Below are 72,089 nucleotides of genomic sequence, written 5' to 3'. Positions count from 1 at the left end.
TCTCAGTGTATTTTCTCTTATCTGCACAAACATATTTGATCATAATTTGTGCAACAGAAATGGAACACAAACTGAAATTGCTTTATGGAAAAGAAAGTTAAATAGGCTTTATAAATAAAGTGAAGAATGTGATAATTCCTATTTTGCACTACATAGGTTACGGTAAATATCGATAAATATAAGTTTAAAAATTATTTTTGAGTGTCTGGTCAGCAACCAATTTTATAAGCAATATTTTTCGCATGGCCTGAGAACACACACGCAACTGAACTCTTCCATTTACCTTGCACGTGAGCAGCACGGATATTTCATAGAAGAATGATCATTACAAAGCATAGCTTTCCTTTCTCCTATCGCTCCTTCTTCCAGTATTTAAATCGGTACAGGTTTGTAAAACTGCTGCACGTGTTCGCTCACCGTGGGCTACCCATCCGGAACTGGACGCTCGAAGCAGACGACAAACGAGCTCTCCCTAAGGAGTGACGTAGTAACATGGCGGCGGCGTGTTTTCAGCGCAACGCTAGCCTCGCAACTTTGGAAGTCTCGTTTCTGCCTTAAACTGGACGCAGAGAAACGCGAGAACTTACAGGGGTCATTTTTCCAGGGTGTAGTTTTTAAAATTGTTGTAATAAAAATTGAGTGGAAATGTCCATTGTCTATTACCATGTTCGTGCACTTTATTTGACCCAATAACAGCTTCAAGAATTAAAAGGAAACTCAAAACAAGCTGTTGACAACTTTTTCACCAGCATACATAAAAATCCATCGCTTAAAAACACATAGGTTTTTAAAAAAATAATAATGAAAATAGTCATGGACAATTTGCACGGTAATACTCATGAATCCCACTGTACAATTCGAGATTTATAGAAGTTCTGAAAATTTCGACAACTTCCTTTTCAGAAAATTTCCAGACTTGGTCCGGAAATGACGATTTTTTCCCATCCCGAATGCAGGGAATGTTGACATTTTAAAAATTCCCGTCCCGACCCCCAAAAATCTTTCCCTCACATCCATAATGACAGCGAAGATGCTAAAAAGGAGAGAACTGGCAACGTTGGAGATCTTCCAACTCGCAAAACGTGAATTTCCTAGCAGAAACCTGCAACAACCTATACCCATGATACCGGTAGATATTGTAATGTGCAATTGCTCATTAATATGCGTGCTGCCACCTACACACCCCTAATGCCAGCGAAGACGCTACAAAGAGAACTGGCAACGTTGTAGATCTTCCGCCTCACAAAATGCATGGATCTCGCGCATGCGTATTAATACAACCCAATTGTACATGATTACCGGGATAGACAATTTAATATTTTCCTTTGAATATCTCGTCTTTGTCCTTTATCTAGGCAGATGTTCAGTTTCGAACTAGTGTTTGTCAAGCAAAGCCGACATAAATTATGATAATCCTCCCCTATTTCTGTGTGCTTATAAAAATGTCTGTAATCATGTACAATTGGGTTGTATTAATACGCATGCGCGAGATCCATGCATTTCGCGAGGCAGAAGATCTACAACGTTGCCAGTTCTCTTTGCAGCGTCTTACGCTGGCATGAGGGGTGTGTAGGTGGCAGTGCGCATATTAATGAGCAATTGCACATTCCAATATCTACCGGTATCGTGGGTATTTCTTGTTGCAGACTTTTGCGAGGTGGAAGATCTACAACGTTGCCAGTTCTCTTCTTTCTGGCATCTTCGCTGTCATTAGGGGTGTGAGGGTAAGATTGTTTTGGGTCGGAACGGGAATTTTTGAAATCCCGATATTCCCTGCATTCGGGATGTGAAAAATTCGCCATTTCCGGACCAAGTCTGGAAATTTTCCGGAAAGGAAGTGGTAGACATTTCCCGAACTTCTATAAATCTCAAATTGTACACGTCATTTTTACCTTAAGTCATTGTTTTTGCATTTCTGGAATAAAAGCTAACAATGTCCGATAATTTTCACACACATCATTTTAAAACGACCATTCGGCATTTCTCGACTGCTTAGGATAACGAAAAGCCGGGAAATCATTTCCCGAATTCGGGATCGGAACGGGAAATTTTTTCCCCGATATTCGGGTCACAACTTTTCTGGATCCCGTACACAGCATTTACATCATTTGAGGAATGTGTCGGGACTGGAATCGCGAATAAAATATCTGTACAGTTTCACTATTCGAATTACGTTAATTCTTTCCAGATATCTCAGGTACAGCGCCTAGAGTAACGTAGTGTGGAAAACGGCATGCTTCTGCGCTCTCTGGGTGGTTCCACTCGAAAATGATCCGCTAGAGGCGCTGGGGTTGACCCCGGTGCTTGGTGTTCGACTACTTATAGTGGAAGTAAATGGAGTTTCCGTTGCAACGTCTGATTCTTTTACATGAAGCATTTCTATGAATGTGATAATTGCTATGATATTTGGTACAGTGGTCGCGAAGATATTAACGAAATTCTAGACAGTCGACCACGTCCTGTTATCGTCATACTTTCGTTAATAATACGGGAGAAAAAATACGCGTGGGATGTTCTTGGCAACTAAATTTTTGTGTATGAATTAAGTTCATTATTATTTTCATCATCATCATGTCTTTTAAAGATATACACACTGAAGCATTTGTATTTTGGATATTTACTGTCTCTTTTCTTCCGCTTTAAACTAATCGCGGCGATGATGTTAATGATGATTGCATGAAACGACAAGGGGAACCCCACAAAACTTTCTTAGTGCCATCGACATGAGTGTAAGGCAACTTTCAAACCAATGGGACAAGCGACACGGGATGTTCACACTGTCACACTAGTGACACACTCTTCCAGACTGTAAAATAGATTCATTGCACATGAGGGTCCAAACAGCAAACGACACGTTCATATGGCGTATTTGCGTGCTACTTGTTACTTCGGTAGGAAAGCTCCTTAAAGGAAGGGTGCTGAGACCGAAGCGACGCGCTACAGGGGGAGTTCCCAACTAAGTGACAAGCTACATGGTGTCTTCAGTGTCTTCAGTCTATTAGCAAGCGTTGCTTGCGAACAACAGATAGGCGACACGATAAACCGCACATTACAACAACAGATCAATAGCTTGCAACATGTTGCCGTGGTTTGTTGTTCGCGCATACGCGATGCAATGAGTGTCTTGCTTTAGTGAGATTGTCCACCAAAGCGACACGCGGCACGCGGCACTTATCGCTTGAGGATTTCACCAACCGAACGCTGGCCTGTGCTTCCCTTTATGCCGCTACGATGTGAAATGTTGCTCTTGATTGGCTCCTTTCCAAGCAACATGTGACACTTCGGTATGAAAGTTGCCTTTGACCGAATGACCCGTGTCACTTTTGTGTGAAATCCTCGTATCGTTTGTCGCGTGTCGCTTTGGTGTAAAATCTCCTTGAGGAAACGGTTCAGTCAGAGCTTTTGTCCCTACGGTTCGAAAGGCTGCATTGATTTCCGACTGCTCGCTTTCAAGCGACATTTGTGGTTTGTCGCCTCGGTATGAAATATCTCTCAGGATACTATTTATATTCTAATAACATAGAAAAATAAACTCTAATACACAGTCCAAGACCTGACGTCCGGAATCACATTGCGATGTTTCTTCTTGTGTTACGCATGCTATTTATTTAATAATTATATTTTACTTTTCTTTCCAAATTAATGCCATTTCGTGACTGCAAATCACTCCACAAATATAACTGTTTCCATCAATTCACTTACCGCCTTTCTAGAGAAACAAATCTACACAATATATTCCATAAACTAACTAAGCCGCATTACTTTCATAACAAAATTGGCACCTGAGTCGATCGCACTGCCATCTAGTTGTCATCGTCTCGGGGAACCAGTTTCTTGGGTCGTTTTCCACACTACGTTATTCAAGGCGCTGTATCTCAGGGGAGGCAAATGCCCCCCCCCCTGCGGTCACCCATGCATAATGTGGACTTTAATCAATCAACCATGCATGCTAACGGGTAGATATTAGAATGTGCAATTGCTCATAAATGACGCATTAGCTTGGTGAATGGCTAGACGTAAGTGTGAAACGAAAATATGCTGACAGCACCCTGTTTAATCCCTACGCTTTTGATGGCCAATTGTTCTCCCATTTAAATACATAGGGAATAGCGTGCTTTTATTACATTAAATTGCAAGTTTAATTTCATCTAAACTTTAGAAATTATGTCAGATCATGATAGACGATTAATCAGTGCTGTGACACTAAGAATTTTAATGAGACAATTGTCAACAGAACAGACATCGGAACTAAAAAAAAAAAACTTAAATTTTTCACAATTTAAGTGCTTCATTCTTGTGAATCTGGTAAATAATAATACATAATAATTCCACGCGACTGTATTTTTATTTTTATAGTTGTTATATCATAACTAACTCTTTTTTTAACGTGATATCATACTTTTCCCTCATGGCTACTAAATATGGTTTTCTATTTTATACATGCACATTTATCGAGAAAAGTTATTACCAAAAATATTGTATACTCTGTTTCATGTCTTGCAATCTCTACCGCTTTCTTATTTACAGGAACTATAATTTTAAAATTGTTGTAACCGAAGAAATAAAGGACGAAAATTGGAGGGAAAGAAAACATGCTTTAATATTATAATATCGGATAGGGTACAGTGTCATAGTGTATAATAATAAAAAATATCATGCGCTTACGCACTTAATACATTATCTTTTCAATTTTGAGAAGTTTATATCAGATTCCTACTTCCGCTGTTGAATTAGTATTCGCAACCAGAAAAAGAAAACATTAGGCGTAGTGTAAAAAGTCTAAATTTTTTATTTTCGACTCATGGCTGCTAGGCAAGGCCCAATTACATCAAATTTAGTGTTCTTTGTTTATAAACATACTATATTTAGTTCGTCTCAGCTACCTTGCCGTTGCGCTTTAATATATTAATTCTTACGTTCAGGAGAATGTCAACACCGAAACATCACGCGATAAACGGCACTCAACAGGCGACAAAAGACGGGAACCCGTTCAGTCAATGGGACCATTCAGATCGAAGCGACAGGCGACACGTGTCGTATGTGTCGGCAACCGACTCCTCTCAGATATGTAGTGTTGCCCACGAGACGAGACGAGACTTTGGTCTGTCCCGTCTCGTCTCGTGAAAATGCTGTCTCGTCTCGTGAAAGTAATCCAGGATATTATGCCAACAAAAGTTATAACTGGGAGGCATCACAAATATTATTCTCGAAAATTGGTTAAACCTGTAATCACTTTGCTCACTGTAGCTATAGTGAGAATAAATATGATTCCTTAATCATAAGAACATGAGTATATCAAATAAAGTTTGTTGATTATCAATAGCTAGATAATGTATAGAATCTGCCTTGCTTCCATCCACTCTTTATCCATCGTACATGCAGGGAGCTTTCAGACAGAAGGAACAGACGACAAGCCACACGGGGGTTTACACTGAAGTTACAATCGACAGGATCCCCTTCTGTTCCGTCTATGATAAAAGTATTCATCGCACGAGCAAGTACCAACAGATAAGGGCGATTCTACGCTCGATATTAAGAAAACGACCCAATTTGAGCGACACGCAAGCGACAAGAGACACGTGGTGCTTCGGTTCGGAAGATTACGTGTTGCTTGTCGCTTCTCTCCTGTGACTTGTTCAATGTAACAAGCGACACGGAAGTATCACACTGAAGCAACGAACGACAGGGACACTTCAGTTTATAAGCAAGCATTCATCGCGCATGCGCGGATAACAACCCTCGCGACTATACTGTCTATACGGTATCCAGAAAACGGCCTAAGCAGAACAACAAGCAAGCGACAAGCGAGACGTGCAGCTTCGGTTCGAAGAGTTTGCTGTGAGCAAGATTTCTTCACACCAAAGTTACAGGCGACAAGCGACACGAGTCGCTTGGAAGCAAACTTTCAGTAGTCAATGCAACCTTTCGAACAGAAGACACACGAAAAGCTGCACGTGTCTCTTGTAGCCTCGGTCCGTTGTCGCTTGGGTGTGAATTATACGTGTCGCTTGTCGCTTCAGTGTGAAATTTCCACACGATAGCTTTCAGGTTGAAGCGACAGGCGACAAGCGACACAGGGTTTCCACATCAAAGCAACGAGCGACACGCTCCTTTAGGGAGATTTCAGACCGGAGCGACAAGCGACACGCGACACAAGTTGCTTTGGAACGAGCCAATCAACAGCAACGTTTCACAGCGTAGGAGCATAGCAGCCAGCACAAACCTGCGTTCGATTGGTGAAATCCTGAAGCGATACGTGTCACGGGTCGCGTGTCGCTTCCATGTGAAATCTCCCTTAGTCTATAAGCAAGCTTTCACTGTGAGTTCACTACGAACAGACAGAGGCGACACAATGCAAGCAATTAAAAAACTGCCCAGTCCGAACGAAACGCAAGCGACAAAGCAACAGGTGCCGCTTGCCGGTCTAGTCGCTTCCGTTCGGAAGGTTGCATTTATTACTGAGGGTTCATTTCCAAGAGATACTTGTTGCTGTCGCATGTCGCTTATTACTCCAATGACTTCAGGCAAATTTTATGTTCGTTACGTCAAAGCAGAGTATCTAATTGCACTAGATTTTTAGAGCCGCGGTGGTGTAGTTGTTAGGGCATCTGACTGCCGGCGGGAGACCCGGGTTCGAATCCCGGAGTGGGTGAATAAAGGTCGGAATTATTCCGCATTGTCCCCGCATAAAGTAGCTCCGGGGCTCAACAGCCTCATATCAGTGGGTGCATGTGGGCAATCCGGGAGGGCAAAAGCGGCCGGAGTGTGATGCTGATCACTTCGCCTCCAAAATTACCTTTCCCCCACATCCCGTAAATGTGCCTTCATGGCACTGTGTTATATGCACTTGGCACTTTACCTTTACCTAGGTTTTTAGTGCGAAATCTTTGAAGTTTTCAACCAGCACTCGAGGCTGCTGTGGATTTTAAGAAGAGGGTCGCAAATGAAAGAAGGGTCTCTTTGGGCGAGAAATTTTATGACGATTGTCGCCAGTATGGCTGGAACAGGGCCGTAGAAAACAATGGCAGTGACTACCTCCGGATCGTTTTGTGCAAGGATGAACGGAAGAGATGTTAGGGTTGGTATCACTGCGTGAGGCCAGACTCACTGTGTCCATTTCGGGCGAACGCGCCCCTGAAATTATGCTTTCCCTCATGGATCACATAGAATGTTATGGGACCAGCTGTGGCCCTCGGAGAAGTGGCTCAACATGCGACGATATAGTCTCTGACAGGGATGGAAATTTGTTAAAATTATCGTAAGGCCTAGAATTTCAGTTTTCTTGTATTAAGCGTCGTTTAATGAAAAAGGTAAAAGGTAAAGTGCTCCCCTGTGCTTAGCACCACGCCATGAAGGCGTATAAGGGGTGTGGGGGTAATGCCTCACACTTTCTTAATCCGGTCATGAGTGGGGGTGATGTGATCAGCATCACGTCCCTGACCGCCTTTACCCCCCAGGGTACCAATGTCATTCGACGCTGGGTGGGCGCCGGGGCCGCTAACTACGTTAGAAAAGTTCCCGGATTTGAACCGACCGGGGATCGAACCCGGGACCTTGAGCATTCGTTTAATGAAATTGTAAGTAATAAAATAATCCGTAATAGCCAATTATACTAGGGTAGGCCTGGCCTCCGGGCCTCTTATGAGGCTTCGCCACTGGTGTAAACGTTGCCTGGATCGTCCCCACGTCGCGTCTACATTCGATCTTAAAACACCATTATTGGAGGCGACAAGCGTCACAGACCACTTCGGTCTGAATAAAAAAAAATGACCATGCGTGTGCCACAAACAGACCAAGGCGACACGATGGACGGTTATTTAGAAAATGGCCCAGTTCGAATAACACGTGCAGTTTGGCGTGTCACTTCTGTTCGGAAGGTCTGGTTTCCAAGCGACACGTGTCTCTTTTTTCATGTCTGAAGTCTCTTTGTTGGTTATGAATTTACATTCCACATAGTTCGGAACATGTATAAACATTCGCAATAGTTATCTTTAGGAAACTTGCGAATGATTTTTGGTATTCCAATATGTGGTAATTTTTTAATTTATAATTTTATACATACCGTTAATAATAATATCACTAAAAACATCACAACAGAAATGCGTGTATAATAAACGTAAATATGTTTTGTATGCATGTTTATCTGGGAAACGTAATCTTCTTGGACCTCTAAATTCCTTCTTTTTTAAAAAACAACAACAAAAAAAAAAACAGTTCTTGCAACGTCTGTTGTTGCATCCGAAAGCTCCGCAGAGAGGCATAGCTTCTTATTTATTGTTTACTCGCAGTATCATTGAAATGTGCAGATATTAAGCCGCGTCCACATAGGCGTAACAGAATACCGTTCCGCATTTCACCAGTTGAGTGTGTACGAACATGGAAGTCGCTGCAGCGTACATTTACATGCATTACGCATTGAAAAGGAAAGGAGAACATAGATGTTGGTGGGGAACACAATTATACAAACGTATAACTAAATATGGAGCTTCAAGGTTTTTGCCCCCACCCCCCAATCAGGGGTCAGCGCACGCCTATGTTCGGCATCCTTGGCCGACTCCCGCAGCCCCCTAGCTATGGATCTGAACTTGACGAGACTGAGAAAAACAAGTATTGCCAGCGAAGCGAGCAAGAAAATTTTACGAAATGTATTCTTATTTGCATAAAATTTGAAATCGAAGGGGACAATTGCTTCTCTGTGCCTCCCCCTGCAGGTGCCCTTGACGATCAATATTTGCCCCCTTCCTATTTGCCCTTATTAGGGCGCACATAATATCACGGGGCGCCAAGGCATTGTCTCTTTAAAAACATTTTTTTTCATTAGATCATTTGGCGTTCATGGTCGCCGCCCTTTAGCTACGGATCTGAACTTGACGAAACTGAGAAACGACATTGCGAGCGAAGCGAGCAAGAAAAATGTTGCGAAATTTATCTTTACTTGCATAAAATTTGAAATCGAAGGGGGGGGGGGTAATTGCTCACCTGTGCCCTCTGCAGGTGTCTTTGACCATAAATGTTTGCCCCCCTAGAATTGACTTCCGTCCAACGTTGGGGGAGGAGCAATGCCCCCTGTGGTCGCGCCACTGTTCTTGGGTCCACTCCATGTCTCTCTTTGACTGTCACGGAATGAGTGTTACACGTCTCTGTTCTATGCACGTCCAGACTTGCTGCGCAGGAACGGGGGGTACATGGGTACATTGTACCCCCCTAAATTTTCCAAGGGGGATACTGTACCCCCTAAATCCGTAAATCTAATTGTACCCCCTGTACGTCCCTTAGATAATTTGAAAGACGCAAGGCGCTACTGTTAAATTAACCTATTTTCAATTAGCTCAATAAAGGAAGTTTAAATTGTTTATAACTTATAACCATTATCTTCCTTACCACAGAAATTCAAACCATTGTAAACTTATTTTACTACATTGTGCTTGCTATGATTTAGTTCATTGACCTGTGTTCTTGGAAACTTCTTTAAGGAGATGAAAATATTTACATAAATTTATGAACTTATTGTTGTGATTATCTTTTTTTCTCAGCACACTACGTGAGTCTGTGAACATGTCGAAGCTTTATGAACCGAGCACGTTGCATTTTAGTTGGTAAAGCTTTCTCTCCTCTCGATATATAAATGACACATATTTTACTTCAAATATTATTTGTTTTGTGCAAAATTTACATCCGAGAGGACAAGCGCCACTGTTGTTTCAATATTTCTTTCCATTCGGGAAAGTGCAAACACATTTTACGTTTCACAACGTAGGCTATTCAAGTGCAAGGAAAATTCCGTATATTACTTAGAGGAACTAATGGTGCACCTGTAACATGTTGTCGTGTAATCACAAAATAAATATAATAAACATCTCCTTACATGAACAATAGCTCTAAATCCGAGTATAGGAAAGTTGTTATATCTCTTTTTAGTATTTAAAATAAATGCATATTTATTCAAAAATTCTATTTATGCAAGCAAATTTTCTCCTCGCAGAAACATTAAGCAACGTGAAACTGAAAATTGGAAGACAATATATTTTACGATTCCAGCGGCGCGATTCACGAACTGTTAGTAGTCCGATTTGTAGTCTAATATGTAGCCACGTCAGGCTTGTGGTCAAATTTGTAGTCATTTCCTGAATTTGCGATTCTTGAAACTGTCTACAGCGGTCTACAGGCTACAGTCGACTACATATCGGGCTACAGTTGTGGACACTTCTTGTAGGACCCTTTTTAACCCTCCTACAGCGGGCTACAGCGAACTGCATTCGTCATATTCTGTGTTTGTGTATGACATCCAACTTCAAAAAATAAAATAGAGCTTCCAAAATGGCCCATAATCTGTGTTTTCACGTCTTCGAGAAGCAGAAGGAAAAGACAGTGGGCATTTGCGTGTACATAAAACACATTTTAGAGATATCGGAAATCCTTTTTCTGTTTCGAAAATATCTTCATAGTAATTTGGCACTGAATAATGAGGTGCGAAGGATTGATGAAAATTGTGGAACCTCATTTTCCCGACAAAAGGATTGTTTCTCTCAACCTCCTGTAATCCAAGTTAGTAATAATAATAATTACCCATATCTTGCACTGATTTATATGAAAATACACTTCCACGAGCAGATTAAGTTAGTTAGGCATAATTTGTTAGCACCTCCTTGCAGGCATTCCTGCTCGGGCACAATACATTTCAAAACATAATTTATCTTGTAATTAATACTTTGTGCAACTTTTAACTGTGCTAATTAGTTTCTCCAAGTTTCGAACCTACTCCCAGAATCATTTCCAGTTTTGTCAACACTTGCTATTACTCCTATAAAATTTGCGAAAAATCATGAAACATTCAGAACCGTTACCTAGGATTTCCTGCGATTTAAAAACAGCAATTTCATCTTCTACAAACCATAAACAATAACCAACATTCATTTTGAATCTTGTACATCCCATAAACCATGCCAAAATCGTCAATTATACAGAAGTCAAGCCCCAACAGTACGCAGTTTGGTTTTGTATGAACGTGCTTGCAGGTAGACTGATGAGAAGAAAACTCGTGATAGGCTACTTAAGGTTGCTAAATCATGCAAACTCCTGCATCCAAAATGTTCACAGTACACACACCACTTATCATAGCAGCCTATATATTTTTGCCAGTTATGTACAATCGTTGTGATAAAGTTTTTAATTATTGTTATTTATCTATGCCATTCCATTCACCTTCTTAATTGCCAGCCCCTGTGGCGAAGTGGTTAGCACATTTGGTCCCGGGTCCAAATCCTGGCCTGGGCATGGATGTTTCTGAGTGTCCATTCATCAATTTCATCATATCATCCCTCATTCCCATCTTCGCAAATTAGCCAAAAGTGGCTCAAAAGCGAAGTAAAATAAAGCAAATCAAATCAAATCAAATCAACCTTCTCAATTGTTAACATGGGCTTCAATGAAGTCCCATGAGAGCTATTTTTCTTCTTTGTGCAGTGCTCAAGATTTGTGTGAAATATAGTTTTACATAAATTTATTAAACATTTACTTAATTTATAAAGAAAATTTACAGCACAATAATTATGCATTTATTATGAAATAATTTTTATAATGATCATGCATTAATTCAAATTGTTGAAACATATGTCACATAAAATTAGATGTGGGTAAAAATTGTACTCTACAGCAGGTTTTATTTACACATTGTATACTTAGGGCATAGTGTAGATAGAGCACGTATTATCTGCTAGAACAAAACAGTACACGGTACTGACACAAAACATGTAAACATTTAGAGTTTGTGCGACGATTATCTGGTCATTACCATGTGCAAGCTATATATATATTTTTTTATTTTTCTCAGGTTCCAAGTTCATTCTGGCTTCCCTGGGATCCAGACTAAGAAACACTGCCGCCTCAACTTATGTAAGAAAGGTCCCTTAAACTCTTCCATAGATCTCTACAATAAACTACCACAAGATGTGAGGAAAGAACCAAACTTGATGATATTCAAGCACAAGATAAAATCAATGCTTCTGAAGCATGTTTTTTATTCTATAGCTGAATACATGGAAGCGGCTTTTACATAAGACAAATGTACATAATGTAGTATAATCACATATTATTCTTGTAAAATTAAATGTCAAATGAAAGTGGGTAATTAGTATATCTTCTCATGTTATATTTTTTTTGTGATTTTGATATAATAGCAGAGTAAGACCCAATTTTTTACAATTTTTGGCTATATATTTTGTATTTGTAAAATCTATTAATGTACCTGTATTGTAATGTAAGTATTGACATGTCCTATATTACCATGTACTGTAATTTGTACACACCGGTAGTCCTTGGACGCAAATAAACTAAACTAAACTAAACTAAACTAATGCAAGGCACGGTATGGGATTTGTGCTTGGGAAGTGTATTGTACATAAAACTTCTCAGTTCAAATCCTGTATCAGCCAGCACAAAACATCTTTCGATGCATGCAAAATATCAGGGATATCACTATTATAAACAAGAAGAACTATATTTCCTCTATTGGCAACCCCTCAGCATATTCATGTTTAATTATGTAACACTACTTATTTTTTAAAGGTTAAAAATTTGTGGTAGCAATTATTGTAAAACAACATAACTTTCAAAATAGTTAATACATGAGAGGAAATTGCATTAAAACATGATTTTTTTTAAAATTAATTTGTTTCACCAAAGCATTGTAGTGTAAATAGGTAAAGAGGTTAGGGTAACAGTTCGTTATATCGGAGACACATTAAAATCGGATATTTTGTGTTTCGCATGGTTCGTACTTACCAATTGTGTATTGCGGAACATAGTTCAAGGTGCCATTATGCTTTTTACATGAAAACAAACACAATTTTTCACATAGAGAGTAATTTTTGTTATTCCTTTTTTCGCTTCCGTATCAAACAATATAGCAGGCAGAGGTTGACTACCATTGTAGGTATGCAGTGTTTCCAACCTTCTTCACCGAAAAATACCTACTATCATGTTCGTCACGTGTGCAAATTGTACATTATGCACGGGTAGCTGATGGATAGCCCCACGAACCATTTCCAATAAGGTTAGGTTTGGATAGGTTAGGCAAGCATATTTAAAAAAAAGGGGGTTGGAAACACTGACAGGGGGTTGGAAACACTGACAGGGGGTTACCACATCAAACGTATGCAGCATCCGGTTCACGTAGCGAAAGCAATGGCACTTGTGCATCGATGAGATATTTCTCTTGAAAAATACATGATTTCCCGGTCATATAGATTCCACGATGAAAGAAAATACCTCGACGAACGTTGGAAACCTTAGAGAAACTCATTTCCGTAATTAGTTTCTTCTGTAAAAATGAAGAAATGTCTCTCCGATATAACAAACTGTTACCGAGGTTAGCAAACTATGCTATGATGCCAGGAGTTAAGGGTTCAAATCCTTGCCAGGACATGGATGTTATTGTGAGTGTCCTTTCGTCAATTTAAACATGTCATTTCTCATCCCCATCTTCATGATTAGCCAAAAGTGGCAGAAGAGCAATGCAATAAATAAATCAATAAATAGGTTAAAGAAATATGTGAACATTTTTATTTTAAATCTATAATCCCATATGGTTGGTTCTTTCATTATTGTGATTTCGAATCCAAATTGGTTACAAATGTCAACATTTCTTTTTAGTTATCTACAGGAATGCAAGGTATATTCTGGAGAGGATCAAATTGTGATGTGTGTAACTTCTAAGAATGAATGAAATTTCTGTAAATTGGAGGTGTAAGCAAATGTGATGTGAGTGGTTATACATAGATAATACATGAGCAGTTAACAACAGCTATATCAGCTTGGTGTTACATGCTAAAAACACCAAACCTACTCACATATGCATCTGATAGCAAAAATAATCATTTGAAAAGGTTAGGCTGGTTAAGTTTGATTTATTTCTGCTCTCAGATGCAGGTATGAGTAGGTTAGGTACATCAGGGTTTGGTGCTTTTAGCAAGTTGATGTAACTAGCTGCTCATAGATAATGCAAATGTATGTTGTTGTTTTTTTTTGCCAGGTGGTGGCAGTACTAGTCCATCTTCTTGGCAACAGACAATGCATGACTGTCTGCCGAGAATTCCATATAGTATAACATACAACATGAAAATCGTCCTTAAAGAAAAAAGAAGTAACATGTAGGCCTATCTTTTATGTTTCCGCAGTATGTACAAATGTAGCATGTAACATGACATAATTTTATTCATTAATTAGAAGTTGGGCCAAGTTCAAGCACAAAAGTGTGTTCTAGTAATTATTGACATTTGAAATCCTTGAACCTTGAATTTAATTTTCGCTAGTGATTTCAATGGTTCAGATTCTACTTTGCTAGGTTCGATACTCAGTGGAGGTACATAGTGGCCCGATTAGCTTGGAATTTCTCTTTACAACTGTTATCAATTGTACTCTACTGTTTTCTTGGAAATTACTGAAACTGAATGGTTTTCTACCAAACACCTACAGTAGATATAATGTACAGCCAAGAGCAAAAATAATAGTAAGCAAATAGTTCATTGCTGTTTTCATTTTTTCATTTCACATCGTATGTTGCTTTAAAGAATGGAATTCTGTTGAAGTGAAGCACATATTATCCTCCACTTTTTTACATTTTCATTTAAGTTTCACATTCTGTAGAACAGACAAAATGAAAACTGTTATGGACAACTCGCCTACCATTTCTTTAACATATTGTTGTAAATATAAATTGTCATTCCTCATGATAAACGATTTGTTTTCATATCTGCTTGAAAATCTAAACACAGTAGATGTTTCAAAACGCCTGTTGATGTACTCAAAACAGTACAGAAGACACACTAAAAGTGTAAATCATTTCTTTATTATTATATTTAATGTGTATGTAGTGTGCTTAGCATAAGATGATGGCTGCAAATATGTATTAACATTTCATTCCTTCTTATTAACAAATTTTATTTAGCTACGTCTGTTTGAAAATATGAACACATTAGATGTTTTAAACCACCTATCGACCTGCTGAAAACAGTAGACAGAATTTTCAACAGGGCTATTTGTGCATAAAGTTGAGTAAAGAGAAACAGTTTGTACGAAGCTCGCAAAGTTAATCTTATCTTCAGGGGTTTGAACAGGTTAAGAAAACGTAGACGTTCCTGCTACGAACGCCTACCTTAACAAAATGTAAAGCCAAACATCTAAAAATGGGACATATGTAAAAATAAAAAAAAATTAATAAAAAGTTTTCACGAGATATTCAGTGGGTGGATAATTTAATGATTTCTTACTCCCTGCATTATAGATAATAATGGCAAAGCATGAAAAATCTGCTGCCTTTACATTTTGCATCATTCAATTGCAACATAACAAAAATAGTATTTCTAGTTCTGCCGCATATGTTTCAACAGTGACATACAGTAGAAGGTAAGGTAAAACACAGCACCTGTTATTAAATTAAGTTTATTTACACACAGTTGCTTTAATTCAACGAGTACTTTCATTTTATACAAATTACTTCACGGTTACGCGTACATTACGATTACTTCGCAGTTTAAACAAACTAAACTAGTTTTCTATGCATTCTACGTAAACAAACAACTCTCGGAATCTCGAAGGACGACATGCATCGATAATGTCAAGGAAATAGCACAACAATCGATAAAAATATCGATTCTTTCCAAAGATATTGCTTAGTTTCGCCAAGTTTACTACTTTCCTTGTAGCCGTACGCTGTAGACAATTAAAGATGTAGTCGATTCTTAGTAGACGGTTTTGTGAATCGCACTTTACTACAACTTTTACTACTAAAAACTACTACATCGTTGTAGCCTCGATTTTGTAGACATTTTCGTGAATCGCCCTGCAGGTGACATTTGTTTAATGTTTGTATAATAATGTAATGCTGTTTAAATGTAGATGTAGGCTATAAGTTCAAAATTGGAAGACAATAAATTTTAGGATTCCAATAAAAAAAAATCCTTATATAATAATTAGGGGTGTGCGGGACCGAATTTTCTGGGTCAGGACGGGAAATGTTTGAAACTTCCCGAATATCTGAAAATCTTGAAATTTACACATCATTTTCACCTTAGTTGATTGTTTTCTCATTTCTCGTACACAAAGAACGACTATTTAAAATGACCATTCGGTATTTCTCGACTGCTCGGGATCCAGAAAAGTCTGGATCGGGACGGGAATTTTTTTTCGCGATCCCAGTCCCGACTTTTCGGAATCCCACACATCCCTCAAATGATGTAAATGCTGTGTGCGGGATCCGGGACCCGGACCCGGATATCGGGGAAAAAATCTCCCGTCCCGATCCCGAATTCGGGAAATGATTTCCCGACTTTTCGTTAACCTAATCAGTCGAGAAATACAGAATGGTCGTTTTAAAATGAAGTGTGAAAATTATCGGAAATTGTTAGTTTTTATTCCAGAAATGCAAAAACAATGACTTAAGGTAAAAATGACGTGTACAGTGGGATCCATGAGTATTACCTTGCAAATTGTCTATTACCATGTTCGTGCACTTTATTTGACCCAATAACAGCTTCAAGAATTAAAAGGAAACTCAAAACAAGCTGTTGACAACTTTTTCACCAGCATACATAAAAATCCATCGCTTAAAAACACATAGGTTTTTAAAAAAATAATAATGAAAATAGTCATGGACAATTTGCACGGTAATACTCATGAATCCCACTGTACAATTCGAGATTTATAGAAGTTCTGAAAATTTCGACAACTTCCTTTTCAGAAAATTTCCCGACTTGGTCCGGAAATGACGATTTTTTCCCATCCCGAATGCAGGGAATTTTGGCATTTTAAAAATTCCCGTCCCGACCCCAAAAAATCTTTCCCTCACATCCATAATGACAGCGAAGATGCTAAAAAGGAGAGAACTGGCAACGTTGGAGATCTTCCAACTCGCAAAACGTGAATTTCCTAGCAGAAACCTGCAACAACCTATACCCAGGATGCCCGACCCTGTGGCCGAGTGGTTAGCACATCGCGCTGCGACGCCAAGGGTCCCGGGTTCGAATCCCGGTCGGGCTAGGTTGTTTGTGAATGTCCATTCATCAATTTCATCACTCATCCCCATCTTCGCAAATTAGCCAAGAGGCACAAAACGCGAAGTAAAAATAAACTAAATCAAATCAAACTATACCCATGATACCGGTAGATATTGTAATGTGCAATTGCTCATTAATATGCGTGCTGCCACCTACACACCCCTAATGCCAGCGAAGACGCTACAAAGAGAACTGGCAACGTTGTAGATCTTCCGCCTCACAAAATGCATGGATCTCGCGCATGCGTATTAATACAACCCAATTTTACATGATTACCGTCTATCCCTCATTGTGAGTATATTTTATTATTTGTAAGCATCACTTTTCATTTATTAGTTTACATGAGTTTACAATACCGGACCACTCTCCAATTTCTATAAAATTTCGCCTACTTACTAATTTCGATGTCCTGATGACGTATCTGTAGTTCATATTTGGCGGTCACTTGTTAAAACTGTACATTTACGTGTACAACTTGTAAAATAACCTTGCGATTTACCACGGTGATTGTCCATACACAGCAATTCGGAACCATCTTTCTTTCGCAATTAATTACCTAATGGTCTTCCTTTACGCACAACAATCTTGTTGACGACAGACGAGGAATGCCTACGAGGTTAGGTTAGGCCTGTTAGGTTAGGTTCCATTAGCATAAATACAAAGAAAAATTAATATTTTAGCTAAGAGAACTATACCTTATCTTGCCTGTTGATTTCTTCATGTTGGGAAAATGGCGTCTTCCGTGGAGCTATTGTTCTTATGGTAGGGTTACGTTACGTTAAGAAAACATAGTTTATTTCATTTTTTTCTCGATTTCCATACTTGACCGCCAATTATTACATGCAGATTCGTGATTAGGAGTTCACAATCGTTCCCTGCGCCCTGCCTTTGTGGCACGATGCTAAATGCACGGGGAACATTTCCTTGGTACTAGCTAGTTTACTATCCTTCGGACAGATTTCTTCATTTCTACAGAAGAAACTACTTACCGTAATAAGTTCCTGTAGTATTGTCTAACATCTGGAAGGTGTTTTGTGTGATGTGGGAATGTTTCATAGCGGAAATTCAACCATTGACGCATAGCCCGACGAACCATTTCCGGTAAGGTTAGGTTAGGTAGGATCACAATAGGTTACAATAGTTAAAAATTGGTTTCGAAAAAAATATGCGTAGCCACACACACCATTCTCACATAGCCCCACAAACCATTTGCGGAAACGTACATTCTTCAGTTACAGAAACACTTTTTTTTTTTTTTTTTTTAAAAAAAAAAATTGATCAAAAAAATGTGAATACACATTAAAAAATGATCCGCAAAGCAGATAGGTAAGTACAAATATAAAAAATTGACGAAACTCGGAGGTTATAGGTGTCCAAAGGATAGTAAAAATTTACCGGTTTTTGGGACTAACGTCAATGGTTTGTGAGGCTAACATCAATGGTTTGTGACGTATTAGCATAATTTCAAATCCAGGCAGGTATTTTCTGGTGAACGAGGTTGCAACACTGCATAAATCGACAAAACACTTCCACAATGTGCCCTGAACCAGTACGCTATCACCCGCCATAATGTGTTACAGAATCGAAATAACAAGTAACAGTAAGTACTTGTAAATCTAAGAAATAGACATTGAGATGCATTATTTCACTTTAGGAAATGTTCCGCATTCCAAAATAGTACGTTAGCAATGTAAAAAAGTCCGAAATATATGTTTCATAGGTGTTTCCCCCATACTATAATGGTACCCTCATTACTTTAAGGAAGGTTCAAATTTCGTGTGACAATGATTTCCAAAATTCTACGATAATTAGTCTTTGTGCTAGGAGAAATCATGGTAAATATGATATCGCCCGAACGGATTTCTTCAAATTTACAGGAGAAACTATTTACTGAAATCAGTTTCCGTAGGATTGTCGAAATTCCTTTCTTCGCTTCCGGAACACATAGTATGGTGGGCACATCTTGACTCACGTTGTGGTTATGCAGTGTTTTAACCTTCTTCACCGAAAAATACCTACTATCGTGTTCGTCACCGGTGGAAATTATACATTATGCACAGGTAGCTGACGGATAGCCCCACAAACCATTTCCAAAAAGGTTAGGTTTGGTTTGGTTGGGTTAGGCAAGCATAGTTAAAAAAAGGGGGTTGAAACACTGACAGGGGGTTACCAAATGTACGCAGCATCCGGTTGTTGTAGGGCAAGCAAATGAAAGCAATACCAATTTTGCGTCGCTGTGATATTTCTCTTGAAAAATGAATGATTTCCCGGTTAAATATATTCCAGATGAAAGAAAATACCTTGACGAACATTGTAAACCTTTGAAAACCTCATTTCCGTAAGTAGTTTCTTGTGTAAAATTGAAGAAATGTGTCTCCGATGTATGAAACTGTTACCGTATTTTCTTTCGCGGAAACTGAAAACTTTACCAATGCTGCAGAACAAGAAATAATCGCTTTTTAAGTAAGGAACTTGCATTTTCTGTATCATTATGCCGTTGTTTCCATTATGTGTGTGCAGATGGCATGAGCATCAAAAGTCACACGGTCTCGCCATTGTTTCCAAACGTGCCTTTTTTTACGAGATTTTTTTTAAACTATGCTTACCTAACCCAACCTAACCTAACCTTGCTGGGAATGGTTCGTGGGGCTATCGTGAATGGTTTGTGGGGCTATCGTGAATAATTTTTGGGGCTATCCGTCAATGGTTTGTGGGGCTATCGTGAATGTTTTTTTTTTGGGCTATCCGTCAATGGTTTGTGATTACATAATGAACATGAAAGTAGGTATTTTTTTGGTTAAGAAGGTTGAAACACTGCATACCCACTCTAAATCGACAAAACACAAGCAGATGCCCGATGATCCATGACGAGTGCATGCCATATTGTCTGTTACCCAAGCAGAACAAGGAAGACAAATAATGACTTGTAATATGAAAAGTTGACACTATTTTATAGAAAAAGGCATAACCTCACCTTAAAGAATCTTCCGCAATGCTGAATAGGTAAGTATCAATGCTAAAATTAATTAAATAAATGAGTGAGAGGTGCTCGGGTATTATCGGATAATTTCCGAAATTATAAAACAATCGGAACCGTTACCGGTGCAGACAACAAATACACTACTTGACTCCAAATCAATGAACTAGATGACTCGGTGTTGCACCGTGCAACCAACTAGACGCTAAGGTGCAAACAGAGTCAAATCTAGTCAAAAAGTGCAGCCAACTACATGGGGCTATAGAAATATATGGGTAAAAATTTGGTATTCCCCGGACACCTATAACTTCTTCTGTTGACATTCGTACTTACCTATCTGCTTCGCGGAACATTCTTTACGGTGTATTCAAGTTCTTTTAATAAAAGTAATTGCAATTTTTCACATTACGAGTACTTCTTTCTTGTAGTCTTTTCGCTTGCCTGAGACACAATATGGTGCGTACACCTTCCTAGATAATCGCACGTCGTGCTTGTGTTTTGCTGATTTTCATTCGTTATGCAATGTTTCAACCTTCAGAACCCAAGAAATACTCATGAAAAAAGCTCATCTGATCTAATTTTTTTAAAAAGTTTTTCACATTGTTTTACGAAGAAAATTGTAATGATTCGTGGGGCTATCCATGAATGATTTTTGGGGCTATCCGTCCCGGAATCGGTGGGAAATTTGAACAAAAAAACCTACCACTACCGTGGCCCTGCCTCAGCTCTGGCTACCTGACTTTCTCTATAGAGTCCCTGTTAAAAGCATGTTAGAAATTGGCCAGAGTCACCTGCCCCCAAATGGGCCCTAAACTTTTAAATTTGAAAAAATCTGTTTTCTGTTCAAATCTACACGGAACTCTTTTAAACTGTAACTTCTCACGTCCCTGGACTCTCTTTGAACACGCATATACCCACAGCCCATTCCTTCAAATGAGTAGCTTACATTCACTGCCACATTTTGGACATTCCTTTCCTTTCTTCAAGATCCCATGTTCAATTAAAAAATCCACAGGATGTTCCACACCCGGTACAAATTTCACCACAACACGTCATGTTTCTAACTTTTGTTGCTAACACAGACAGTTTGAAACACTGGATACCCAATGAACATGAACAAAACACAGTCACGATGCGTGATGATGTACGAAAGTGTATGCGCCAAAGGCTATTCTCTGTCAGAGAATTAATTTTCAACAAAGAACATGAATTTTCGCTATCACACAAAACACCTTCCAGATGTTAGACAATGCTACAGGAACTTATTACCATAAGTAGTTTCTTCTGTAAAAATGAAGAAATCTGTCCGGGGAATATCAGATTAGTACCCAAAAGGGTCACATTTTTCTTATAGTGAAACCAACATTTTTGACTTGGTGGTTTATTTTCTTATGTATTTTAAGTTATCCATTTCCTATAACCCTATCTATAGCACAAGTAATTGGAGTATCGAAGTCTGACATTTAATATGCAATTTGTAATAAATATCTACTTTTGGGGTAGGCAAATAACATTTTCATAAATACCTATTATTTACCTACACAGTTTGTAAATACCCATGCTCCAACCCTACTTATGAATTCAATTTTCTCCATCTCAGGTTACAGAGGATGACAGTTTGCCAAAGTTTGTGTGCTATTCGTGTGTAGACAAGCTAGAAGATTTCCAGGATTTCCACAGACTTTCTCAAGGAATACCTGTCATCTGCAGAAAAGGGGTGCAAGTGTTAAGGTAAAGTGTTAAGGTAAAGATAATTTTATACTTGAACAAATGGTGGCATGTTTAAAAGTAAGTCATACTTCATTTGTTCATGGCGTGGTAATACATAGATGCATTTTTAAAAATTAAAATTTTTACACCTGCTATTACTGAGAATGGAATCATGTATTCTTTTGTGAAGACCCATAGTGAAAGTGGTATGTGGTTTTCTGGGCTCTTGTGTATAAAATTGTTTTTTATTACTCTATTCTCCTCAATGTTTTGAATAGCAATGCATTTTTTGGATGTAGGAGGTGACCCTTTCCAAAGACATCCAAATGACAACCTCGCTTACACATAGCAGACTCTGGTCTGCATTGTTGCAGAATAACGAGGCTCTAGCACTTGAACCTCTAGCCTGTAAGTAGATAGCAAAATGTGGCTTCGAGCGCACCTAAATTTAAGGGGCAACTTTTCACCCAAAATCATAAAAAAACAAGAGAAAAATAAAAAAAATATTAAAATTTAATAACAAAACATTAAAAACATCATCCCTTAATTTATTTTTGAGCATTTTTTTCATGTTTTTGTCAAATCAATAATTAAAATTTAAGGGGCAGTTTTTTATCTCAAAAACATAAAAAATTTAGAAATTTTAATAACAAAACATCAAAAAATCATCCCTTAATACATTTTTTCTAAAAATATAGCCCCTTAATAATAATTTTATGCATCCATATTTTCCAGCGCAAATCGATTAAGGGGCTACTTTTTACTCCGAAACTAACAAAAATCAATGTTTTAATCACAAATTTTAGCACATTTAACTAAAAATAATACCCCTTAAACTTATAAAAAACATGAGCGCAAATCGTTTAAGGGGTACTTTTTCCTAAAAAAAAAAAACCTAACTACAATGTTTTAAACACAAAATGAAGCATAGTTTTTAGAGAAACACACCCCTTAATTCACCAATTTATTCCTGGCGCATCTGCAGTTAAGGACTAACAAAAATACAGAAGCTTCTTATGAGTCTTACACGAAGTGCGCGTACCATATCCACCAAAATTTAATATATTTTGCTAATAATAATGCAAAAAACAGCATCACTTTAAATTCCTAAAAAAACATTAGCGCCCTTTATGGGGCTAGCACGAAGTGCGCGCAATTAGATGTGACTAAGGAGCACATTTTTAACAATAAAGATATGATTTTTAGGATAAGCTTTTCACACAAGCCTTAAACTATAAAAGAAAAGAAATAAAGTACAAAAACAGAGAGGTTCGCACGCTTGCATCTCTTCAAACATTTGAGTGCATTTTCGATTAGGGGGCACATTTTTAATAAAAAAGATGATTTTTAGGGCTATTGTATTTATTTAACGTTATTTTTCGATCTAGTTTCGGCTACGTTTTAAGATTTTGATTATATAGTTACCTTCAGGTCTATCTTTAAAATTTTATAATACGCTTTTTTGTTATATTATATTATACGTACTATGATTTTTGTTTACATTAAGTACCTATCTACTATTTAACGTCCACGAAAAAAATTACCCCAACATATTCACATCCTCTATTTATCGCCCGAATTAGTATATTGGTGCCATCTGTAAGTATTCGACGGAACTGCACCAATGCCAGCGAACAGAATACTGTGCCTGTCATCTTTAGTAGTATATAATCTCCGATGTAGAGGTTATTTTAGTCGAGTTTTAGTGCAACGTGTTTTAGTAAGTTTTATTATTTTTAAATAATTATTGTAAAATTTATAATTAATTTATTGTAAAAAAGTGAAATCGTTAATAGTAGGGTAAATTTAAGCCGCGTTTACAGTATTTAGCAAATGCTTTACAGCTCTGCTACAAATTCAGAATGAAATTCAATATTATGTTATGAATGTATTTCCTTTTAGTTGGAAACATCGAAGAATCTTTAATTTTGCTTAAAGGAAATGAAAGGCAATGAAGTTTGAAAAAAGAGAATGGTAGAAATACTAGGAAATGCGAAATAAAAAAACCGAATTCATTAAAATATGGTTGAGGTTATTTCTGAAAATATAGCTATTTGCATAAAATCCTAACCCAAACAAACGAGAAAGAGTTAGTTTAGAGCACAGAAAAAGAATATCACTTTGTTTAATTGTGAAAACATGAAATAGTAATTTTACTTTGCAATTGCAGTACCTACGTAATGCCTTATTTTATTAAATTATATAAAAAAATATTGTTACACATTAAAATTACAGAAACAGTAAATTACCAATGATAAAAAAATATTATAAAACCATAGATAACTGTCCATTCGAGAAAACTTTAAATATTAATCATGTTGTACCTGTTTTTGCTATAAAAATAGGATATAATAGGATATAGGAGGTATAAAATTAATTAATTAACAAACTCTGAAGAAAACAACACTTTTACAATCTATTCGCTTCGTTAAACAAATTGATATATGCTAACGAATGATTAGAAGGACAATAGTGACGATTAGAAGAATGATCATAACGATCGTTTTTGTTAACATTTCAGTTTCATTATCGTCTTGTGTAATAAATTAATATTTTTTCAAATATATTTTTTTCAATACAGCGAAATAAATGTGTAATTCCTCATTAAAGACAATCAGTAATAAATTCTATATGTATTATGATCTTTAAACAAAGCGATCATTATTTGGAAATGTTGTAACTGATTGATTTTGTTGTAACTGATCTGATATTACATTTAATGATTTTTAAATTTATATGTAAACAATGTTGGAGTTTTTGATTATTGATTTTTAACAATTGATTTGACTAAAGAAACAAACAATGGTCTTTACACAAAATAAATTTGAATGTTCATCATGTTAAGTCATGTTCATCATGTTACGTCATGTTCTTCATGTTAAGTCATGTTCATCATGTTAAGTCATGTTCATCATGTTACATCATGTTCATCATGTTAAGTCATGTTCATCATGTTACGTCATGTTCATCATGTTAAGTCATGTTCATCATGTTAAGTCATGTTCATCATGTTACATCATGTTACATCATGTTCATCATGTTACGTCATGTTCTTCATGTTCGTTCCTCATGGTTATCATGTTGACTTCACTAAATCCAAAACGATCAAGAGCTGAATGCTCTAACACCAAATAAAAAAGGTGGTACACCAAGAAAAACTATACCGCTATGCCGCTTCAAAATACAATGTAATCTTTTTGGTGGGTGGTACTGCGGTTCACTTGAGTGGTTACTTTTTCATGTACTATGAATAATACGCCTAATCTTATTAACAGGAAACCATGATAATAGGATTAATTAATGATTCATTACTGAACCGGGGGATTCCTTATCTTTCTCAGAAGCCAAATCTACTTGGACTAATCTGGCGCTTATCGCTTATTCCAAAAAATCTTAATAATTACTATTTCATTAATATTTTTTTTTTAAATCCATTTAATATTTAGAATAAAAATGGATGTGACCTAAATATCTTAAGTCATAGTTCAAGTATTATGAAGCTGTAGGCAAGCATATCTATAAAAATGCTCTGCTCTTAGCATCTTTAATGTGCTAGTCAGCTAGTACATGACCATGTGCGCAATTACATTGCTAGCGCCCCTACGGGGCAAGAGCCTTCGGTTCGCACGTGTCCGTGCGCGCAATTACATTGCTAGCACGTGTCCGTGCGCTAATGTATCTGTACTTCCAGGAATTAGATATCTTTTATCATCTTTCCAACTGAGTGACTTCTTATTTAATTCTTCTGTATAAATTTCATGTTTATGACTCCTAATAACATGCTGTTTATGTAAATATTCTTTTTGATTGAGTAAACAGTTTTTATAATCCTCAAATTGAATTTCTTTCTTTAATACAGCCTTTTTAATACCTTTCAGTCGTTTGTCTACCTTATCGTCAGTTCTATATGCATACATTTTGCTCCTTAACCCAATAAATTCCAACATTGTTCCGTTGAGCTCATTTTTCATTTTTCCGATTACTTTTTTATTTTTATCTGAATACAGGTAGTGATCTTTAGGATAATCTGAAGTATCGAATAAATCAGAATTATTTTTCATAAACTGATTGTAATCATGGTTTTTAATTTCAAAAATAAAGGAATCAGTATCTGTATATAATAATTTTATATCATCTTCAAATTCATTTTTTAAAACATTATAGTAAAAATCATACATTAGAGCTTTAGATAAATCCAACACTGCTTGGCCTATATAAATCAGTTTATCAAATTTAACAGATGTTTTATAATTATGCACAGCCACCAAATATTTACTAAAAATGGTTCTAGATTTAAAATTGGACTTATTTATTGCTTTCTGGACTTTATCATCATCACAGTGTAATTGAATATTTTGTTGTTTTCTAACTGATTGCAGTGGGACTTTCAAAACAGAAGTAAAAAAGAATTTGCTGAAACATATAAAATTAGTGTAAAAACAATTGATAATTATATTAAAAAGCATAATATATCTTATGAAAAACGCATATTTGGTATTATTATTCCAAGAGATAAATTGGGAAGATATTTATTAAATGGTATTTTAAACGAACATCCGAAGAAAACACAAATTAATAAAGATTGTAATACAACAAAGGAAGAATTAAAATTATTTGGTAGTGTTGTTACTCAAAACCTGAATGGAGTTTCAAAATCCACCAACAAACAAAGGCTAACTTATCCAGAGAAAGTAAAACGGCTTGAAGCAGCTTTGAAATAAAAAAATCTTCAATAATTTACAATACTCTACCATGAAAAAATTAATAATAAATAAAAAAAGCACGACCAAGCCAATTACACCTGACGAATTTATTAAACTTTTAACATCTTTACATCTTATAATTTTTTATCTAACTCTATTAATTCCCTGTTCGAAGAACAGATATAAAGTTAATTCTAAAACTGTAGTAAAATATTTAAAAGCTAATAATATATCCTATAATCAAAAAGGAGTTGTTAATTTACCACCCCGAGATAATTATGGACGATTTACTTTAAATTTACAAACACCCCTTGGGGTAGAAACAAGGTGTGCAGTCAAAAAAGCTGAAACTATTAAAAAAGAAGTGTACCAATCACCGCATCACATTTTATTTGTTTGACTCTCTTTTTCTTTTGAGGAGCTATTATACTTTCATCAAAAGGAAATTATCGTTGATTTTCTTATTTTCTTTTTCTCTTTTGATTCTTTTATATTGCTTAATAATTTCTTTTATTAAATCAGATTTTTTATATCTTGTAAAGTATTGTATTTTTAGTTCTTTAGCAATATTATATAACTCTGGTAGTTTAAGTTTATTTAAACGTTGTTCCATTTTAAGACAACCAATTTATTATAAACACCTATTCTCCTTTTGTGTAAATTTGATTGCAGGTGTCTTTTATAGTGTGTTTTAGTATAATATTTACCACATTCACATAGCAAACGCTCACAATTTGTGTAGATTTTACATTGTTTACATCTTCGATCAGTATGTTTGCAGTTGTAAAATTCATCTGGATGTTTAAATAGTAAACAAACAGAACATCGAATGTCATCCATTTATTTAGGAAAAGATATTTTCAATAAACCCATTTTGGCTAAAGTTTTAATTTTATTCTCGTGTTCTTTAAATTGAGCATTCATATTTCTAATTATTATTCTTTCTAACTCATTTTTTGCAGAATCTTCGGATCTGTATAAACCTTGCACTCTTCTTTGAAATTCAGCGATCTGTATTGAATCAACTTGATTCATTTATTTATACCCAATATTTTTTCAATTTAGAAAATTGGGCTAAGCCACAAAGTGTTCGAAGGACTTAGTAAAGTGCGCGCGCATTATAATTATAAATAAAATAATTATAATAAAAACAAGAATAACAATAAATACTCTAAGGTTTATTTAAGTTTGAAGTTTTAGGCAAATCATCTTTGCTGATCAAAGACGAACTCTTAACATTTTTTATTGCTTTGTTTCTGTAAATAATGATTTCCTTCATTGGATGCTTTTACATAAGCTCTGCTTACTTTATTTTTATAATCTTCAGGAATAGAAATTCTTTTAAATTTTTTATCTATTTCTTCTTCATCTACATCAATTTCATTCATTAATTGAACACATTCGTCTGGTTTAAGTGTTTTACTTTCTCTTAAAGTTAATGACAGTGATATGCCTGGAATACTAACTTTTGCTTCTTTTTGTTTCTCGTTGTACTTCTTTGCTAGAGCATTATGTTCATCACGTTCTTTTTGGTATGCCTCTTCTAATTTATTAATTATATCCTTATACTTTTTATTCTTTTGAATTGAAGCACTTAACATTATCCCTTTACAATCTGATTCACACATTTTGGAAAATAAAATAACAGTGTTGTTTTTGTTCGTCTGTAACATCTAAACTATCTATTTTATCAATTAATTCGTTCATCAAATCAATATATTGTTTCGCCGTTTTAGTAGTCAACTTATTATTACTAAACGCTAAAATATCATTAAAATTGATTTTAGATAAATCTTGAACACTTTTAACTGTGTCATGAAATGTTTTTAGAGTTATTTGGTTTGCCATTTAGTAAGATATTTTTTTTTATTTTTCCTTTTACCGATTAGCAGTTACTATTCCTATAGCTGTTCCTATTACCTTGCCAATTACTATTCCTATTACCGTTCCAATTTCCTTACCTTTTGCTTTTCTGTTTACCTAATTCCTTTCCAATTACCTTTCTGTTTACGCATTGCCTTACCAATTACCTTTTTTTTAAAATAAATAAATGGATTCTACACAAATAGTCAAGTATTTAAAGCAGTGGGACTTTCAAAACAGAAGTAAAAAAGAATTTGCTGAAACATATAAAATTAGTGTAAAAACAATTGATAATTATATTAAAAAAGCATAATATATCTTATGAAAAACGCATATTTGGTATTATTATTCCAAGAGATAAATTGGGAAGATATTCATTAAATGGTATTTTAAACGAACATCCGAAGAAAACACAAATTAATAAAGATTGTAATACAACAAAGGAAGAATTAAAATTATTTGGTAGTGTTGTTACTCAAAACCTGAATGGAGTTTCAAAATCCACCAACAAACAAAGGCTAACTTATCCAGAGAAAGTAAAACGGCTTGAAGCAGCTTTGAAATAAAAAAATCTTCAATAATTTACAATACTCTACCATGAAAAAATTAATAATAAATAAAAAAAGCACGACCAAGCCAATTACACCTGACGAATTTATTAAACTTTTAACATCTTTACATCTTATAATTTTTATCTAACTCTATTAATTCCCTGTTCGAAGAACAGATATAAAGTTAATTCTAAAACTGTAGTAAAATATTTAAAAGCTAATAATATATCCTATAATCAAAAAGGAGTTGTTAATTTACCACCCCGAGATAATTATGGACGATTTACTTTAAATTTACAAACACCCCTTGGGGTGGAAACAAGGTGTGCAGTCAAAAAAGCTGAAACTATTAAAAAAGAAGTTAAATTTCAAGAGCCACTGAAAAACTGTCGATCATTAAAAGGTTTGAATAGTCTTTAATTAGTTTAAATATTCAATTGCATAGTTACGACTTCTCATTGTAATTTCGTTATTATTCTTTGGTGCATTAATTTTTCTATCTTATGAGGAAGATCTGTAGATATTATTTGATATTTGTGAATCAGTAAGAGTTTGTTTCTTTGCAGATTTGTGAATTATGGGGTACTATGATACAGTAAGGAGGTACATTGCAAATTGCAATGGTAATCCTGATGAACTGGTCAACTTAGATGATGCACTGATGACATCTCCCAAAACACCTCTGGAAGAAACAAGGATTGTTAAAATGGGTGAGGTGTTCAATGAAACAGTCTTCAAGGACTGCATCATCTCAAATATCTATCAGCAGCATCAGATTACTCAAGCAGACCTCAAGTTTAGTACATGGTTGAAAATATTGGAATTTCTAGACCAGGACTTCCAAAATGGCTCAGTCACACTTCAAATTTACCTTCAGGTTTTCCTTCATTTCAGTAAAATATCCATAAAGGAAGACATTCTTGACAAGAGCAAGTATTATAATGAATTGTTGAAAATATTCGTAACTCCTACTGTGAAACCCTTAAGCATCCACACTACAATAACAGAAATGTCAGGAGATGATGCTTCATCACTTAAACAGAGACTGTGTTCAAAGCCAGTCATACAGGCAATACTGCAGAATATTACTTCCTTGAAGACCTCAGACACAATGCCGACTGTCAATATTGAGGTGATCGTTCGTATAATCACTTCTGGAACCATATATCAAGTACTATTTTTTGAACCCTTCCAACCTCTGAGAGGTGCGTGTCTTAAAGATGGTATACTCATCTGCTTGAACAATATTGCTGGGATTACCAATACCCCCAATTATTTTGCTGATCTGTTGACCTTAGCGATACATGAATTTTCCCATCATATTGCCCGCATACTTTTCAATGATTTTAATTTTTCAAGTCCTTGGACTTTGAGGACCACCAATGAGGCACGATTTGACTTCAGGCGTTCACAGCCGTTGGAAACTGGAAGGAACACTGAGCTGATATTATTTGACGGCATACAGCCCGATTGGTTCATCTCTTTGGAGGAGGCAGCCTCTACATTTCTGGAACGTATCGATTCGAACGTCTGCTCACTACCAATAATTATGATGAAGGATCACGATAGATTAGGATTGGTTGAGCGAAAACCATCCTCATTTTTTGGGATAGACATTAAGTCAGAATATAATCTTATGTGTTAATTTCATTTGTATTTCTTATGGATACCAGCAAGAAGAATTTACATCACAAATAATAGAACATTTAGGCCTACCATTTTGTCTTTTCTGTATCTTCTATTTCATGCAACCCAGCTTCTTTGTTATTTCTCCCCATTAATTGTTTCTTTTTGTTAAAAATAATGTTAATTATAATTATATCTGTTAGGTAAAACAAGTACTATAAGAAAAATTGTTAAAATACATGTACATTTATTTACTTTGATTATAAATGGAGTAAAATAAAAAAGTAGATTATAATCCTGCTTTTATTTCATGTGTAGTATAGGATACCTACTGCTTTGATTTTATCCATTGAGAAGAAGTGTCGCAATCTTTATTGAAATATCGTTGACTAGGAAGAGAAAACAGCTCAAAATTTTCAGCCCGCAACTTAATTAAATAGTAAAATTATGTAGTTCAATTCGAAAGTAAAGAAAGATACGTGAAACAGTATTTTGTTGAGAACTTGGCGATTTCGGATTTTATTTCGCGTTCCACAATGGAGATGCTGTGATTTAGATACAGCTTGACAGTATTCACAACAACTGATTTTAATAACGAATTTCTCAATGTTTTTAAACAATCGTTTTTACGTTCGATTTAGGTAAAGTCGTTTTTACGTTATTTCATTTTGACAGTTGGCAACTATGCTTGATGAAGATGGCTGCCTCCTTGTTTACGCTGACAGAAAGGTTGCTTTTTTAGGTTAAAAGTAAATATTTAAATAATGCGAAGAACAGCATTTTATTTCACAAGGTAAGGAAGGTATAAATTATACAGTTTTATTCACGGGATAGTTACATTTTCCTTGTTTAAAAAAAGATTTGCTCACAGAGGTGAGTCAGTCATTCAGCACTCTTGTTTACATTTATCTTTATCAGCTGGGAGTGGTAGTAATGCATCCTGCTGATAACAACTTTCCTTGTGATTCATAGCGACCACAAAAAGTGGAAAAACATTTTTGAGAAATTATTTTGTACACACCTAATCACCATGCACTACACACAGTATTGACACGGTTTATAAAGTGTGTTGGTATGTTATCGCTTTAAGTATCGCTACGCTTTTTAACTTAGAAAATTTTCATGGATCAGCAACAATCTACCAGCCGAATTAATGAAGAGGCAAACAAGGAGGTTTTAAAATTCCTTTCCTCAACCACCTTTAACTATGATGTATCTGCTAGAGACACTGAAATTGGAAAGCTAAAAACGGAAAACCGAAAGTTGGGGATAAAAAAATCGAAATTTTTAAAAAAAAATCAAAAACAAAACTGTTGAGTTGAGAGATGTGTTAATAAACTTAAAAGAAAACAAGGCTAAGATATTATCACTGCAGGACATTACTACCGATTCTTCCCAAGAAGTCATTTTATTTAAACAAGAAAATAATACTCTGTATTCCTTGGTATTTTTTGTTGTTTTAGCTTAAAAAGTTAGCCCTTAATCGCAGTGAAGTTGGCCTCTGTTCAAGACCTTCGGTCGTCTGCTTGCTGACCCATTGATGCTGTTTTTTGCATTATTATTAACAAAATATATTAAATTTTGGTGGGTATGGTATGCGCACTTCGTGCTAAGCCTCATAAGAAGCTTCTGTATTTTTGTTAGTCCTTAACTGGAGATGCGCCAGGAATAAATTGGTGAATTAAGGGGTGTGTTTTTCTAAAAACTGTGCTTCATTTTGTGTTTAAAACATTGTAGTTAGGTTTTTTTTTTTTTAGGAAAAAGTACCCCTTAAACGATTTGCGCTCATGTTTTTTATAAGTTTAAGGGGTATTATTTTTAGTTAAATGTGCTAAAATTTGTGATTAAAACATTGATTTTTGTTAGTTTTGGAGTAAAAAGTTGCCCCTTAATCGATTTGCGCTGGAAAATATGGATGCATAAAATTATTATTAAGGGGCTATATTTTTAGAAAAATGTATTAAGGGATGATTTTTTGATGTTTTGTTATTAAAATTTCTAAATTTTTTATGTTTTTGAGATAAAAAACTGCCCCTTAAATTTTAATTATTGATTTGACAAAAACATGAAAAAAATGCTCAAAAATAAATTAAGGGATGATGTTTTTAATGTTTTGTTATTAAATTTTAATAATTTTATTTATTTTTATCTTGTTTTTTATGATTTTGGGTGAAAAGTTGCCCCTTAAATTTAGGTGCGCTCGAAGCCACATTTTGCTATCTACTCCTGTATAATCCTCTGTAGGAATTGTGCAGTGTCGTCCATGTGTATTTGCGATGTTCTTCATCCACTTCATCGTATCACCATTCATCCTCATCTTTGCAATTAACCAAAATTGGCAGAAACCTGAAGTAAAATAAATCAAATCTTTCATTCATTCATTTTTGTACGCAACATGGACATCATTGTAAACTATTTGAAATTACATTCATAATGAAATATACCTAGTCATATCATAAATTCTTTTACAAAGTTAGTAATGAACTACAGGCACAGTAAGCAAGCTAAAGTATTAATATTTGGATGTTACAAAGGTACAAGTCTTGTCAACACAGAGCACCAATCACTGTTCAAAATGGCCACCTCTGGCCTTCACACAGGCCCGAAGTTTCCGAGGACAGTCATCGATCACAGCATGTATGGTCTCGAGGGTAAAGTCCACCACTGTCTTACAAGAGAACGCTTCAGACTTGCAAGGTTTGGATGCCTCTTCCTACAGACCATGCCCACCAAAACGGACCACAACCTGTAGTCCAATGGGCTGAGGTCGGGGCTGCTGGAGGGCCAATCAGCCGGAGCAATGAAATCAGGCACATTCCTCTGAAGCCACTCCTGTGTGGTCTTTGCCTTGTTGGTCGGTGCGGAGTCCTGCTGGAAGCTCCACGGCTGATTGTTGAACATGGTGTGGGTCAATGATCTCACAAGTGGCTCCAACACTGTGGCTTCGTACATTTTTGCAGATGTTTTCACACCATGTTCACAAAAGTGGAGGTCATTTGTTGTGCCATCGTACAAAACCCACTCCCAAACCATCACTGAGGCAGGATGATGGCCTCTGAGGATCCGTGGTGTGTTTTCACGAGCTTCCTGGGATGTCGAGGCATAAGCACGGTCGTTTTGACAATTGTAAGAACTTCAATCATGAAGATTTTTTTGTCCGTGAAAAGGATCCTCCTGTGGCCACCATTTGTGTAACGCTGAAGGAGTACACAATGAACCACAGAAGTTATTAACCAATGAATGTGTCAACCAGCCCATGCTCTTTCTTATCCTATTAACACATCTATTATTTGAATAGCTGGCCCCCGTGGCAGAGTGGTTAGCACATCGGCCTAGGCCTAGGCATCGGCATCAATGTCATCATATCATCATTCATCCCCATCTTCGCAATCAGCCACAGGAAAGTGAAGTAAAATAAATCAGATCAATCACTTATTAAATGGATGTTTTTGAACCTGCAAATGTATTTTCGACTAGCCATTTTTATTGAGATTTCTGCACAGTGCCAGAGAAAGTTGTCTATTGTGAAATATGTGAGGATCATTTTAAAGAAAGTTATTACATGCTCATAACTGACTACTTATATTATTGTGGAGGATGAAATTACTGCATAGTCTTTGGCCAAATGTAGCACATATTGCCAAAAGTTCTGGCAATAATATCATGCTGTCAGCACAAACATTTTTTGTAGGGATGGGACAGATTAATTGGTACACTATTGGTATTGGCCAATATAGGCATATCGGTTTATCGATAAAATTACTGATAATTTTACTGCATCCAATGTATCTATAAATATCTAATAATGTATTGCAATATTCTGCCATTTTGTTATAGTTTTTATGGGATATAAACATACAATCTCCATACTTTTGTTGAAAGTAAATCTCTAAATATGCAGCTTCTTTTGGATTGCAGTCGTGTGGTAACACACACTTATTAACCTTTTGCTGCCCAAGCGTCTCGATCGAGATACCCAAAAGTAACCCTCACGGGACCAAGCATCTCGATCGAGACGCTGTGTCAAGGTCGTAGTTTTTACGTTATAACTTTTCTATTTTTGACTAGAATTTCGATTTTATTTTTTTATATTGTTCCTAACACATGTATTTAACAGAAATGTTTTTTTTGTCTTCATGAAAATGGAGGGGGAAAGGCGGGAAAAGGGACTTCTCTTTTGCGTCTCTTTTCAAGGTCAATTTTTTGCCGACACAGGAAGACCAGCTTTGTTGTTCTAAAGCAATGCTTTTCACTCCCTCCAGCTAAGTGCATTCGAAGGAAGCTTGTTTATCAGTATCCAATGTCAAAATGAAAGTTTTCCGAGAGGGCGAAGCAATGGGTGGGGGGAGGGGGGAGACTGGTTGTAGAATCTGCATTGTGAGAATGGAATTTCGAAGCGCGCTGAAGGAAACCTTTGTTTTTTTTAGCACAAGTGTCCACAAGTGGAAACAGGGGTTACCCAGCATTGTCTAAAAATAGAATTTCAAGCAGCTGCAAGAATTGGCGCTCATTTGTCACTACGTTCTAGCTTTTCGTCCGTGAATGTTGTGTGTAGGTGTCGTTTTGTGCCCAAGTGCGAGGACATTTTTTGGGTGAAGTGACAATTTTTTAAAATAATTTTTGGGGGCTTTCTCCCTTCCCCCTCCATATATACACACCAAATTTGCATAAATTTTGCATTTTGTGCATTTTGGCATTTTTTTCGGGGCGGGGCGGGGGAAACACCATTTTTTTTAAGAAAAGTATTTTTGAGGGGATTTCCCCCCTTTCCCCCTCCATATGTACGCCGAATGTGCATAAATTATATATCGTCTGAATCTGTGATTCATTCTGCGTACAACGGTATATCTTTCATATCTCTAGGGCATTTAGTTTCTGATCTATAGTCATTTCAAGGTACCGCTGCATTTTGAAGCTTGAATCAGTGGCGTCCCGACCATTCCTTTTGGGGCACAACTCAAGTTACATTGGTCATACGACAATGATGCAAATATTTTTCTGTTTGTTACATGCCAGCGATAATTTCTATGTTCATTTTGAACTTTTCATATCCTTTTTTTCGGGGGCAGGGGGCGAAACCCCATTTTTTTAAAAAAAAAAGTATTTTCAGGGGATTTCCCCCCTTTCCCCTTCCATATATACGCCGACTGTGTATAAGTTATATATTGTCTAAATCTGTGATTCATTCTGCGTACAACGGTATATCTTTCATCTCTCTAAGGCATTTAGTTTCTGAGCTATAGTCATTTCAAGGTACCGCTGCATTTTGAAGCTTGAATCAGTGGCGTCCCGACAATTCCTTTTGGGGTTACAACTCAAGTTACATTGGTCATACAACAATGATGCAAATATTTTTCTGTTCCTTACATGCCAGCGATAATTTCTATGTGCATTTTGAACTTTTCATATTCTTTTTTTCGGGGGCAGGGGGGCGAAACACCATTTTTTAAATAAAAAGTATTTTCAGGGGATTTCCCCCCCTTTCCCCCTCCATATATACGCCGACTGTGTATAAATTATATATCGTCTAAATCTGTGATTCATTCTGCGTACAACGGTATATCTTTCATATCTCCAGGGCATTTAGTTTCTGAGCTATAGTCATTTCAAGGTACCGCTGCATTTTGAACCTTGAATCAGTGGCGTGCCGACAATTGCTTTTGGGGGTATAACTCAAGTTACATTGGTCACATGATAATAATGCAAATATTTTTGTGTTCCTTACATGTTAGCGATCATTTCCATGTGCATGTCGACACTGTCATGTACTTTTTGCTTGAGGGGAGAGACAGGGGAACAACATTTTTTTCCCGAAATTTTGGAATTTTGAGATTTAGCCCCCTCCCCCCGCCACATATACGCCGAATTTGCAAAAATTTCATATAGTCTGAATCTCTGGTTCATTCCGCGTACAACGGTATATCACTCATCTCTCTAGGGCAATTAGCTTCCGATCTACACTCATTTAATTGAAACTCTGCATTTTGCTCAAAATCGGCTTGGGCAACCGAGGCTTACTTCTGAAAAAGGCCTTGGGCAGCAAAAGGTTAAGGAGATGAATGAAGTATTTAGATTCTTCAAGGATCATTTAGAATTTTATATGGGATCAGTCGAACATTGGTTATCGGTATTGGTAAATTTCATATCGACTCATCCCTAATTTTTCTATATATGACTGAAGTACCAGCCTATGATGTGCACTTTGTCATTGATGTCACTGTAGTGGATCTTCTAGCACTTCCGAACCTCATTACTCAACAAGTGGGCCCACTAAATTTGCACCATGACTCCTTGGGCTATGGTGCAGCACAATCGGATGTCTACCAAGAAGTTTTGTCATTTCTGACATATCCAGAAAGTTACTGTAATACCCACTGTTCACAGTGACAAAGGAGAATGACCTTGTAGTTGTAGGCAACAAGATGCACCACCTAAATGTTGCTGGGTGCCTGTCAGAACTTTCACAGTGTTGGCAAATTAGTGTGGCGAACCAATGTTGGATATCGAAGTGCTTCATCCCCACAAGCCTGCACAAGTCCTTTGTGACACTTTGCAGCATTTCTTCCACATACAATTTGAATTTTGATGTACAGATTTAGTTCTTTTCATTTGAACATTATTTAAGAGTGCACTACTCAGTAAGGCTACAGTCAGCATATTGCTGTCACCACATGTCACTCTGAGGAAATTTGACATGTCATGTGTAGAGGCAGGTATAAAGTCATTTTCGGATTCCGTGATTCATTGTTGCTACCAGTGGTAAGTTGTGAGCATTTTGGTAATCACTTTTTTTAAGTGCTCTCTTGTTTCTTGTTACGTTAAGGCTTGATTCACATCTATGCTCAAGCAACACTCAGGTCACTCTCCCGTAACGCTCTGCTCACAGCCATGGGTGGTCCCTCTGATAAAACATCAATATTCACAAAATTATTCGAACGGACTGTGTAAAACATTGTAATACTCCAAAAACTGAACCTGCTTTGCAACACAAGGAAAATGCCTCATTAAGCAATCATTGTGCCGTTCTTAAGTTGATAAGTTCAGCATGGGACTACATTTTCAATAATGCTGATGGAATAATTCAACAATGTTCGTTAAATGACAATGGCTCCTTACCTCAAGATTATAATTATTCTTTCGTTGCTTGTGTAACCACACATGTATGTTTTCCAGTGACTTATTGCAAGGGTTGGTAGGGCCCCCTTGATGGTGCTGTTGTAGAGTCCTCGCATTGTAATCAAGGGGTGGAGGCCCATAGTGGTTCGGATTCCACTTTAAACTGTGGGTCCAGTCCTTATTAGCTTTACTGTGCATAAAGTGGATTTAAAACAACAAATCAAAATTAAAAAATAAAATTATTGCAATGGTTGGCTATTGTACTTGACCCAATAAAATAAACTTATTGCGTGAGGCAGATTCACGTGAACCAAAAATAGCCCCCAAAAATTAATTTACCTCAAAATGACAAAACGGTATTTACTTGTGTAAATTTTTGATTCATCGAAAAGTTTGATAAGGAGTTAAATAGTATAAAGGTAAAAGTTATTTGTTGCAAATAACACTACTTGCCCGGAGATCTAATAATCTACATAGGCATCACGCCAGCATTATACTTATTTTAGCATGTGTTGGGCTCTGATTCGGGACTGGTTGTAACTGTTTGCATATATGCAGTTTACTGCCACACAAGCGGTCATTCGTCAATCTGGTCACAAACTACACAAGCTGGAAACATTGTTAGGATGCAATGGCGACACCAACCCTGCCTGTTTATGACCTGCGAGGGGTGGAAATGCCACTCCCTCAAAATTTCTAGAAACATCGAAGTGCTCGGTTCCTACACTGACATCCACTATAGGCAACATCTGCTGCCTAATAGGTATAACTTGACAAGTTTAAAAACAAGATGCTGCAATCCATTGTTTGCGCACCTCACATCACATTTCCCCACTCCATTGTCTGCGGCGACGTTCATTCGCAGTGTTGCAAACTGGAGGGAGCTGAAACCTCTGAGAATTTTCAACGAAATTTGAATGTGAAAGGCATGAATTAGTATCCCGTCACCTACGCTACCTATTGATTGCGCTAAATTCTAAATACATTTTGATATTTTCCCTTTAAACCTTAAATGAATGAAGTTATATTAGGGATATTTCTTACCAGCATAAGAAATGTATGAAATAAAACGATAGAAAAATGAAAAATATATAAACGATAGAACTGAGCTCACCTTCTAAATGTTTTCCAGTTCTCCTTATTCAGTTTCACTCTCCCACTCATCCGAGTCTGTGTCTACCAATGAATCTGTGTCCGTGTCTGAATCGGCTTCACCAAGTCTAATTATCAGTTCATCTACACGCTCGTCCATAAGTCCATCTCTTTCAAAGTAAGAATCTTGCAGCCAAGAGTAAAGAGCATGAACATTTCAATGCTTTAGAAAAGAACACAGGCAAGCGTGTTATCAGATTGCGTTCTCGTAGTGATTGTTGTACGATAAACAAACGAACCACCACCCCACTAGTTAAAAAAAAAAAAAAAAAACTGGCCACTGCTCGTTGTCGCATTCAGAAAATGAAGTCATTCGCCCTGTAGTTTCTCTTCGTTATAAACCTTAGTTTAGTTTAGTTTAGTTTGTTTGCGTCCAAGGACTACCGGTGTGTACAAATTACAGTACATGGTAATATAGGACATGTAAATACTTACATTACAATACAATATTACATTAATAGATTTTACAAATACAAAATATATAGCCAAAAATTGTAAAAAAAATTGAGTCTTACTCTGGTATTATCAAAATCACAAAAAAATATAACATGAGAAGATATAGAACATTGCAGCCTAATTCTAGGTGATACTAATTATCCACTTTCATTTGACATTTAATTTTACAAGAATAATATGTGATTATACTACATTATGTACATTTGTCTTATGTAAAAGTCGCTTCCATGTATTCAGCTATAGAATAAAAAACATGCTTCAGAAGCATTGATTTTATCTTGTGCGTAATACTACAGTTTACGATCGGCGCACCGCACGCATTTTCAAAGGCCGGATTAAATAAAACGAACCACTGATATTATAGAAGCCTGCATGCACCGTCACGCTAAACAGTGAAAATTGTTTGTTATGTTTGTTTTAGCTTAATTTTGCTGAGTTGGTACCACTGGTACTCTCAACACCAGACCAGTGAGTAGAAGAGTGGTGGGGAGGATGACGTAATAGAAAGTGCTCCGCAGCGATCTGTGCATATCGGGACTTAACTTGTCAGGCTATAGCCATAGTCAAGGTGAAGTGATCAGCATGAGACTCCAGCCAGTACTCGTTCCCCCAGATTCACCAGAGCCTCTTTGATTAGAGGTTTGGTGATAATTGGAGCTGGGATGTTGCCTGAAAACTCCACCTGAGATCACTCACTCCGGGAATCAACTACACGTTCTGTAAAAACAACCCATGCAGCCTTGTAACTCAGTCCCATAATTGCTGTAGAGAATGGGTTCCCAGAGTACATTGTGCTGCATGATGGTGTACTCTAGCAGACAAAATATCAACTTCTACATCAGTGTGTGTGTTCATTGTAACATCTGGTGTAGAAAACAATATTACTGAGGAGTCATGGTACTGACTAATAGCCTTCATACCAAGCAAATGCAAAGAAATAAACAGTGCAGATGCAATCTTATGTCATGGAGGATAAATGTTATCCTTCATTCGCCGTTGAGGTGTGCCTGGGAACACTGAAGCAGCCTTTCTTTGTTGGTGGCTACTATACTCCATGAGGCCTTAAACAGATCGCTTCGGGGGCTTGCAGCAGACGACAATATCGGGGTGTGTCTGCGAGAACCAATCAGATCCGCGAATGAGCGAGCCTGGTTGCCACAGCTAGCTGGCTGCACCCTTCTGGAAGGGTGAGTGACCTCTGCCTGTTGCTACCTCGGCCTGTTTGTTCGGCTGAGGAGCAGACGACATGAGAGTATCGGCAACAGTGTGCGAGCGATGTCTGCTGTTAGCCTGCGAAGCGGCCTTTCTAAGACCTCCTGCAGTATAAGCTGCACAATTAGGATAGTGATTTCTGTAGGAAGAGGGAAGGGTTGTTTTATATATGAAAAGGCAATATCATAAAATTTATGTACCTTACGGTTGTATTTCAGAAGCATTCTGCATCCTTGTCTCGTGGTAGTGAAGAAACTGTGCCTGCTCCAGTATCTGATATGGGTTTCCCTCTTCCAGAAGTGACAACAATAAAGTCTGAAATGGAAAGTGCTGATTCATTAGTTTGTGAACAATCATCTCTGGAGAATGTTTGGCTTCCAGACGAATCATGTGTCAAGACTGAAACCAAATCATTCGAAGATCCTCCTAATGTTGACATCAATTTATCCAGTCAGTACATTGATGAAACTTTAGTTGATAAAGTTGAAAGTGAGAGTGATGAAAAATTGATGCATTTTGAAGGCACAAGTGAGGAAGCTCCTAGTGAAAGTGAAGGATTTTATCCATATGACTGTAAACAATTTGTGGAGAAAGTGCCAGCTGAGGATAGTGACAATGATGCATTAGTATTAAGTGATGACGAGGACAGGAAGAAGAATGCAGTGATCACCGAAGAAGTGGAAGGCCAAGGGACAGATCCTGGAGAAAGGTAGGTGCAGGAAATTTTAGTACAAGGATTGAAAGCGAACATGACAGTACTAAAATTCAAAATTGGACCTTATTACGTATGAGTTACAATGCAATTAATTTATTGAATATTGCCACCAATGCTGCAGTGGTAGTGGGTTATTCCATACAAGATCATCCAGGTATCCACCCCACCATCTCAGATTTGGATGAAATTTGGTGCGTGATATCTGTGGATAAATATAATAAGCAATTTTTTTTCATTTTAGGAATATCAACTCTAGTTTGAAATTTATAGTTCTTTAAAATTTTTCTGCCATTTGATGGAATTTTTTGTGAATTTACATGCTCTACTTCACATTGCTTAAAAGTTTCAGACCCAATTATTAACATGAAAGTTTGAAATTTATCATAATACGTAATCAAAATTTTATATGGCGTTTAATATGCACATATTTGCTTTTGTAACTTTTCTATTAATTTTTACAAACTTGGACTTATTCCCATCAGTGTTGGCTATTTTGCCTGTTTTTTGTATAAACAAAATACAACTGTGTGGTTTGCTGTTTATGCAGATATTCAAGTTTGTAAAATATAGACCATTGTGAACCACACAATGAAATGCATGGTTTTTACTAAGCACAAGTAGAAGCACCTGTTCAACCATATTCTGGAAGTATGTATGTGGGTCATTCCACGTCAAATCAACGGAAATAAATGCACCTTTCAGATTCATGTCAAGAGTGAGGCAGTCAGAAATGATGACAAGAGATGTATGCATCAATGTTTTTATTGTTGGATCTTGGAAATAGATTGTGAAGGGGTGAACTGTTGCCTGGGCATTGTTCCAGTGGAAACCTTGGGCTGCATCCTGGAGAATGAATGAATAGTTGTCAGCGAAGTCGCAGATTACAAGATAACCACCTTCTTTCAGAGATTGCTTCAGATGGGTGAGGTAACTGGACTGTTGACTAGCAAGAAATGAGTGTTGAAGAAGTTTCGGAAGTTTTTCAAAAGTATACTGATGAATTCTTCAGTAGGTTTGACTAATGTCTACTAATACACAAAAAATAATTTGTAAACTAAATGTGAGGAATACTGCAATCTCTGAGGTCAGTAACACACTGACAAGATGGCATACAACTTTCCGTGCGATGAAATGCACAAAAAGAATATGGAAACTAAATTTGAAACAATCCTCCGTTGCAGTTTTACCTGGTGCCGGAATCAGCAAATAGACTTCTCCATTTCTCCACACATCTTTCATATGACGTACTGAAAATATGCTTCCAACATGTGATTCGCTCTGTGTGCGTAAAGCTTAATGCCCACTGAGACGTGGAGAGACACGGAAGCAGAACCCAACTGATGCATTTCCGACGTCTCAGTGGGCGATAACCTTCAAGATAACCTGCAGACTTCTGGGACGGAAATTTTGTGCTTCTGTTCCCCACGTTTCCCTGTAGTGGGCATTACACCATTCGATTTCAGTGGAAGCAGACAACAGAAGTCCTGTTGCCACATTACTCAGTGTTTCTCCGCATCTCAGTCACTGGGTGGTGTGCTTAAAAGGCATTGTTGACAAACTGTGATTGTACGTCTCACACCGAGGACTGTAGCAGCGGCACTGCTCTAAGCATAACATGAACTCGTTCTTCAAGGTCGTACCAATCACTACTGGCAGACTTGACAACTAATTCAGATGAATGCCTTAGAAGCTTTTTTTTTTAAAAGTATGAGTGTGGGGACTTTTCAAACGCACTGTATGAATGCTAGAGCGCCAAATTATACCATGTGTTCTTCAGTACTGACTAGGCTATAAGCCTATGGTCGAAAAAACCCACTACCATAAATTGTTCCTTGCACCAGTCTTTCCAATGATTCATGAGTTTGTTTTTTACTCAAGGTAATAAATCTGTGTACCATAATCTGTTGAAACTTATGTGTTGTAAATCTCTGGCTATATTAGCATATATGTCCACTCGTTCATTTCCCAAATTAATATATAATTATATGCTTTAACATAACTAAATTGTATATCAATGTTCCTTTTACGAGCCAATTGAACTTGTTGAATTATTAGAATATTGAATATAAACTCATGGCATAATTTAGGATAAGATGTAGATAAAGCTTGTAATACATTCAAAGCATCTGTAAGATAAGATTTTTTTAATAACCATCGGATATTCTACTTTGTACAGCTCAGTATAATGCTTAACTTTCCACAGTGAAAATTGATGAATCTATAGGTAATCTAAACTGCTTGTACTTTCTTTTCTCTGGGATGTAATAGGCGCATCCTACCCCTTGGTTATCCTTTGAACCATCAGTGTATATAATTACGTGTGTTGGCCATTTTCCTCTGTACAATGCATGTAGTCCTAGATCTCTGAAGTGTATTGTACATTGTGTTTTTAATGGTCAGACGAAGCAAAGTAATACAAATTTTGCATTGTAAATATTTTAGAGAAAAAGTAAAAATGAGTCAGAATATTTGCATCTTTGTGCGAAATTAGTCAAATGATGCCATGATACAGATAGAAATATGCAAGAGATTCGCTAAGTTTAGCACATCAAAATGGGAGCCCAGTTCTACCACCCGTGCCCAACCTTTCCACTATGTTTCCTGTTGACTACAATGGTGTCAGGCAGCCCAAGTCATCACAGCAGGTCTGCGAATCCAAAGTCCTTCGACCGCTGGTTTCTACCGCTCTTGAAGGTCTGGTCATAAAATACCTTTTTCAGTCCCCATGTTTACAACCACAGTAGGCTTTCTGTGACCGGATTTTGGAGGCAATACGAAATTCGGGGAGAGAGGTTTAACAATTTTTCCATTTTTCAGGTTATCTGAAATTTTGTATTTTGTATAGGATTTGCTCTCCCAATTTTTCGTAACTTCTCATCTGACGAAAATATATGGTAAACAGACTCAAAAATTTTTCGTTTTCTTCAGATAATCTACACATGCTAATTACTGTCAGATATTATCATCACTCAGATACTAGAATATGAATCATACAACATAACGCATGACCTTTGTGTTTATCCTGGAGAAATATCCCCCCCTCCCCCCTCCTCCTGACATTTGGCAAGTCTTGCGATGACTACGTAAAAATGTCACGCTTTGCCACTGTTAATGATATATCAAGTTGATAAATCAAAGGATGTAGGAGAGTGAAAGGCTTGGACCGAAGTTCTGGGTCTAAGTAATGGCAGTATACAAAGAAATATGAGGTTGTTTGTGGATTTATAACATCGGCTTCAGTCCATTGTTTTTGTATTTCAAACAGTTTATTAAATGGATGAGGATGATTTTCCCAAGATTTAAGGAGGAATTTTATTGTTAATTGAATCCACCTGTGTCTCAAGCATGTTTCTTTGTTCTCCATATAAACACTTACATTGGGGCTTGATTGCATGAGACCTAAAGAAATTCGCAATGCTTTTCTTTGTAATATGTCTATTTTGTCGAGTAGACTGGATCTTGCTTCCCGGTAACTAAAAGCTGCATAATCCAGAAATGAACGAAAAGCATTTTTATAAAAGAGAAGTAAAATTTTTGGGTGCCTACACCATTTAGTTGTTGTCATACTACAGAGTATATTTAAAAATAACTAAATATTTGTAAATTGCATAATGAGTGTATTCCATGTAAAGCATTTATCAAAATACACACCTTAATATTTGTGAGTATCTGTCACCGGGATGTCGGAAATTTGTAGAATATTATTGGGATATGTGCCGGAATTTTGGATTTGCTTTCACTAAGGGTCGATCCTGCATTGTAGAACCATTCTTGTAGGTTGATGATTAATTTCTGCATTTTTATTACGTCTTGGGTTGCATCATCTGTAGTACTATAAAAACAAAAATCATGTGCATATTGTACTATCTGGAATGGATAAAGAGCTAAGGTATGCATTTCATTAGTGTAAATATTAAATAATAAAGGACTCTATGGTGCACCTTGAGGAATTCCATTTGAAGTAAAGCGAAGGTCACTAAGTTTTTCTGAGAACCATCCATGCATCTTTCTGTTGGAATATACGTAGGTTCCATAAAATTAACAATAGTTGGGGTGAATATGAAGGTTTTCTAATTTATTGAAGAGCATATATAAATTCATTGAACCATATGCTTTTTCTAAATGTATAAAAAGACTAACAGTATGATCGATTAAATTTACTATTTTGAATTGGAGCACTAAGGATGGCTATTGCATCTTGACTGCCATAATTAATTCTAAAACCAAGTTGAGTAGGATAAAAAAACGATAACGTTCTAGTGTCCAGGTAATTCTGAAATAGATTGTTTGCTCGAATATTTTTTCTAAGACTGAAATTAGCACTATGGGTCTGTATTATGTTGCGCAATGAGGTTGTTTGTGCACTTTCAGAACTGGGAGAACTACGTAATTTTTACGTTCCCTTGGTACTACAGCAGTACAGAATATGTTGCAAGTATATCTAAACCTGCTTCCAGTAAATATCTTATAGCTTCATAAGGTATTCCATCCAAGCCTGGTGCTGTGAGTTTAGCATCATTCATTATATTTTTTAGTTCCTCTGTAGTAACCGGAGGGAATTCTTGTGTAAAATTTGAATTATTGTCCTCCATTTTATCATATGGAAGATGTACCGACGGCGGAATCAATTGCATTAAAAATTGGTATTGCCAGCTATTATCTATTGGCTGTTGACGAGGTGAATGTGGTTTATGTGAGGAATTAAATTTATGCCACACGTTTCGGTATAATTCTTGCATGTGTACTGAATTGCAATATTTAATCCACGCTTGACGTTTGGCTTGCAGAAATATTTTCTTTGCTTGTGCTATTGACTTTTTCCATAATATACAATTTTCAAGGGTGGGGTATGATACAAAATGAAACACACTCTTTTTTCGGTTGGTTTTTGCCATCTCGCACTCTGTGGTCCACCAATGTATTTTTCGAAATATTGTTTGCGAAAAATTGATTCTGTGAACTAAGAATGTCTAACACTTCTGTGATGATTTGGAGTAATGTATTGTATGTAATCGGTTGAGAGGATTTTATTCGATTTTTTTAGTATATGAGAATCTATTAGTACTTTATGAGAGGAATTTATTCGTTTTTTTAGTGTATGAGAATCTATCAGTACTGTATATGATCCATGATAGATTATTAATTTTAAAGAGAATTACTGGAAATATGATGTGTGGGATTGGTTGTGATGATAAAAATTGGGCATTATCATAAATGGGAAAATGATCACTGCCATGAAGTTCCTCCGCTGTGGTCCACTGTAATTTGGGGAATATTGACACTGATATTATTGTAAGGTCCATTGATGTGGAGTTTTTTCCATTGCATGGAATATGTGTGGGCCATCCATCATTTATGACAATAAATAGTTGTTTTCTATCTAGTCAGCAATGCTGGACCCAAGTCTATCTGATGTGTGTGTCCCCCAAATGACATGATGATTATTAAAGTCACCAGCAATAACGTATGGACTAGGGGTATCAATGCTTCTAACTCTGAAGGTTTTTATATTCTGAGAGTTGTAATTTGATGGAATATAAATATTGATTATTGTTATTTTTTGTCCTTCTATGGAGATTTGGATAGTCCGTGCTTCTATTTTGTAATCGCGGAAGAGTTTATGATGTTTGGATAATTGTACTTCCTGATATGGTATTGATTCATGGACATATATGCTAATACCTCGTTCAGGGTGAGCCTAAACAATAGTGAACAATTCTGTATGTTTCATATTGTCTGCCTTTAGTTTCCTGTAAGCATAGTATTAAAGGATGATATATCTACAATCTTGGTGACAATGAAGTTCGACCAGAAAGGAATACGTGATTAAATGCACAGAGGCATAGGCGGTGGAATGGGTGACCCGCAGAAGTGACGCATGTGTGTAAGAGGAGGCGTGTGAGCAGGCAAGAATCGTAATCCCAGCATGTTGCACCCAAGGTCACGTAAAGAACGAAAACGGGGAACTATACGCGTGACATTGAACTTCGACCTGGCACCAGACCCATACGGAAAATTCCAGATAGTGGTGCATTCAACGGAAGCATGACGTCACGGACACGATAAGGGAGTCTGCCGTATATAAGTGCGTGCTGTGCACCGAGGAACCGCAGTGCATCATCACCATGGCCAGGGGCAAACCTATTGACAACACCGTGAGGAGAAGAGAGGTGGAGTTGCAACGGGATGGACTCAGTGAACGGGAAATAAGGCACCAACTGAACTTACCCAAGTCAACCATCCACTGCATCATCAAACACCACCAAAATACGGGTACTACAGAGCCAGGTAAGGTCCCCGGTCGAAAACGCCTGCTGAGCGTACGTGACCTACGAATATTTAGGTGCTATATCCAGACCAAAAATCATGTTTCTGTGGCCGAATTACGACTGTGGACTCGAGAACGCTTTCACATTGAAGTGTCAACCAGAACCATTCGCCGTTACCTGCAGCGATGCGGTTACCGAGTGTACAAGGTGAAACGTAAACCCTTCCTTTCCATGTTGAACAAAGTCAATCGACTATGGTGGGCACGAATGTACCGGGGATGGACATTTCGGCAGTGGAACAGGGTTTTGTGGCCGGATGAATCCATTTTCAATGTTGTGTACGGGAAAATACGGAAAACAGTCATTTGTCGGAAGGAGGAACAGAATGAAGCAAAATGTTATGCACGTCGGGTACAGAAACCTGCGTCAGTGATGGTATGGGGATGCATGACGGCATCTGGGGTTGGCCCACTACACGTCTGCGAGGGCATTGTGAATGCACACGCCTATACACGCATACTGGAGCGGCATCTTCCCACAGTGCGAAGGCACCTGTTCCACAGCCGGCGTCTCATCTTTCAACACGACAATGCCAGGCCTCATACAGCGCGGCTGACAAGAGAATGGTTGACTCGCCATCACGTGCGAACTCTGCCATGGCCACCATCGAGTCCCGACCTCTCGCCCATTGAGAATGTGTGGCGTGTTCTTAAGCGACGTGTGCAACAGAGGGGACCCACGACAGTGGCTGCTCTTATCGCCTGCCTGCAGGAGGAATGGCACCGCATCGATGTGGAATACCTTGAACGACTCGTCCGCAGCATGCCCCGATGCATTGCCACAGTTATTCGCCGACGGGGCGGCGTCACACCATGGTAAACAGGATCCCCTCTAACAGTGGTTGAACTTCAATGTCACGTGTAGATGGACGAAAATGTTTTATTTTGTGTGGACACCATACATTGCTGCGTTGCAGCGGAAATTTATGTTTTCCTTTGTTCCATGTAGCCTGCTGAATAAAATATATTCAGCATATGCATGTGTTCTCCTTCTTTCACAACGCACTCCTATATTTGTGACTGGTCGAACTTCATTGTCACTAAGGTTATAACTAACTCTCTAGCCTTCTCAAACCCTAAGGTTTATGTTTGCAGCAACACAGGCCTTCCATCTGTCCCTATCCTGAGCAAGTTCTATATACTCTTTTCCATCCATAATTCCAATTTTTTTCCTGTCGATAGTTAATTAAATTACAAGGGACTCTACACCGATATCATTATTAACAAACCCGTCTAAAAATTTCCATTTAAGCGATTTAGATATGTATAAGCACACGCCACCTCTAGATTTGTTTAATCTACATCGAAGTAATGTGTAATTTTCAATGTCTACTATATTATTACTAATATTCGGTTTTAACACTAACAAATATAATCGTTCAGAATATTTATAATTTCCAAAATATATGTTTTCTGTTGCAACTATAGTATATCGATGTAGTAGAGTGCCACTTTATTTCTTTTGTACCTAGATCTATACCTCTAATTTTTTCCATTGCCCAGCTGGTACATATTTTTACCTTTTGGAATTTTCTTTGACTCAGATAATGTTCAGAGATAAATGCTTTTATTGCTACAAGAACTTTAAAATATATCATTAGTATTAATGAATACTAATTTTATGATGACTATATTGGAAAAGGGGGAGTGGTCATAATTAGATTCATTCTTTCCTTCTAATGTATTTTCAGAATCAATTCTGTAGCCTAAACATGAGTTTTGCCAAGGCAAAGTGACGTGTTCTTGTATGTAGACAAATGCAGTGAGTTTCCATTTTCAAAACAGAAAGGTGCTGTTGTAGTGGAGGAAGGGGAATGAGTTGTGTTTCAGTCATTGCAGTAGAGTGTTCAAGAGAGCAGTGTGTTTTCACAGTCACAGCTTGACGGCCTGTCAACCAAGGAGTGTGAGTACATTGGCACTCTTGTTCTTTTGTGATGCCTTGAACTAAGAGGGTACACTTGTTCCAGCACTCGAGACCTGGCATTATGTGATTACATACTCATGTTTTGATGGTGATCCTTACCTGTCTGTTCAAAACATATGATTGATTTGTTGTTTTCTGAATCTTTTATTTCTTGATTTAAGCAGTAACAACTGATTAACATAAAGTTGTTGTCTGATAAAAGGTTCCCAATTTATATTTGACATCATCTCTTTCTCTGCTTTTACTGAGCAATTTACCATTGACCACCGTTCAGCATATTAAGAAGAAGTTTTACAGAATACTGAGGCAATGAACCCCACCAAGCAACTCATATTTCTTCCTAGTCCAAAGATGAGTTTTCCCTCACCAGAAGATGGCAAGATGCCCTGCATCACATTATTCCATTATTAGATTGAGAGTCGTCATTTGATATACTTTGATATCAGTGTTACCATCTGTGACTTCTTTTTGCTAGTTTTTGAGATGTCGACAAATAAATGATTCTTAACCAGAGGCAAACCCTGTTAGTAATGTTAAACATATGTTTGAAGTTACTAAATATGTTGGTAAAAAATTACCGAATTTAATAAATGTTACCATTTTTTGTTTAAAACATAACCAAACACATTAAGGCCGTACTAAAGGTGATTTTGCAGTAATTTTTCGATAACAGATTGCAGTACTGTTTGTCATGGCAACTGAGTGCCATGTTGCCAGATCTATGTGCATAATCAAGATAAGTAGAGACAGGTTGGTCAATCAGGTTATTTACTGATGGAAGATAACATCAGATTAATTAGTGTAATTTATACAAAATTCGTAGGGGTGCAGCAATGTTATTGATTTTTATGAGATCAGTTAGAAACTCTTTACCAGAACGAGTGTATCAGCAATGAAAAGTAGTAAAAGTCCAAAATATTCCAAAATATTAACAAAAAAATAAAAACATCTGTGTAGTTAGTTCATGCACCGAACAGAGCAAGTAAGTATAATGCAATTTTGTTTGAAGCAACTGCTGCCTTGCCTACAAGATAATAGGTGTGTTTCACCTATGTCACAAACTGTTGAATTATGACTTCGAGCAGCCATGATTGAGACCAGTTCTTGTAAGCATACAGAATTGGAGCAGGCAGGCGGAAGATACTAACACAGATATTTGTGATTTAAAACAAACGTGCAGTTCATAGAGATGTAACAAACGTTACGTGGTGGATATTTCCTTGCAAACGACAAATAAAATTGACCGCAAACATGGCTGCTGTGTGCATCCTGACATCACATAAAACCCACCTATTGAAGATACTTACAGATAACCCATTTTATATAACACTACTTGATGACATTTCTCGCTTTTGTCAGAAATCTTTACCATATTTTCTTCATAACTTTGCAGGAGGAAGTTTCGTCTTCAGTATATCAATATTTCTCATAGTTACTCTCTAGTCATTCTCCAGTCCTTTGCTTATAAGTGACTAAAGATTGAGTTCTTTGGACTTACTATTTCTGGAGTTATGTTTCATTTTTAAAATATTTTACAGAAATACAACAATTTTGGGAAAAAAAATAAAACGCAAGAGTCCTGGGTCCACAATTGAAGTCAGTAAAACGTGTTTGTTCTAGGAATTTTTTGCTTGCATGTGATGGTGATTGTTAGTATTACCTCAAAATTTTCTTGGGTAGACATTTCAGGTTTAGATGATTTCCAAAATAGATAACATTTTCCAAGAGAAAGACAAAAGAGAGTTGAGTATTTTAGAAACCACGTAACGTATTCGTTTTAGTTTCATAATATATGTTTTGAGAGTTTTTAAATTAGAAAATGGAGTCACAGACACAATATATTTTCTAGAGATGTTACTTTTTAAAGAAATTGATTGATTTGCTTTATCTTACTTCGCTTCTTGTGCAACTTTTGGCTAATTTGCATAGATGTGGATGAGTGATGATATGATGAAATTGATGAATGGACACTCACAAACATCCATGCCCAGGCCAGGATCCGAACCCCCGACGGCTGGTGTTGTGGCACGATGTGCTAACCACACTGCGATGGAGGCCGGCTTTTTAAAGAAATAAAAACATTATGAATAAATGCTTAAAATTCACTCTTAATGCTAATTTTCTTCAGCTGCAAATTGGCAATATTTTCAAGCAAATGACAGACTGAAAGAAGGATGATTATTAAAATTGTAAAAATAATAATAATAATAATATATTTTTATATAATTAATATTTAAATAATTATATAGATTATTAAATATTTTATAAATTAATATATTTTTTTTTTTAAATTTTTGTTTTAAATCCACTTTATGCACAGAAAGGCTAATTGGTAACTATATCTACAACCTATTTCCATCACCAAAAATCAACAACTGCACGTGTCCCTACCTTATTTATATTAGTACACCTACGACATGAGTACAAACACATGCAATCTTCGACAATTATCTTGGGAATACACAACTTCTTGGTTAATCAGCATTCCTACAAAAATATAATTTTCCAAACAAAAATAAAAGTCTGATCTTCATTTTTAAGTAACAGAGATTTAGTTTAAACGTTATTGCACATATATTTTTAAGTATAAACATATATTAACTAAATTTTAATTTTATGTGACTTAAGGTGGTCATCGGTGAAAAGTGTTATCATTGTTATGAAACATATTTAACTAGTTTTATCAAATACAATGCAATAGTCCTTAGTTCAAAAAGTCAAAAGTACGTACAACAAATTCTGCTTACAGAGACTACTAAAATTAGATACTTAGGGTATCATCAAAATTTACGTTAATATTTTGTTTCAATGTATTTTGGTACTTTTTCTCCTCGTAACCTGTAAATCATTATCTGGTTCTCTGAGAGGTATGCTTCTTGCTGTGCGACACTCATCATGTAGTTCAGGACAAACTTAATGTCCTACGTTTTGGGGAAAAAAATATCCCTTAAAATTGCAACTAACAAATATCTCAATGAGTTTGTTTGAGTTCGTGTTTTAAGTCCACTTTATACCTACAGTTTAAAGTGGGATCCGAACCACTGTGCCATGTGCCTCCACCGGGTATCGATCAAACCCGGGGCCCAAAATATCTCTGATTATTTGCCATTCATTAATACACAAGACAAACAAATCACACCACATGCACTGTTCCTTTTTAGTAGCTCTAGAATATAATTCACAATTTCTGTATACATCATACTGCCTACATCATAATTTCTTGAGCAGATTATGGACTCTTGATGTCTAGTAAATCATCTCCATTGCACCAAGTTGTCTAGAGAAACGAAACACAATGAAGGCCTATGCACTCCAAATAGCATATATTACTCTGTTATGTAAATTACACACAATCCTCATTTATGATTTGTACAAGGTTTGTCCGGAAAGTAAAGATACAAACACATTTGCACGGTAGGGGAAAAATGTGTACCAAAGTTGGTAACACTGGCAATAACCGTGATCCATACGACGAGGATTGGGAGTGAGTCGTTAGTGCTGCGCTGAGTCTTGTGCGAGGAACACTCGTTGGAAATGGCAGCGGCGATACCAAATCCCGCCAAGTGCAAAGTGCATGCTGTGATCAGGTTTTTGCAGGCACAAGGAAACCGTTCATCGGAGATCCACCGAGAAATTGTGACTGTGTACGGAAACGTAATGAATCATCAAAATGTGGAGAAATCGTGCCGTGCCTTCGTAGAAGGTCGACGTGATGTTCATGATGAAGAGAGAAGTGGGAGGCCGTCCGTGATCACGGACGACCTTCGCAATCGTATTGTGTATATGAAGCAGAGGTGCATGCGAATAGGCAGGTGACAATTCGAGAATTGTATGTGATGTTTCCTGACAGTTCGAAAACCACTATTCATGAAGTTGTGAGTGGGTTAGGGTACAGAAAGTTGTGTGCACGCTGGGTCCCAAAACATTTGACTGACGAACACAAAACAATACGACTGGGATATGCACTGGACTTTCTTACTCGCTAACGCAGAAGAGGGAGATGCATTCCTGGACTCCATTGTGACAGGTGATGAAACATGGGTGTTCCACCATTAGCTTGAATCCAAGCAGCAGTCACTGCAGTGGTGCCATACTCATTCTCCAAAAGAAAAAAAATCAAAACTTCAATTTCAACCCGCAAGCTGATGGCAACCGTTTTCTGGGATCGCCACGGCATCCTCCTGGTGGAATTCATGCCGCCTGGAAGAACGATTAATGCTGAAACCTACTGCCAGACTTTAAAAACATCTTCGATGTGCAATTCATGACAAACTGAGAGGCATGTTGTCAAGTGGAATCCGCTTTCTTCATGACAATGCCTGCCCCCATGCAGCGAATGTCACCAAGGATCTGCTTGCACAGTTTCAATGGGAGGTCCTTCACCATCTGCTATACAGCCCTGACCTTGCACCCAGCGTACCACCTGTTCCTGTACCTCAAGAAAAATCTTGGTTGAAAACACTTTGCCGATTATGATGAAGTCGGGAAGAAGTCACAACTTGGTTCCAGATGCAGGCGGCGGATTTCTACGATTCAGGGATACAAAAACTTGTTCCGCGTCTGAACAAATGTTTGGACAATGGTGGCACTTATGTGGAGAAATAGCCTCTGTATCAGTGCATCAAGTGTCTTTTATATCTTATTTTTGGTTTGTATCTTTACTTTCCGGACAAGCCTCGTATTTCACAGCATCTTATCTGCAAACTGTGATGGTGGACAGCTGCCATTGTCAATCAATTTTGTTGTCCTCTTTTACAAAAGTTACTCTCAAATGCTTCTCTGAAAAAGAAGAATAAAAATAAAGTTAATATCGTGTATGAGTCAACTTATAATGCATTTTAAAAATATTTACATTTTCTTGTTACAACCTTAGATAAGTTAAATATTAATAATGAAATACAAAACTTACATATCTTCTGTAAATGGACGTGAAAATAATAGATCTAAATAGTACTACAGCGGTTGACGATATCGTCTTGTAATTAAAGGGTTACTGGTTTGCTACACGGTAGGCGATCACTTCAATGCATCAGTTCCAACTTTATAATGTTTGTTAAACATTAATTTGTACCTAACAGGAACGTGCATAACAAATAATAGCAGCACTTATTGTTACATTCATAGATTGATTGATTTGGTGTTATACCTGCCGCAAAATTAGTTTGGTATTGACACTTGAGAACCACGTGTTGAAATCGGGTCTACGTCACTGCGGGAGGGTGGGTTGCTGGCATGCGAGCCAATCAAAATCTTCCCAGTGCTTCACCCAGGCCCTGGTTACCTAGCAACAGAAAACGTTTTTCTCGGTGTTGCCGCTTATCGGGCGATTCTTCCTGCGATCAGATTTCATGTTGTTGGAAGAGGACGTGTTGTTTGTTTGTTGCGTTGCGTTACTGTGATATTTTAACCAGTCCGTTTGTTTAGTGTTTATTGAATTTAGAGTATTCTTTGTTGTATATAGCGTGTTGTTTTAGTGTGTTATTTTTTGTACATAATTTTCTGTGTTCTGCTTGAGTGTGTCGTGTGCTTGTGTGAAGAATGTCAAGCATGGGAGGCAATACTCAAGATGACAATGTACCAAAGAGGCCATGCATTAAAAGAAAAAGGAATTCTTCTCAAAGATCAAACGTGGGAGATGGTTTGTTCTGAGCGCAAATAATTTGAGCAAGAGTAAAACAATGGGGGGTCGAATCATTTCTGTAAACAAAGTTCTGGACAGGACTGCTGCTGCTTTCGGCGTGTCTAAGAACACTATTGTTACCATAGGGAAAGAAAAATATAATGTGGTAGAAATAAATAAATAAATAAATAAATAAATGCGAGGCTTCACAATTGGAAATCCCAGGAACGAATAGGAATATCAGTAAACACGTGACAAATTTAGATACTTTTCAGCAAGATGCTATTCTCGCCATATTTACTCTTATTATAGGAGGAAAGATCATCCCACTGTTGGGAAACTGCGCGTTTCGTTGAAAGATTCGGCATTTTTACAAGGTGGGGAAACATCTTTAAGGACAGTCATAAAATATCTGGGATTCTCATGCAGAAAAAAAATAATGGACCCAAAATAAAGTATGGAGGCATATGGAGATGTGGAGGTAGAGCTCCACACATTCTCGACCTCGACCTAGGCCATATTATGGCGGTGATATGGTTCACAAACCGCCTTTACCACAGGTTTGCCCCAGGTAGTCACTTGGGCTGAGTCGACCCCGGAGCCTGGGGATATTTGAAAAAGTTCCACGAACCACCACGGGTCTCATGCGTGAAAGTCAGACGCCCCACCAACTGGACTTTGTGCACTTCAGTTGCGGTATAATTGAAAGACGGGCAGACTTTAACGGAGACTTCGGAAAGAAGTTATTATTGAAAGTGTATATACAGAATGGATTGAAAAGGTAACCTGTAAGCAATGCTCGTTTCATTAATTCATTCATGTTGTAAGGGAGATGGAAATGAATAGAAAAAACAATAATACATTCATCATTGTTGTCATCATTGTTATTCCATTTTCCTCGAAAAACAGTAACACATTTCATCATTGTTGTTCCTTTTCATAACACGTTTTCCTCGACACAGCGTCAGACGGCTGCAGTGCGTACTGTACCGCATGATATGGCAACACCGTGACGCGTGTTCCTTCAGCTCTCAATACCAAACTAATTTTGCGGCAGGTATAAAAGTCTATTTTATGCACAGTAAGGCTAATCGGGACTGGACCTACAGTTTTAAGTGGGATCTGAACCAGGTATCGAACCCAGGACCTCTTGATTACAAGTGACGACGCTGCCACTGTGCCATTCATTGAAAAATACAAAATAATCGTTGGATATGTTTTCATATAATGTGGCAAGTACAATGCTTTATGGAGTCAGGTTCGTCCAGGTTCGAACCCTGGTTGCATTGTATTTATCCTCATCATTCATAATCCTCATAATGGCATCACACACCAAATAGAAATTTTAATGTACATTGACAAAATCTTCAAAAATGATTTACTTTATGCTACTTATAGTTTTATATAAAAAATTGTCAATAAATTGCAGCGAATAAAAAAGTTGATCATATCGTTAGAAATCACAGAGTGAAATTTTGGCAACAGTGTATGCTAAAATTAGCACCACGATGATACGGCACTTCAAAAACCATGAACATAACCACTACTTTCTTAAGATATAAAAGGTGTTCGCCTTTTCACATAGTATTTCAGGTACTTTCGGCTACATACTGGATTTGTTGTTTCACAACAAAATCTTCCTTACTAGTCATAGGAGACAAAAATGCACCAGTCTTGACAAGAACTACCACTTCAACACCATCTGCATGCAGCAGTTTGAACCTGATGGAGACATTATATTTTCTCTTATTTACTTAAATGCCTTTAATTGTAACAAAATTATAGATATTCCAGATTCTAGTGAATAAAACAATCTTTCATATCAGAAAATTTCTTCCTTACCGAATCTATATTAGTGCTACAGTTGTGTCTGGGAATTTGGGCCTATTCTTTAACATAACATAAAACAAATCATTTTTTGTGTAATGGCAACACACACCAAATAGAAATTTTAATTTGAAACAGTAGTTAAAAAACACCATGAAGGTATAATTTCAGGTATTTGCCAGAAAATGCACTAAAACAAAAATGTGAATTTCGGGTAAAATAACACCGAATAGTAAAAAAATAAAAAATTACACGAATTTGAAAAAAAAACACAAAAATCAAGGTCCCTACCTATTAGGCATAAAAAAAACAAGAATATCAGTTGTAATTTATTGCATTAGTAACAGGGAGTCCTAACCTAATTTTCGGCATAATCACCACCTTTGTTCTGGCATTTGTAGTCACATGGCACTAAATTTTGTATGCTCATGGCATGTGTGTCTGACAGCAAAGACTGGAACAGTCTCTACCACAGTGTAGCTGTCAAATCCTTGTCTGCCAGAAACCTCTTCAATTGAACAAGGAGATGAAAGTCGATGCATGGAAGGCCAGGGCTGTACACGGAGTGGTCAAAGATCTCTCACCTGAAGTGATGCAAAGAGCCCACGTGTACTCAGCTCACCATTGTCTGACCATACCATCACTCACGACGTTCGGTCTGCACACCTCACACGATTGCTGGTGGCTCTGTGCCAAATTCTGAGCATGAAACAATCTGATTACTACACGTAGGCTACATCGCAGTTGGTGGGAGACTATATGAGAGCTGCAATCTTTAACCTAGAACTGTCCTAAAACTGCTGAATTGAGACTGTACCAGAATACAGCTATATGCCACTTCTTCCTGCCCGCCCTCCAGCCACTAGTGCTGCATACAGTCAGCATTGGAGCCTTTTTTCAGGATGCCCCTCATATATGAACTTTCAGGTGCTGTTATTAACAGAGTGGTCCTGTTTTAATATTTGGTTAGGTAAATCAGGTACCTATACAATGCAATTCTATAAATTGGTTGCATTAAATATCTAATACCTACCTAAGGAGGGCGAGGGTGCAAACATTGATGGCCAAGGGCACCTCAGACGGCACAGAGATGCAATTATTGCACTCGATTTCAATTTTATGCAAATAAAAATACATTTCATAAAATTTTCTCATTCGCATGCCTGCTTTTCTTAGTCTTCTCAAGTTCAGAGCCATAGCTAGGGAGCGGCGGGAGTCAATCTAAATGATAAAAGTTGTAAAAGAGAGAATGCAATGGCCCCTTAAGAAATTATTTGTGCTCTATTAAATCAATATTGTTTTCAGTTTGCAAGAAAATGGATTAAAATTGTTCTTGTTCGCTTCACTCGCAATATGATTGTTTTCTGTAATGCATTGTAAATTACCAAAGAGAGAAATAAGACTTCTCTTAATTGATTTTGTCTTAAATGCATGAACAATTGTTAGTAGGAAAAGGAGCGTGCACATTTGAGAGACAATTGATATAATTTTTGCTGTTGGTTTGTTATGAGGTGGATGAATTGATTATGTAATGAATATAAATAATAGTCCTATATGCTGTGTGTGTGTGTATATATATATATATATATATATGTATTAAAGTAATGTTGAATACATACACAATTTAGTGTTGGCATGTATTTTCTTATTTTACATCACTCCATTTTGAATATGTGTAAAACATATGTTGTACATGAAAGTTTTACATCTTATATATACAAAAAAAAAGAAAAAGGTGAAGTGCTCCCCTGTGCTTTGCACCACACCATGAAGGCATATAAGGGGTGTAGAGTTAGGGCCCCACACTTTATTGATCATGGCCGAAGATGGGGTGATGTGATAAGCACCATGCCCCTGGCTGCCTTTACCCCACAGAGTTTCCTGCAGGTACCCACTTTATATGATGCTCGGTGGGTGCCGGAACCTCTTGAACAGGTGGAAAAAATGTCGGTTCTCCCCTGCCGGGGATTGAACCCTTGTCTCTCCCATGGTAGTCAGATACCCTAACAACTGAGCTACCACGGCTCTTATCTTGTATATCGTATATATACAAAAATAATAATATTAGGACTGCATTCATCGTGCATTTTCTGTCATTCAAAAATACACTTTGTGTACTTGTTTTCTATTATTAATGAATGTGAAATCCAGCACAAATGCTTTAACACCGACTAATACCCCTCTCTTTGTGTAATTTATGAAGATGATAATGTCTCTGACACTAATACAACTACTACTAATAATAATAATAACAGTTAGTCGTCATGATAATGACATTATTATTGGTACATTTTTCCTAATACTTGCCCCCCCCCCAGACAAAAGTTCATGGCTGCACCTCTGGCGCATGTGTGTGGGTGTTAAGAGGCGGTAATATACAATATTGAAATAGAGAAAACATCTGCTTGTGGCCTTGAATTTTTTTGAAATTTTGCCTTGAAAACCAGGAATTATACTTGAATTTTATCAAGCTGCATGTACTGTCTCCTATGTACTCATTGTCATAGTTCTTATGTGACACAAGATTCATAGAGCTGATTACATAATACAGCATGTTAAAATGGTGTTTTGAAAACCACTGATGTAGCTCCTGGAAACTATATTTCTCTCACCACATAGAACTCAAGTTGTGCTCCTTTGTCTACTGATGCACTGAGATAAATTAATATTATATAATTTAATTTGAATTTAGAATCGATAATCTTAAATTTTGTCTTTTGACCTTTTCCTGAAGTGTGCCTATAAATAGCAACAAAATCAGCATTGCTATAGAACTTTGTAGATAATTTATGTTGCGAGAGATACAAATCAAATTTTAAGTCTGTATACTTGGGAAATTTTCTAGTTACATTATAAATGTTCATGGACAGAAATTTTTCAGTGGATTTTTTTTACGTTTTTCAATGTGTTTTAAAATTTAATAAGCTGATGTAGATACTTGTACCTTGTTTTTAAATAGTGTCCATGTTCATAGTTTGCTCTAATGTAGTACAGTAAAATTAGACTTTTTAACAAAATATTAAGTCCAATGGTGGAGTATCTATCACCTTTCCAACATTGTAAGCTCAGCATCAGTGATTTAACCACACATTCCCTAAATTTTTTTTACTGAGGCCTAATTTATGGTCATTTTGGCTCTAAATTTACCATTTTACCCCTACCCCCAAATTCAAACTTTTACCCCATCAGATGGAACATTTTGGATAATCCTCTGTACTGGCTGCTGTACTGATTTCTGCATTTTTGGACAGGCGTGGTCAGCGATTTATCCCCATACTTCCGACCCCTTCCCTCCTCCATTTTTTTTGTACAAATGTTCAATTTTTTTAAACTACATTTACCCTTACGCCACTTTTGAAAATGTTTAGTACATTAGTATTATTATAACCGATATTACTGTTATATCTAACACTAATTAGCATTTCCGATTTACTTGCTCATTTTTATGCGTTTCATCTTTTTTCCCTTTTTGTAATTTTTAGGCTTCAATATCCCCTGTTTCTGGAATAGATCCTCCAGCAAACAACACTGGCTCAAACCAAAGAGAATTGACTGATTTGACATCCTAGTCTTTTTGGCTCAAACCCTTTGTGGTTTTAGTGGGGGGTACATGACCCGTTCGTGTGATTTTCAAATGGGAAGGGTATGTTTGGAATTCAGATTCGGAAAGGCAGGGAAAAAATATGATTGTCATATGAAACATTTGTCTGAACCACCTACCGTTTTCAGTGTAGAAAATGGTTTTGCAAAAAAAGGAAGGTGAGCTAAATCGAGTATAGCAAGCTTAACAATTAACCCTTCAACCCGGGAGTTAAATACCCATCAGCCGCTGCGAGAGGCGGTAATTTTAAATCACTAAAACAGCAATTTTTGCATAATATCACAAAATTGAACATATCTTAAAAACCATTTGCTCAATTACAATGAAATTTTCAGGACTTTTAAACGAAACTTCACACTACACAAATATATATAAATGGTGACATTTATACTATAATAACAAAAATAATAATAAAAATAAGAACTTACATGTTGCGCTTACAAAGTACTCCTTCTGTCTTGTGTTCTTGTTAGTTTAGAAGTTCAACCAGTGGCGGCTGCTTAATACGTGCTACCGTGCTATAGCACGTTATTCAATTTACTAAAATGAAAAGAAAGAAAGGGACACATTTCATAGATTCAAGAAGTTTAATAAAACACTGCAGTGAAATGAAACTTCTCACGTTAAGAGGCTCAAAAATTTGCAGCGCACTATAATATTTTCCGCACGCTGTTAAGCTACAACGAATACCGTGCTATTGGCTTCATAGCACGTTTTCACCACCTCGCCGCACGCCGAATCTGGCCGAATGCCCCTCGGTTCTACGGGGGAGGTATGGTCGGAGCCAATCAGCTCGCGAAATCAGTCTGCTAGCGTGCTACACAGATCCACAGCACGGTAAGTGTTGTCATCTCAGTATAAGAAGAAAGTTTGCGGATAGCTTTAAAGAATCAGACACGATTTTTTTTCACGCGGTTCATGGACATGCGCGTGGCATATGGAGAAAAGGACAGTTGTGCTCTGTTGTTCCAAGCAGTGGCGTTCGAGAGGTTGGGTTAGGAAATTGATGGGGGCTACATCCCATCTCCAAATTTTGAGTTTTGGATGAAAGCAGCATCACACCTTGACCCGTGTTACTTTCCAATTGCCTTTGTTGAACCGGTCAGTGGGAACTGCGTACGTGCAGTCAAATGGAACTGGATGCACCGGCAATTGGCGTACTTTGTAATTTGTCGACTGGGCCAGCATGCTGTGTTGTGTACTTCAGCCTACCCAACGTGCTTATGCTTATTCCTACTCGTACACAATGGACCTGAAGTTCTACTCACTTCATGTTGTACACTCACAGAGGCATGTACTAATACGAAACCGCAAACCTCTCACATGTACGTTCAGTACACTGACGTTACATGTGACGGGTGGCATGGTCTGACAATGGTAGCGAACCAGTAACCATTTAGAAACCTTGTCACGAATAATCAGCTGTTCTGCTGGCATTCTTTGTACAGGATCTGGTGTCCTCTGTCCAGTGTTTGTGTTTTGCTATTTACATACGTAATTCCTCACTTTGGAACACCAACTTCAGGGGTCGGAATTGTTTTGGTCGCCATTTTGAAACCGGTCAGTGGATTACAAAATCATGTTCGCATCCTTTTCACGTTTTCTGTGACCTTTAAAACGAGGTATTACTCGAAACCCCTTGCCATTTGAAATTTTCGAGTTCTTCCCTAACTTTAGACACCCTTTTTTGGGTCACGTGGTTTCATCCTTTTTTAGTTCCGCAGTCATCATGTGGCATATCGTTGGAAAGCTTGTGTCCTGCATTTTCCGAAACTGTTATGGTGCTGCACTTATCTTAATTGTTAAGCTCGGCATACTCAATTTGGCTCACCTTCCTTTTTTTGCAAAACCATTTTCTACACGGAAAACGGTAGGTGGTACAGACAAATGTTTCATATGACAATCATATTTTCCCCCACCTTTCCGAATCTGCATTCCAAACATACCTTCCCATTTGAAAATCGCACGAATGGGGCATGTGCCCCCCACTAAAACCACAAAGGGTGGCTTTCGGCTTTTGTTAGTTTTTCACAAGCATTTCCAAGCAGTGCTTGCTGCATTGTAGTGACCACACACACACACTCCCCCTTTGCTTCAATTTCTGGATGAGTGCCACCACTGTGCTATGAGCAATTGGCCGGTCATCTCTCAGGATGTGTGAGGTTGAGGTCTGCAACTATCCTTGCACTCTGTCCACCACAATGTAAGCTAATGTTAATGTTCTCTACTTTGATCGATGACATCTTGTTTCACTACATAACAAGGAACTAACATTGATGAATAGCGTGAACGTAACAATGGCAGTGTTTACTCTTAACATTGAATAACTTGAAAATGATTGTAAAATGAATTTCACTATTCTATTTGGCAGAAAATTTCACTTGATTTTAACCTGGTACTACTTGTGGTCAGATCTGCCATGCTGTTACTCGCAGGTGAGTATGGCACTCAACCGAAGTAGTTCCGTATTTGTAATGATTTTGGTTGCTAAATTTGAGTCAGATCAGGAAGTTTATGCAATATATATACAGGGTGGTGCAAAATTCTGTTTACAACGCGAAGGAGGTGAATCGCCAAGTGAAATGAAGACGAAAATTTAAATGGAATTTTGTCGAATGACGCACCGTGTCGGAGCTAGAGGATGCCGAAATCGTGTGAAAATTGACTTCACACCTCCATATGCCGACAAATAGTACTCATAAAGAAGGTGTGGCACGATATCCCCGAAGAAAACACACCTGGGCTAGCGAATGATGCACAAATCACGTGTCGAAAATGAATGTGGCAGGGATTCCCCACAGGAAGTGATGGATTCCCGGGAATATGTTGCGCAGGTATCGAATGGGGGTACAAAGGGAAATGATGGAGATCACAGCACATGAAGAACATTTTGCCAGTAAGTGTCCGAAAAGCAGGCTGCAGAAGGGGATTCCCCAGAGAAGAGGGGACACAGACAACATGTGCAAGAGGTGTATGATGACACACACGTACACAAGTAGTATTCTTTATTGGCTGTGGAAATGACATACGATACATATCACAGATGTTGTTGAAAATGTCCGCCAGCCACATCTACACACAGACGGCATCGGTGTAGCAGGGACGCTCTGATATGCTCAAATACGTTGGGCATGTCAGTGATCATCCCAGCAGCGACGGTAACTCGAGCAACGCGGTCTTTCACACTTTCCACTGGGGTTTCGTAGACCAGCTTCTTCATTTCGCCCCACAAGACGAAATCTAGCATTGTGAGGTCGGGTGACCGAGGTGGCCACAGAACAGGTCCACGCCTACCAATCCATCTATCACCGTATGTATTGTTGAGTACAGCTCTGGCTTGGCGGTCAAATGTGCAGGGTCACTGTCATGTTGATACCATACAGCTTGCCTAATTGCAAGGGGTACATTTTCCAACAGTTCAGGTAGAACTTCCCGTAGGAACACACAATAGTTCCCACCGGACAAAGTATTGGGCAACACGTACGGACCTATCAGGTTGTCCCTGACAATGCCACACCACACATTCACTGCAAACCGTTGCTGAAAATGACGCTCAATGATTGCATGCGAGTTTTGCACATCACACACTGTAACGTTCAAGTTTGCAAGGTGCTTTTTATTTTCAAAGTCGTGACTGGGCTTGATCTTATATGCTACCTCAAAGGCCGTGGTATGGTTTTAAGCACCTTGGTACGAACTTACAAAATCAATTGGGGGGTGGGTGGGGGGGGGGGTGGAGGTTATTGCCACGTTGTTCGCGGCACCTCAAAGTTGACTACGAACTTCACAATTCCTAATTTCAATTTAAAATAAAAAAGGGCGGGGAACAAGAATGTTGCCGTTTACGAATTTATTCTGGAAATTAAGAAAGACGTACTGCAAGAACTTCCAAAATGCATTATACGCTACACTAACCTTATTGCAATCTAGAATTATTCACCTCCACCAAAAACTACAATTACATGCAACTACAAATGCATATTTTACTCTTCTTTTGGTATTTTCGACCACGCAGTGATAAAGGGAAAATTAAGTTTACACGAAGTCAAAAACAGATGCCCAATTTTCAACAATTCAATGACGCATTTTATTCAACAATTAAATCTTCACAACAAAACGAATGTAGTCTTTTTTACAATTACCACAACAAGATTTCGTTAAGTAAATCATTAACAAGGTTCTCCTTAACATTAAGATAATATTGGCTAACCCCAATCAAGCAACAAGTTATGCCCCTTTCGACGTTGACTAGAAACAATTTGTTTGAACCATTTTTTTGTACCACATTTATCACTATGCTGATATTTGTACTTCAAAAATGTTAAGCAACTATTCAACAAAAAAAAGAAATGTTCAAAATTTGGAAATAAGCAAAATTTGTGAAATCTACAATTTTGTTGTCTTACTTTAGCATCTATGCTTCAATCATTTTCTGAGACGATGATTAAATCCAATGATTTCGACATTTTAAAACACAGTCATCATTATCATAGGCGTATGAACTGCAAAAAAGCCATACCAAGAAATTGCGACAATTTCACATCAATTCTGTACAAGGTACCCTCCTAGATGCTCATTCAAAAACCCAAGTAATTTAACTACTTTGCCATATTCGCCAGTAATTGACGGAATCCCAAAAAAAGGGGTGAAGGGAGGAACTGCGTTGTTTAACGACGCAGTCGCGATTAGTTAAGATAACTATTTGCGACGTGTTAAAAAAACAGGGAGTCCTAACCTAATTTTCGGCATAATCACCACCTTTGTTCTGGCATTTGTAGTCACATGGCACTAAATTTTGTATGCTCATGGCATGTGTGTCTGACAGCAAAGACTGGAACAGTCTCTACCACAGTGTAGCTGTCAAATCCTTGTCTGCCAGAAACCTCTTCAATTGAACAAGGAGATGAAAGTCGATGCATGGAAGGCCAGGGCTGTACACGGAGTGGTCAAAGATCTCTCACCTGAAGTGATGCAAAGGGCCCACGTGTACTCAGCTCACCATTGTCTGACCATACCATCACTCACGACGTTCGGTCTGCACACCTCACACGATTGCTGGTGGCTCTGTGCCAAATTCTGAGCATGAAACAATCTGATTACTACACGTAGGCTACATCGCAGTCGGTGGGAGACTATATGAGAGCTGCAATCTTTAACCTAGAACTGTCCTAAAACTGCTGAATTGAGACTGTACCAGAATACAGCTATATGCCACTTCTTCCTGCCCGCCCTCCAGCCACTAGTGCTGCATACAGTCACCATTGGAGCCTTTTTTCAGGATGCCCCTCATATATGAACTTTCAGATGCTGTTATTAACAGAGTGGTCCTGTTTTAATATTTGGTTAGGTAAATCAGGTACCTATACAATGCAATTCTATAAATTGGTTGCATTAAATATCTAATACCTACCTAAGGAGGGCGAGGGTGCAAACATTGATGGCCAAGGGCACCTCAGACGGCACAGAGATGCAATTATTGCACTCGATTTCAATTTTATGCAAATAAAAATACATTTCATAAAATTTTCTCATTCGCATGCCTGCTTCTCTTAGTCTTCTCAAGTTCAGAGCCATAGCTAGGGAGCGGCGGGAGTCAATCTAAATGATAAAAGTTGTAAAAGAGAGAATGCAATGGCCCCTTAAGAAATTATTTGTGCTCTATTAAATCAATATTGTTTTCAGTTTGCAAGAAAATGGATTAAAATTGTTCTTGTTCGCTTCACTCGCAATATGATTGTTTTCTGTAATGCATTGTAAATTACCAAAGAGAGAAATAAGACTTCTCTTAATTGATTTTGTCTTAAATGCATGAACAATTGTTAGTAGGAAAAGGAGCGTGCACATTTGAGAGACAATTGATATAATTTTTGCTGTTGGTTTGTTATGAGGTGGATGAATTGATTATGTAATGAATATAAATAATAGTCCTATATGCTGTGTGTGTGTGTATATATATATATATATATATATGTATTAAAGTAATGTTGAATACATACACAATTTAGTGTTGGCATGTATTTTCTTATTTTACATCACTCCATTTTGAATATGTGTAAAACATATGTTGTACATGAAAGTTTTACATCTTATATATACAAAAAAAAAGAAAAAGGTGAAGTGCTCCCCTGTGCTTTGCACCACACCATGAAGGCATATAAGGGGTGTAGAGTTAGGGCCCCACACTTTATTGATCATGGCCGAAGATGGGGTGATGTGATAAGCACCATGCCCCTGGCTGCCTTTACCCCACAGAGTTTCCTGCAGGTACCCACTTTATATGATGCTCGGTGGGTGCCGGAACCTCTTGAACAGGTGGAAAAAATGTCGGTTCTCCCCTGCCGGGGATTGAACCCTTGTCTCTCCCATGGTAGTCAGATACCCTAACAACTGAGCTACCACGGCTCTTATCTTGTATATCGTATATATACAAAAATAATAATATTAGGACTGCATTCATCTTGCATTTTCTGTCATTCAAAAATACACTTTGTGTACTTGTTTTCTATTATTAATGAATGTGAAATCCAGCACAAATGCTTTAACACCGACTAATACCCCTCTCTTTGTGTAATTTATGAGGATGATAATGTCTCTGACACTACCACAACTACTACTAATAATAATAATAACAGTTAGTCGTCATGATAATGACATTATTATTGGTACATTTTTCCTAATACTTGCCCCCCCCCAGACAAAAGTTCATGGTTGCACCTTTGGCGCATGTGTGTGGGTGTTAAGAGGCGGTAATACACAATATTAAAATAGAGAAAACATCTGCTTGTGGCCTTGAATTTTTTTGAAATTTTGCCTTGAAAACCAGGAATTATACTTGAATTTTATCAAGCTGCATGTACTGTCTCCTATGTACTCATTGTCATAGTTCTTATGTGACACAAGATTCATAGAGCTGATTACATAATACAGCATGTTAAAATGGTGTTTTGAAAACAACTGATGTAGCTCCTGGAAACTATATTTCTCTCACCACATAGAACTCAAGTTGTGCTCCTTTGTCTACTGATGCACTGAGATAAATTAATATTATATAATTTAATTTGAATTTAGAATCGATAATCTTAAATTTTGTCTTTTGACCTTTTCCTGAAGTGTGCCTTGTAGATAATTTATGTTGCGAGAGATACAAATCAAATTTTAAGTCTGTATACTTGGGAAATTTTCTTGTTAGATTATAAATGTTCATGGACAGAAATTTTTCAGTGGTTTTTTTTTACGTTTTTCAATGTGTTTTAAAATTTAATAAGCTGATGTAGATACTTGTACCTTGTTTTTAAATAGTGTCCATGTTCATAGTTTGCTCTAATGTAGTACAGTAAAATTAGATTTTTAACAAAATATTAAGTCCAATGGTGGAGTATCTATCACCTTTCCAACATTGTAAGCTCAGCATCAGTGATTTAACCACACATTCCCTAAATTTTTTTTACTGAGGCCTAATTTATGGTCATTTTGGCTCTAAATTTACCATTTTACCCCTACCCCCAAATTCAAACTTTTACCCCATCAGATGGAACATTTTGGATAATCCTCTGTACTGGCTGCTGTACTGATTTCTGCATTTTTGGACAGGCGTGGTCAGCGATTTATCCCCATACTTCCGACCCCTTCCCTCCTCCATTTTTTGGTACAAATGTTCAATTTTTTTGAACTACATTTACCCTTACGCCACTTTTGAAAATGTTTAGTACATTAGTATTATTATAACCGATATTACTGTTATATCTAACACTAATTAGTATTTCCGATTTACTTGCTCATTTTTATGCGTTTCATCTTTTTCCCCTTTTTGTAATTTTTAGGCTTCAATATTCCCTGTTTCTGGAATAGATCCTCCAGCAAACAACACTGGCTCAAACCAAAGAGAATTGACTGATTTGAAATCCTAGTCTTTTTGGCTCAAACCCTTTGTGGTTTTAGTGGGGGGTACATGACCCGTTCGTGTGATTTTCAAATGGGAAGGGTATGTTTGGAATTCAGATTCGGAAAGGCAGGGAAAAAATATGATTGTCATATGAAACATTTGTCTGTACCACCTACCGTTTTCAGTGTAGAAAATGGTTTTGCAAAAAAAGGAAGGTGAGCTAAATCGAGTATAGCAAGCTTAACAATAAACCCTTCAAGCCGGAAGTTAAATACCCATCAGCCGCTGCGAGAGGCGGTAATTTTAAAACACTAAAACAGCAATTTTTGCATAATATCACAAAATTGAACATATCTTAAAAACCATTTGCTCAATTACAATGAAATTTTCAGGACTTTTAAACGAAACTTCACACTACACAAATATATATAAATGGTGACATTTATACTATAATAACAAAAATAATAATAAAAATAAGAACTTACATGTTGCGCTTACAAAGTACTCCTTCTGTCTTGTGTTCTTGTTCGTTTAGAAGTTCAACCAGTGGCGGCTGCTTAATACGTGCTACCGTGCTATAGCACGTTATTCAATTTACTAAAATGAAAAGAAAGAAAGGGACACATTTCATAGATTCAAGAAGTTTAATAAAACACTGCAGTGAAATGAAACTTCTCACGTTAAGAGGCTCAAAAATTTGCAGCGCACTATAATATTTTCCGCACGCTGTTAAGCTACAACGAATACCGTACTATTGGCTTCATAGCACGTTTTCACCACCTCGCCGCACGCCGAATCTGGCCGAATGCCCCTCGGTTCTACGGGGGAGGTATGGTCGGAGCCAATCAGCTCGCGAAATCAGTCTGCTAGCGTGCTACACAGATCCACAGCACGGTAAGTGTTGTCATCTCAGTATAAGAAGAAAGTTTGCGGATAGCTTTAAAGAATCAGACACGATTTTTTTTCACGCGGTTCATGGACATGCGCGTGGCATATGGAGAAAAGGACAGTTGTGCTCTGTTGTTCCAAGCAGTGGCGTTCGAGAGGTTGGGTTAGGAAATTGATGGGGGCTACATCCCATCTCCAAATTTTGAGTTTTGGATGAAAGCAGCATCACACCTTGACCCGTGTTACTTTCCGATTGCCTTTGTTGAACCGGTCAGTGGGAACTGCGTACGTGCAGTCAAATGGAACTGGATGCACCGGCAATTGGCGTACTTTGTAATTTGTCGACTGGGCCAGCATGCTGTGTTGTGTACTTCAGCCTACCCAACGTGCTTATGCTTATTCCTACTCGTACACAATGGACCTGAAGTTCTACTCACTTCATGTTGTACACTCACAGAGGCATGTACTAATACGAAACCGCAAACCTCTCACATGTACGTTCAGTACACTGACGTTACATGTGACGGGTGGCATGGTCTGACAATGGTAGCGAACCAGTAACCATTTAGAAACCTTGTCACGAATAATCAGCTGTTCTGCTGGCATTCTTTGTACAGGATCTGGTGTCCTCTGTCCAGTGTTTGTGTTTTGCTATTTACATACGTAATTCCTCACTTTGGAACACCAACTTCAGGGGTCGGAATTGTTTTGGTCGCCATTTTGAAACCGGTCAGTGGATTACAAAATCATGTTCGCATCCTTTTCACGTTTTCTGTGACCTTTAAAACGAGGTATTACTCGAAACCCCTTGCCATTTGAAATTTTCGAGTTCTTCCCTAACTTTAGACACCCTTTTTTGGGTCACGTGGTTTCATCCTTTTTTAGTTCCGCAGTCATCATGTGGCATATCGTTGGAAAGCTTGTGTCCTGCATTTTCCGAAACTGTTATGGTGCTGCACTTATCTTAATTGTTAAGCTCGGCATACTCAATTTGGCTCACCTTCCTTTTTTTGCAAAACCATTTTCTACACGGAAAACGGTAGGTGGTACAGACAAATGTTTCATATGACAATCATATTTTTCCCCACCTTTCCGAATCTGCATTCCAAACATACCTTCCCATTTGAAAATCGCACGAATGGGGCATGTGCCCCCCACTAAAAGCACAAAGGGTGGCTTTCGGCTTTTGTTAGTTTTTCACAAGCATTTCCAAGCAGTGCTTGCTGCATTGTAGTGACCACACACACACACTCCCCCTTTGCTTCAATTTCTGGATGAGTGCCACCACTGTGCTATGAGCAATTGGCCGGTCATCTCTCAGGATGTGTGAGGTTGAGGTCTGCAACTATCCTTGCACTCTGTCCACCACAATGTAAGCTAATGTTAATGTTATCTACTTTGATCGATGACATCTTGTTTCACTACATAACAAGGAACTAACATTGATGAATAGCGTGAACGTAACAATGGCAGTGTTTACTCTTAACATTGAATAACTTGAAAATGATTGTAAAATGAATTTCACTATTCTATTTGGCAGAAAATTTCACTTGATTTTAACCTGGTACTACTTGTGGTCAGATCTGCCATGCTGTTACTCGCAGGTGAGTATGGCACTCAACCGAAGTAGTTCCGTATTTGTAATGATTTTGGTTGCTAAATTTGAGTCAGATCAGGAAGTTTATGCAATATATATACAGGGTGGTGCAAAATTCTGTTTACAACGCGAAGGAGGTGAATCGCCAAGTGAAATGAAGACGAAAATTTAAATGGAATTTTGTCGAATGACGCACCGTGTCGGAGCTAGAGGATGCCGAAATCGTGTGAAAATTGACTTCACACCTCCATATGCCGACAAATAGTACTCATAAAGAAGGTGTGGCACGATATCCCCGAAGAAAACACACCTGGGCTAGCGAATGATGCACAAATCACGTGTCGAAAATGAATGTGGCAGGGATTCCCCACAGGAAGTGATGGATTCCCGGGAATATGTTGCGCAGGTATCGAATGGGGGTACAAAGGGAAATGATGGAGATCACAGCACATGAAGAACATTTTGCCAGTAAGTGTCCGAAAAGCAGGCTGCAGAAGGGGATTCCCCAGAGAAGAGGGGACACAGACAACATGTGCAAGAGGTGTATGATGACACACACGTACACAAGTAGTATTCTTTATTGGCTGTGGAAATGACATACGATACATATCACAGATGTTGTTGAAAATGTCCGCCAGCCACATCTACACACAGACGGCATCGGTGTAGCAGGGACGCTCTGATATGCTCAAATACGTTGGGCATGTCAGTGATCATCCCAGCAGCGGCGGTAACTCGAGCAACGCGGTCTTTCACACTTTCCACTGGGGTTTCGTAGACCAGCTTCTTCATTTCGCCCCACAAGACGAAATCTAGCATTGTGAGGTCGGGTGACCGAGGTGGCCACAGAACAGGTCCACGCCTACCAATCCATCTATCACCGTATGTATTGTTGAGTACAGCTCTGGCTTGGCGGTCAAATGTGCAGGGTCACTGTCATGTTGATACCATACAGCTTGCCTAATTGCAAGGGGTACATTTTCCAACAGTTCAGGTAGAACTTCCCGTAGGAACACACAATAGTTCCCAACGGACAAAGTATTGGGCAACACGTACGGACCTATCAGGTTGTCCCTGACAATGCCACACCACACATTCACTGCAAACCGTTGCTGAAAATGACGCTCAATGATTGCATGCGAGTTTTGCACATCACACACTGTAACGTTCAAGTTTGCAAGGTGCTTTTTATTTTCAAAGTCGTGACTGGGCTTGATCTTATATGCTACCTCAAAGGCCGTGGTATGGTTTTAAGCACCTTGGTACGAACTTACAAAATCAATTGGGGGG

General features: G+C 37.6%; 1 protein-coding gene across 3 annotated transcripts; it reads left to right on the top strand.

Moving 5' to 3' along the window:
• The first annotated feature begins 18,590 nt into the window (after positions 1-18,590).
• LOC145978500 (uncharacterized) lies at positions 18,591-41,301 on the top strand. Of its 3 annotated transcripts, none has more exons than XM_083111120.1 (3): positions 18,591-18,651; positions 21,629-21,772; positions 40,636-41,301. In XM_083111120.1, exon 3 carries the CDS (start codon positions 40,696-40,698, stop codon positions 41,128-41,130), a length of 435 nt encoding a protein of 144 aa, XP_082967246.1. In that variant the 5' UTR covers positions 18,591-18,651; positions 21,629-21,772; positions 40,636-40,695; the 3' UTR covers positions 41,131-41,301. The 3 variants fall into 3 exon arrangements, with proteins under 3 accessions (XP_082967246.1, XP_082967242.1, XP_082967245.1); XM_083111116.1 differs by lacking the exon at positions 40,636-41,301 and adding an exon at positions 29,422-30,743 and having other exon boundaries at positions 18,634-18,651; positions 21,629-21,759; XM_083111119.1 differs by lacking the exons at positions 18,591-18,651; positions 40,636-41,301 and adding an exon at positions 29,422-30,743.
• The last annotated feature ends 30,788 nt before the right edge of the window (positions 41,302-72,089 follow it).

This window comes from Lepisma saccharinum, chromosome 25, assembly GCF_977018435.1.
Source record: "Lepisma saccharinum chromosome 25, izLepSacc3.1, whole genome shotgun sequence".
Taxonomy (NCBI): Eukaryota; Metazoa; Arthropoda; class Insecta; order Zygentoma; family Lepismatidae; genus Lepisma; species Lepisma saccharinum.
This window is presented reverse-complemented; position numbering and strand designations above follow the sequence as displayed.

Coding starts and splice junctions, on each gene's coding strand:
- LOC145978500 (XM_083111116.1), top strand. CDS start 29,433: ATGGGGTACTATGATACAGTAAGGAGGTACATTGCAAATTGCAATGGT.